At 37.8% G+C, this 71,807-nt stretch overlaps 7 protein-coding genes across 10 annotated transcripts in view; 1 reads left to right on the top strand and 6 right to left on the bottom strand.

Moving 5' to 3' along the window:
- The window catches only part of LOC121750426 (calcium sensing receptor, chloroplastic-like), a 4,043-nt gene extending 772 nt beyond the window's left edge, over positions 1-3,271 (bottom strand). Inside the window, exons 1-5 of the mRNA XM_042144963.1 lie at positions 2,886-3,271; positions 2,207-2,452; positions 1,267-1,459; positions 646-787; positions 1-53 (exon numbers count right to left, since the gene is read on the bottom strand). The exon at positions 1-53 is cut by the window's left edge and continues 79 nt beyond it. Of these exons, the coding sequence (XP_042000897.1) occupies positions 1-53; positions 646-787; positions 1,267-1,459; positions 2,207-2,452; positions 2,886-3,140 (889 nt within the window). The 5' untranslated portion in view covers positions 3,141-3,271. The remainder of the gene's footprint in view (positions 54-645; positions 788-1,266; positions 1,460-2,206; positions 2,453-2,885) is intronic.
- Positions 3,272-6,037: 2,766 nt separating this feature from the next.
- Positions 6,038-12,061, bottom strand: LOC121753310 (WD repeat and HMG-box DNA-binding protein 1-like). The gene is made up of 12 exons (XM_042148567.1): positions 11,761-12,061; positions 9,939-11,038; positions 9,361-9,537; positions 9,100-9,213; positions 8,822-8,926; positions 7,951-8,085; positions 7,814-7,869; positions 7,627-7,729; positions 7,420-7,536; positions 7,092-7,218; positions 6,853-6,983; positions 6,038-6,757 (listed from the first exon to the last, which is right to left on the bottom strand). Exons 1-12 carry the CDS (start codon positions 12,029-12,031, stop codon positions 6,299-6,301), a joined length of 2,895 nt encoding a protein of 964 aa, XP_042004501.1. The 5' UTR covers positions 12,032-12,061; the 3' UTR covers positions 6,038-6,298.
- Positions 12,062-17,834: 5,773 nt separating this feature from the next.
- Positions 17,835-19,074, bottom strand: LOC121753361. Its single transcript, XM_042148646.1, has one exon. It carries the CDS (start codon positions 19,042-19,044, stop codon positions 18,055-18,057), a length of 990 nt encoding a protein of 329 aa, XP_042004580.1. The 5' UTR covers positions 19,045-19,074; the 3' UTR covers positions 17,835-18,054.
- A 4,962-nt stretch (positions 19,075-24,036) lies between these two features.
- On the bottom strand, positions 24,037-34,872 carry LOC121751153 (paired amphipathic helix protein Sin3-like 2). 3 transcript variants are annotated; one of them, XM_042145869.1, is made up of 24 exons: positions 34,604-34,870; positions 34,391-34,469; positions 33,149-33,403; positions 32,878-33,061; positions 32,697-32,795; positions 32,452-32,622; positions 32,106-32,376; positions 31,651-31,787; positions 30,985-31,060; positions 30,876-30,905; positions 30,516-30,709; positions 30,269-30,423; positions 29,973-30,100; positions 29,571-29,825; positions 28,387-28,926; positions 28,121-28,212; positions 27,294-27,911; positions 26,957-27,054; positions 26,739-26,877; positions 26,508-26,660; positions 26,247-26,410; positions 25,474-25,585; positions 24,500-24,660; positions 24,037-24,406 (listed from the first exon to the last, which is right to left on the bottom strand). In XM_042145869.1, exons 2-23 carry the CDS (start codon positions 34,465-34,467, stop codon positions 24,532-24,534), a joined length of 4,077 nt encoding a protein of 1,358 aa, XP_042001803.1. In that variant the 5' UTR covers positions 34,468-34,469; positions 34,604-34,870; the 3' UTR covers positions 24,037-24,406; positions 24,500-24,531. The 3 variants fall into 3 exon arrangements, 2 of the variants coding, with proteins under 2 accessions (XP_042001803.1, XP_042001804.1); XM_042145870.1 differs by having other exon boundaries at positions 32,106-32,373; XR_006040006.1 differs by lacking the exon at positions 24,037-24,406 and having other exon boundaries at positions 24,644-24,660; positions 26,108-26,410; positions 34,604-34,872.
- A 14,029-nt stretch (positions 34,873-48,901) lies between these two features.
- LOC121753370 (inactive LRR receptor-like serine/threonine-protein kinase BIR2) lies at positions 48,902-51,191 on the top strand. The gene has a single exon (XM_042148658.1). It carries the CDS (start codon positions 49,140-49,142, stop codon positions 50,934-50,936), a length of 1,797 nt encoding a protein of 598 aa, XP_042004592.1. The 5' UTR covers positions 48,902-49,139; the 3' UTR covers positions 50,937-51,191.
- A 1,239-nt stretch (positions 51,192-52,430) lies between these two features.
- Positions 52,431-53,755, bottom strand: LOC121751539 (LOB domain-containing protein 27-like). 2 transcript variants are annotated; one of them, XM_042146293.1, is made up of 3 exons: positions 53,112-53,755; positions 52,891-53,022; positions 52,431-52,779 (listed from the first exon to the last, which is right to left on the bottom strand). In XM_042146293.1, the coding sequence occupies exons 1-2, from the start codon at positions 53,753-53,755 to the stop codon at positions 52,905-52,907; spliced, it is 762 nt and encodes a 253-aa protein (XP_042002227.1). In that variant the 3' UTR covers positions 52,431-52,779; positions 52,891-52,904. The 2 variants fall into 2 exon arrangements, with proteins under 2 accessions (XP_042002227.1, XP_042002228.1); XM_042146294.1 differs by having other exon boundaries at positions 52,891-53,019.
- Positions 53,756-70,220: 16,465 nt separating this feature from the next.
- Positions 70,221-70,868, bottom strand: LOC121752703 (glycosyltransferase BC10-like). Its single transcript, XM_042147804.1, has one exon. It carries the CDS (start codon positions 70,866-70,868, stop codon positions 70,221-70,223), a length of 648 nt encoding a protein of 215 aa, XP_042003738.1.
- Between the last annotated feature and the right edge of the window lie 939 nt (positions 70,869-71,807).

Here is a 71,807-nt window from a genome sequence, read left to right as displayed (position 1 = left end):
CTTTCTTCACATTCCTGACAAGACTTCTGACCTTACTGGGTAGTTCTTCTAAACTGAAAAAGTCAACAGTGGTACAGATTCTATTATAGGTCGAATGCCTAACAAAGCCGTTCAAAGGATTCAAGCAAAGGAAAATGCAGTGCAGACTCATTGTGTATCGTGTGCTTGTCAACGTCCCCCATTTTGATGTCAGACTTTATGTATTAAACCATCTACATTTCTAGATTACCTTATTATTTGAGTGTAGTTGATTTTCAGATGACTAATGACCAACAGACTCCCCGAGACACTAATCGACAAACTTTTGACCCTTAATGGACACCCATATCTGCTGAGAGAGAACAGTACGAATTTGTGGGTACAGAACTAATAAACCTTTGCCTCGGCTGATTGAAAATGCAGTACCCACCTGCTCCCTTTCAATCAAGAGGAAAGAGTATAGAATGGATAACTATTTATTCAGTCCAGAACTATGACCCTCTCCCCAGCAGGTTACTAAATCTTTTGCATTGGAGATCATTCTTAGCTAGAAAAAGAAAACAGATGAGATAAGGAGTCTCTACTTCAAGTCTGGATGTTTCTGAGTTTCTCTACAAAGATAGTAGCACTAATAATGCAGAATGGTAATAACAAAGATGCTCTTACGGGATTGATATCAATTTGTTTTTAGCACTGGAGGGAAGACGAGGAACACCAGCCTTGTCTTTATCCTTCTCTGAACGTATATCAACCAAAATGTAGTTCTTTGCGGACATCAGATCCAAGGTTTGAGCAGGAGAAAGGAAACCTAGACAGTAGTATCAAATACCACAATGAAAGACACTGATTAAGTATATAAAAGAAGAAAATAAAAATAAGATAAATTCTACTTTTGAGCCAAGTTTTAATTTTTTGCATTGCACTTTATGGATAACTTTCGATTCTGACTTTGTTTTCTAGCAATAACTGTAATGATTATGTAAAGAATGTCATCAGAGTATCATGCAAATTTGGTAAGCATTAAACATTTTGAATCTGATACTGTTACAAGTCTCAAGTAGAATCATGTCAACTTAAATGTTGAAGAGGCGATGCAAATGCTAATTTAGAAGTAAGCCTAAATTCTAGAGCTACTGGAAAACATCATCAGCTTAACAATATGGAGTATATAGTTAGCCATGAGAAAATAAACATAGCATAACTTTTGTTAATGCACAGTCACTTCTTCTGCATTGTCTGATGATATTTTATTATAGCAGAATTCTAATTAAAGTATAGGCAACCCACCCTTGTAGCCCCGAAGGTTGAAGGAAATGGCAGAAAGGATGGGAGGGAGTAAGAAATATGCGATGACTAATGCACCACCGGTTGCCAAAATTACAACAGGTTCTGCTGCTGATATGGTTTGAACAGTGGAAGTGGCAATTGGTTTGGCCTCATCAATCACCTTTGTAGTTTGCTGAGCTGCATCAGCAACTGTCTGCATATAAAGGGTGAGTACGGAGCATGCATTGCTAGTAAATGGCACAGAGGGATATATAATAATATATGAGCATAGCTGACAGATTTCCCATGGCTTCTTGGCATCAGGAAAGCAAAATATATAGGTCAGTAGGTGTATAATCTATGTAAGATTGTTACAAATTCACCAAAATATTAGTCCTGAACAATATATAGTAGAAATTGCTCAAGAGATCACCCAAATTAAAGTCTTTGGTCGTGGACTTTTACATACTTGATTCAATACTTAATTTGTTTTCCAAGACTAATATATGAGGCTAGTGAAATTCATATTCTTGATTTAACAAAATGTGAAATAATTTAACAACACTAACAATCTTCTACATCACTAAACTAAAATTGATAAAAACCAATAACCGGCCAAAGGAAACATAGGGAATTCACTACCCCCCTCCTCAGATTTATGTAATCATCCGTCCTAATCCAGTATTTTGCCCCTCATTGGATGAAAACAAACTTAAAGAGTAATATTTGTCATAGTTAGATACATAAGATAAGCCTCTAGTTTTATGAAAAAAACTTTGGATGGGATGATGCATTGTGCATAGTAAGATAATTTATCTGGCAGAGAGAACCACAGAGAATTCTCAACATGCAATGAAGGTATACGATAACAAAATATTCCATTTAAGAAATGATTTGTTAGTTATTTTATGTAATTCAATTTTGAATATTTTGTTCTTAAGAGTTGAGACAAATGAAACACCTTAGCTGCAGTCATGACTGGTTCAGTGTCGAATCCTGAACTCTGCATAGCTTCTTGAGCTTTCTTAGAAGCCTCTGAGACCACTGGAGAAGCTATCTTCACAGCCTGTTCTCCAGCTTGCTTTAATATAGGAACCGCTGCATCGAAGCCAGGCTTCACTGCACCCGTAACAGCCCCAAACAGTTCCCCTGCGCTGTTCAACACAATCCCGCCAACTTCTCCAATTTTATCAATTGCAGACTCCACCTGAGCAAATGATTTATTAGATCGCAATGCTGCAGTTTCCCTCCTCAAAAATAAACAACCAAATATAACAAAAAAGAAGCCAAAATCCTTTAAACATATCCCCAAATCTTTTTAAAATTTCTTGTATCAAACAAGTAATCCAATTTGCAGAGTAAATTCAGCAAACTATAAGTCAATGTTAGTAACTTTCAGAATATGTCAGATAATACTCAGAAAAACTAATACGTATAAAACACTTAAAGAAGAAAATTGAGCAAATTCAGCAAACAAATAACCAATGCTAGAAATCCGGAGCCAACCGAATTTCAGAATTTCAGTTAACACTCAGAGAAACTAACACAGCAGGAGAAAAACTCCACATTAATATCCAATTGTGCGAGATCGTAGATTTAGATCAAAATTTCAATGCTGAAAAGTGAAAAATCCTCCTTACCTGAGTCAGAGAAGAAACAATTTGCTCCTTGGGGAGAATTTCAGCTCTGGAGTCATTAGGAGCTGCAAAGAGAGCAAATAGAGGCAAAACAGCAGCGGCTGGCACGGAGAGGGAGGCAGGTGCCAATTGATGCGGCCTCGAAGATGATAGCTTGAGTTTGGAGGGAACAGCGACGGTCTTGGGAGGCGGAGAGGAGAGTGGCGACGAAGGTGGCAGAGAGGGCGGACGAGCGGTGGAAGTAACTCTGAGAGCCATCACCTTGTTCAGCCTTAGCGCCACCACTCTCTCACTGCTCTTTTATTTTTATGGTTGGTGTGAGTTTGTTATGAGCAGCGACTGTGAGTGATAAGAGATGGGAATTTTGTCGACGGAATTTCAGCCGTTGGGTGCATTGATCGCTTTTGTTCTGCTTGATTCAACGACACGTGGATATTAAAGATGATAGATCATGCTATCTCTAATCAATTGGTTGGATTAATGACATTCGATTGCTAATCGAAATTGAACTGTTTTTGAGATCATATAAACCCCAGAATCAATTCATTAAATAGCTCCATTCACAAAAAAAGTTATCACATTCATTTATAATATGGGCACCACGTAATTTATAGTTAGTAGTAGTTACGATTATTATTGTATTCATAATAAAAGCTATCCGCAATAGAATTTTTTTTGAAGACAAAGACTAGATATGAGAGCAGCTCGGATAATCAGCCAAATAAAGAGTTAAAACCATGAGATTGAAGAAAAACACTCTAAAATAGCGAAGATCTACTCATTCATATATTGTTGAGTTTTGATAGTAATTCTTATGTCCCACCATATGCGGGCTCGTATTCTTCTTTTAGGACATCCCATCTATTTAGCAAAATATAAAATAACCATTCTCTCTTAGGCTATCCACAATGGCGCCTAGTGCACCGCCTAGCCGAGCGCCGGCGCTAGGCGGTCGCTAGTTTAACCATTGCAGCTTCCGAAAACCGCCGAGCGGTTTTTCGGAATTAAAAATCGCCTAGCGCTAGGCGGTCGACGGGCGCTGGGCGATCCGCTCGGCGCCATTGCAGCGTCGGGATCGCCCAGCGCATCGCCCAGCGGTTTTTTTGTTTTTTTTTAAATTTTCGAGACACTATATATACGCGATTTGCACTTCATTTTCATTCGCACCACTTGTATTAACGAGTACTCTCTCTATCTTAATTTCTATACAAGATCAACACCGAGAAGATGAGTAACGCGGGTGATGGTAGTGGAGGTAGTGGGGGGGACGCTGAGGAGCACGAACGTCGAATGGCCGAAGCGTTTGAGGCATATACCAACCGCGGGATAGACCAATGGATGCAAAGAGCCTTGCAGCCGGCGGTACCTCGACCTCGGCCAGTTGTCCATCGCCGACAAGCGATTGATCGTGATCACGTAGCTGCACATCAGCGCCTATACGAAGACTACTTCGCAGAGGAGCCGCGATTCAACGCCAACATTTTCAGACGACGTTTTAGGATGAGCAGAGCCATGTTTATGCGTATTGTTAACGCCTTGGAGCAACGATATCTGTATTTCCGCTTCAGGCACGATGCTGCTGGAGGCGCGGCAGACATGTGGCAATCCGGCAGTTGGCTTACGGAGGCGCGGCAGAGCCATGTTTATGCGTATTGTTAACACACCAATTCAAAAGTGCACTGCGGCAATCCGGAAGTTGGCTTACGGAGGCGCGGCAGACATGTGGGACGAGTACCTCCACATCGGTGAGACGACTTCCCTGGAATGTTTGAAGTATTTCTGTCAAGCCGTGATTGAAGTATTCGGTGATCAGTATCTCCGAAAGCCTACCCGCGAAGATTGCCGGGATCTGCTGAGGATGCATGGGGAGCAGCATGGGTTCCCGGGAATGTTAGGCAGCATAGATTGTATGCATTGGGAGTGGAGGAACTGTCCCGCTGCCTGGAAGGGGTTCTACATGACCGGCTACAAGGGAAAGAATCCCACGATGATCCTCGAGGTCGTAGCTGATTACCGGCTGTGGATTTGGCATGCGTATTTTGGGATAGCCGGTTCGAACAACGACCTAAACGTCCTCAACTCGTCCCCCCTATTCAACGAGCAGTGCCAGGGCGTCGGTCCGGCCATCAGTTTTGTCGCCAACGGCAACCGGCATGATATGGGCTACTACTTGGCGGATGGGATATACCCTAGGTGGCCCGTCTTTGTGAAGACGATCCGATGCCCAGGAGATGAGAAGAAGGCCTACTTTGCGGCACGGCAGGAGTCCGCGCGCAAGGACGTGGAGCGCGCATTTGGTGTGCTCCAGGCTCGATGGGCGGCGGTTAGGGGTCCAACGCGTTTGTGGCACTTCGACTGCATTGCTGATACAATGTACGCTTGTATTATCATGCACAACATGATTGTCGAAGATGAAGGTGTACAACTGACGGATTGGGCCAACGACGATAATGAAGCCGGTCCAAGCCACGGCGTGGCCGTCCCCAACGCACGGAGTGGGGTACCTCACGATGAAGCCGGCCTCCTCCAAGCACATGCCGACATGCGCCAAACGGAAGCTCATATTCGACTCCAAAAGGATTTAATTGAAGAGTTATGGGCGCGGAGGATTGCTCGGAGTTAGTTTTTATTTATGTAATTTTGTAAAATGTACTTTTTTTTAATGTAATTTTTATTATTAATGTACTTTTTAAAAATTTTAGTACTTTTTTAAATTTATTGTACTTTTTTAATTTATTGTACTTTTTTTTAAATTAAAATAGTATTATTAATGTTTCCCGTATATGTCTCGTAAATTAAATTCCGTATATTGTGTTATTAGTGATGTGGCTATTGATGTGGTTGGGCTATTTATGATATGGCTAGGCTATAACTGGGCTATTTCTGATGTGACAGAAGGGTTTTTAGTATTGATAATGTGGCAGGAGAAGTTTGTGGCTGGGCTATGGCTGGGCTATTGCTGGGCTATCACCACGGTGGATACCCTTATGTTTTGCTTATGATCGGACAAAGGGAGTACTTGTTTTTATGTTTTGTGATTCCGAAAATTCTTACCACTTTAAGATTCATGTACACAATACATTGCATTGGATATTTGCCTTCTAAATGCGTCAGGCTGTACGAACAATCCTCGTTAGCTTTCTTAAACAAAATAATAAAATAAAAATCCTTAATGGCATTTACTTTGAGTAATAGAATAAAATAATACTCCCCTAAGATTGACTCAAACATGCTCAGTGCTACATGTTCCTACAGTATATATTACAATATGCAGTTTATTTTCTTTCATATGATCAAACTTAAAACAACACCCTAGCAAATCTCTCAGCAATCATCGTTGCCCTTGAACAAACATTGAGAGAAACTTATCACTAGTTTGTGGCTTCAGTTTGCCGAAGACAAAGCTCAGTAGAACCTCATACCTTCCCCTTGACGTCAGTCTTCTTTGCCTTCTTTAAAGAATCGAACAAGGACGGACTTCCTTGGTTGCTGGATGACTTCGCGAATGGATTAGATGGGCGACTAGAACTTAGTTGATCAAACTTTGTAGCCTTCGTTGCTTCTCCAGCATTGTGCACTCCATTAGCTTTCCCTTTCCCTGTCGCCTTCAAGTCAATAGTTCTTCCTGGTGTCGTAGTTTTACTTTCTTCACTCTTTCCATTTCTGTCCTTGATAGGCTCCTCAGAGTTTCGCGCCCTTGTGTTGGAAGTGGATGGAAATGTGTGGACGGGAGATGCAACTGCAGTTTCTGCCGCTCTATTGATTTCTGTAGTAAAGAACTTAGTAGATGCAACTTCTGGTTTGATAGAACCATTGCAATTGGATTTGCTGTCAGGGAGTGCAATGTTCTCCTTTTTTTCACTGAGCAACTTTTCCTGTATGTGAGAGAATTAGAAAATGAAAAGAGTGGAGAAACCAACTCAAGTTCTGTTTTGATTTGGAAGACCTTAGTTTGGAATTCAAATCTCACCTCGAGTATATTATTGAAGCGCTCAGCCAAATTTGGTTGCTTTAATGCAGTAACAAGTTTTATGGCTGCCCTACTTGATTTTTCGAGTGATAGAAGTTTAAAAAGTTCAGTGGCTCTGACATGTTTGTCACCTGGAAAAGAATACAAAATATTAGTTTAACTTAAATCTCAAACATGGAGATTATGGAAAGCAGAAATGGGGTAATACAAAATGTGCGTCCAGTTGCAGGATTACTTACTGTTGCAGCAGGATGCAATGAGCCTCAAGATGCATCTGTCAAGGGAAGTTTCAACAGTGAAAGCCTCGTCGTCAAGTAAGGTGCAATCAAGACCAGAAGCTTCTCTTTCTTCTATACTTCTTTGGATCTGAATATATCCACATTGATACTCAACATCACAGAAAGAAAATAAAGAAATAACTAAAGTTCTATTGATATCCTTGCGGAATGCATAGTCAGAGATGATTTTACAGTTCAATCAGCACATACACAAATTCGCAAATACATAGCAAAAAACAATTCATCCCATGAATGGAAAAAATATCTGAATCTAATTTACAAAACCCACCCTTGAGATATGCATGTTATTCATCATAAATTCATTCTCCAAGCTGTCTGCACCGAGGTCCGAAGCAGCAAGAGGAAATGACAGGTCTAGCAAGGTCAGCACTGGCTTGGGAGTAGACTAAAGAAGTCATGTTTGAAGATGAAAGGATTAGTACAAAGACAAATTGATATGACAAGAAGTAAACATCACACTAATGAATTGCTATACCTGTGGGAAAGTTTCAGGAGACTTGCAAACAATGCAAAATAACTTGCTTGCATTCAGGCCAGCAACCCAATAATTTTCCTCGGGCTTCTTTATTTTGCTGGCACTGACAGTTAAAGAGTTTTACTTATTTATGTTGAAAGGAATGTTTTATGAAAATACCTGCAGAAAACTATTGTAGCTGTAGTACCTGAAAAGTGGCAACCAAGTACCTCCAAATTGACTTGTAAAGACTCTCAAGATACCCTGTGAATATAATAATTCTAAGAGCAACATCCATAAGACCCATAGTTGTAAACAATTAGACCTGGACTGAAAGATATGCACCTTAGAATCAAAAGAACTTAGTTGACCTTCCTCGCTGAAACCAAACCATGTTAAGTTTGACCCAGGAGTCAATGGAAGCCGTCCTCTTAAAGGTTGTGATCCATGAGAAATGTTGAAGACTCTAAATTCAAGGATCTGCAAATAGGATTTACAATATTCAATCAAATGCGTTTTGCCCTACTTCAAAACACAATTGTGCTTCTTGCAGCATAATCTACTGCACAAAATCAACCTAAGCAACCCAATTTCATTTGTTTCTACGCAAAGAATGATGTCTGGTTTTTTCATCTTCACTTTTTAACTTGGCCAGAAGAAAAGCCATATTTGGCTTGAGATGGGCACTTTGTTTGGGCTATAGAGCAGCAAGAGTCACTTAAATATAAGCTTAAGGAGAAAAATAGTTAGCTGCTAGGCAGCCTAGGCTTGCATGCAAGGCAGAGGAGCTATCGTCTAGGGATGTTTGCAATGAGCATATCAGAAACTCAAATGATTAGAGCTTTAGATCCAATCCAACTTTTGAGCTTGTCACATTATCCATAATTTTGCTGAAGAAAAAGGAACCTACCTTCACAACTGAAACTTAGATGATAGTTACAAATACAACATTACATCCATACTTCAATACTTGTATCAGTTTACAGCTCAAACTTTGATTATATAATTGTGAATTGTGAATTGTGATTGGAGATTGAAAAATAATAATAAATGTTGTCAAAAATGAGATAATGCACAAAGTTAACTGAAGAAATTTAGTCATTAGTCAGATGAAGTAATGTATCCTCTAGATTCACAGAGCACCTTTTATTGTAGGTGATGGTGAATTAAGGTGATTTATAAACAGATATATGACATCTATAAACTTTGAGAATACCTGTTCATTTGTTGGCAGAGGAGGAGAAATATGAGTTACAACTGCCAGTTCATCTTTGTAGCCAGCAGCTGTAACCACTGGTCCATCAAGAGAGAGAATGTACCTCTGACAGATAAGGTAATTAAATCAGATTGTCATAAATCCAAACCAAAAAAGGAGCAAGCCAAGGAAAACACAAAATAGTATAGTGAAATCACATGGAAAAAAAAAAGAACACTGTTTTCCTAGTAATATATCCCTTAGTAGAAGCTTGAATTATAAAAAAGGACTCGACATACCTGTAAACCACCCTCAGTGAAAATACGAAGAGAATTAAGGTTGGTGATAGCAGCAACCCAACCACTTCCAAGTGCTATTGCTCTTACTTCTTCCCCCTCAAACCGCATAGACCACTAAGTTTGCATGAGGGAAATCAGAATTACACATCGATAACACATATTTTTAGTGAGAGAACTGATTAATGGATTAGTATGGCATATTTGTAATGGTAATTGCAAGAAGATATCAGCCAATACAGATAAAATATAAAGTGGGATTACCTCACTGTTATTTGCCCAGCTACTAAAGGGGCGATACATGAGTGTACTCATATTCTTATCACCTTTGCATGGATTAGCAAATACACTGCCATTCTCATTTAGAGAAGCCATTGTAAAACCAAAATAGTCAGTCATCGCAGATACACGTGGACCACTGCTGGTATCATGGAAATCTGTCTGCAGTTAAATTATGTGAACCAGTTAGTCATAGGATCATAAGAAAATCTCATTCAATTGGTAAATCAAGCAAGGTCAGTCAGTATTTTCAAGTTTGAGCTTTCCTCGACAAGTATGATGAAAGTACAACACAGACAAAGCATGTTCAAGTAGTACTTGACAAGTGACTTGGTGTTTTTTATACGTCCATCATCTCTGATTGACTTCAGGTGGTCAACTAAGAAACTTGAAGAGTCGATGCAACAAAATAATGCACCAAATCTTTGGAATTAAATCCAAACCATGTCTTCTCAATTTGGCTTTGTAGTCTTTATTTTGAAAATAGAACTACATATAATATGGTTTTCAGGGAAACTGTTAAACTATTGATAAGAGGATATAAATTTAGGATAACCAGATACCTCTATATGTGAAGATCCTTCATGTTCCACCGTGGTTACACTCCCTAGCATATTGTAGCACAAAAAGTGCCTCTTTCCAGGCTGTGCAGGTGTAGATCCAGGCTGAAAAGGTTCTTGCATTTTAGTTCCTGCAGTTACCATCATATTTCTAGATCCACTCTTTCCAGAGAGGTTTTCTTTATGACCGTAAAAAGCCTTCTTACGTGTTTCAACTTTAGAAACAGTTTCCAGCTCATCATTAACATCTTCCATTTCATCATCATAACTAGAGTGCTTACGGGATCTCTTTCTTCTAAGTGGCTCAAAGTCGTTATGGCTATCTTCATTGAGATCACTTAAATTACCTGATGCACAAGGTTCTTCTTCTTCGTCAAACAAGAGGAGGCCATTGCTGTTTTTGGAATATAAACCAGGAATATCTTCAGTTGGAGATTTCATTGTTGATGGTATAACTGATTCCCACACACCATACTTCCCCTTAACATCAATAACTGCCAATGCATTTCCCTCAGGCTTCCACGCCATGCAAGTTATGCATTCACTAAACTTTTGCCTCTCAATGTCCTGTTTCTTATCCACATCCCAAATAAGAATTTGCTTGTCTAAACCAGAAGTAGCAATATATTTCCCATTAGGAGACCATGATAAGAAGCAAATAGGCTGTAAATGATCACCACTAAGAGAAAAAAGCTTCTCAGCAGTGTCCCTGTCATACAACACCACATTATTTTTCAGACCTGGTACTGCTAACAATTCTCCATCTGGACTCCATGCAAGTATGTTCATTACTGAGACATCTGTACCATTGTTGGGAGCAATAGCCTTAAGGACATGAAGTGTACTCCCAGATTGGAGCTCCCAGTAAATGACTGTCCCATTTGAATCAAGTGAAGTTAAGTATTCAGTTTTAGGATCAAAAGCCAGGCTAGTGACAGATCCTTTATGCCCTTTAAGTACTCTTGCAATGGTTCCATCAATAGTATTGACAAGTTTAATGCCCTCATCATCACCAGCAGCAGCCAAAATTGTTCCCGACTTATTAAAAGCAACAGCACGAATTGGCAGGGTGAATCTAGTGATATTAGTTTCAAAATCTCCACCTACAGAAATACAAACGAATGCAACAGTGTGAATTGGCATCTTGATTACATATAGCCCTTATAGCCAGTAAATCCACACACATACCAACCAAACATATATGACAATCCATAAAACTCAAGCTAATTAGCAATTGAGGACAAATGAATGTGCATAGCAGTTAAATCTTTCTCACTCTTGACGATCAAGCAAAACTAACAAGAGGTTCATGTCACACAGATTAGTGAGCACAAAACAAGCAAATATCACGAGTAATACTTTGCTGGATCACCGTAGATCCATCTCAAGTCCAGTTCATATTACTTGTGCAATGAAAAAAAAGTAATTCTCTGTGTACATTACAAATAATAAATGTACACTGAGGAACATCATATGTCAAGTTCTGACTCATAAGTTTCTAACTCACTTAGATGCATAGAATGTGTCAGTATTAGTACTAATTTGGAAATGCATACATCAAACTAAAAAAGTGCTTCATTGTACAACGACACAAGTTCCGATTTTGAGATTTAACATATCAAAGACGAGAATCAAGATCAAGTAGCAGCTTTTCGATTAAGCCTTTCAAAACCTAAAAGATTCCAGAACCCCAATTTTTTCGTATACCATATATCACCAACAAAACCCAAGAATCCCAAATCTACACCGAATATTTCACACTCTGAAATCAGCGAATAAGTAATTCAAACAAAACACTAGCACACAGTAAAAGTATGAAAAATACCAGGGAATTTATATAACTTGACCGAGTGGTCAAGGGAGCCAGAAGCAAGGCAGGTGGAATTAGGGCTGAGAGCCAGCGCCGTGACTCCCTCGCGGTGGTTGCGAAGATACTTGGGGGCATTGGAAGGCGCGGAGGCATCGTGGATGCAGATGGCGTTGTCGGAGGAAGAGGCGGTGACAATGTGGCCAGCATCGGATGCCCACAGAATGGAGCAGACGGAATCGTCGGCAGCCGTGTGGGCTTCTCGGAGCTTCATCGTCCGGATCTTCATTTTTTATGTTTCTACTGTGGCTGAGGTAGTGAGGTGCGTAGCTTATCAATGTGAGAAATAGAATTGGAAATGGCGGTAAATAGGTTTGACAGAATTGGCGGGTTGAGATTCAGTTTTTCCAAACCTATTTGGATTTTCGCGCCAACTTTTTCTTAGCCAGTGAACAACGTGCTGCTCATTCTGACTCGGCCTCCTTAGAGTGTCCACAATGGGGGAGCCGCGGCCCGCGGCTCGGTGCGCGGCTCCACATTGCAGAGAGCCGAGAGCCGGGGCGCAGGGCCGGGAGCCGAGGGTGAGCCGCGGCCGCGGCCTTTACGCGGCTGAGCCGTGGGAGCCGCAGCCCTCCACTGCAGCGGGCCGCGGGATTTTTTTTTTTAAGTTTCGAAAATTACTTTATAAATATACACTCCCATTTCCATTTTTTCAACTCCATTTTACTTCCATTTTGCTCCGACAACCCGTTGGACCGATGGGATATACCCTCGCTGGCCCGTGTTTGTGAAGACGATCCGACAACCCGTTGGACCGAAGCAAACCTACTTCGCGAAAAAACAAGAGGGTGCTAGGAAGGATGTGGAGCGAGCTTTTGGTGTACTCCAAGCGCGATGGGCAATTATACGGTGTCCGGCTCGACAATGGCACGAAAATGATGTCGCAGACATCATGACTGCATGTATCATATTGCACAATATGATAATAGATGACGAAGGATTTGTTGCAGAGCGGTGGACACCGGAAGATGGTGCTAGTTCGAGCTCGGGTACTGCCATGGAGCCCCTGCAGATGGGTGTACCACGTAGTAATGAATACTTGATCCAACGGGACACCGACATGCGGAGCCAAATATCGCATTCATCACTGCAGGCTGATATGATTGAAGAGGTCTAGAACCGTAGAAGTAGCGCCATAGAGTGATTTGGGTTTCCCCCAGTGTTTTTAAACTAGATCACTTTCGTTGTATAATTTTCCTATTTTAATATAATACAACGAAATTATTGTTACATTTTTTTAGGTTGTAAATTTTTTTTGTTTACAATCCAAATTATTTTATTTTAATTAAATTTATAAATATCATAAATTTAAAGATTAATAAAATTTATTAGACATAAATTAAAAAATATTATTACAAAAGCAAACAAATTAATTTTATTTTTTGGAGAGGGCCACATTTCGTGGCCCTATTGTTATTATACATTTCGTGGCCTTTACCATTGTGAAGGCCACAAGAGAGCCACGAATGGTGGCCGGGCCACCATTGTGGACACTCTTATTACTCCCTCCATCCCATAAAATATGTCACACCTATGGGACGGCACGAGATTTTAAGAGGTTTTATTTTGTGTGTTAAATGAAAATAGAAAATATAATTTTTATATTAACGTGAGATTGAATTTTTTTTCTAAAAATGAAAATGTGACATCTTTTGTGGAACAAACTAAAAAGGAAAGTGTGACATCTATTATGGGACGAATGAAGTAGCATTTTACGTCTATTTTAAATTTAAGGGTATAGTATTATTTATATTTTATTGATTTTCATTTAAACTCGCTCCTTGTCTTTGAAAAATAATTTTATTTTAGAGGGATGATGTGATATTTTAGAGTTCTTAATCAATGTATAAAGATTATCAAGTTCAATTATTTTAACTCTAATAATACTACACTACTGCAAGAATACAGTATCGTAGTAGTATTTCAAGTGTCGATCCACAGGGAGGCAAGATTGCTTACACTTAATATGACTACACAAAGCATATAAAGATTTTGTTTTGATTTTGAGATGGTTAACTAATTTAAGCTACTAAAATGAGATTTTTAACACGAGAAAAAGAAGTCACTCCAATTTGCTCTCTAAGCTTGCGTTGTTTTACACCATTTACAACGAAACATACGACGGGATTATAATTATCAACCTAATCGCGTGCACTGAACATGTCTACGACGTATAGTTCACAGTCAGCTGAACACTTGTTCCATGAACCAACTTTCAACGACATTTAGTTCCTGCGGATGCGCGGGAACAAACGTCGTCTACTATAATTACTTACCTAATCCACTATCAATTTATCCCCTGAACAGTTCTGATTCGATAGCACACCAACAATCAATCAATCATAAACTATGTTAAAGAGACAATAGTTAAGGAATTAACAACACTACATCTTTAGCAAGAAAACGTAGAGTTTAATCATAGCAAACATTGTTGGTATCAAAACACATGATTCGATGGTGTGAAAACATCCATACAAGCCTAGATTACAACTTGGAGCAACATAGAGAGCTTAGCCTAAAAACATGGTGAAATATGCAATAAAAACCGTAGGAAGCTTGCTCTCGTTGAGTGGAATTGGGATTCCGAAACGGAGCGTTGGAATGATGGCAGAAACTCCCAATTCGCCGCCCCTCTTTCCTCAATTTCTTTTTTTGTTTTTAATTCCCCATCCTCACGTCACTTCCTCCCAATTTTTTAATCCCTTCACTTTTTGTTGACTACTCCCTAATGTCCCATCCGTCCCCCCTTTCTCCTCTTTACCAGCCTTTTCTTTTCTGCATCCTCTGGAAACTGCCGTCAACAGCTCACGAAACTGCCAAATTGCAGTTGCAATTTATCTACCCGGCCGGGTACATTAATGGGCATAAAATTAACCCGGCCGGGTGGCCAATTTTGAGAGCATTCTGGACTCACCAGCCTCGCGAAAATCACCCGGCCGGGTGGTATTTTTGGGCATGAAATTAACCCGGCCGGGTGGACACTTTTGAGAGCTTTCTGCACAGCTTTTCACCCTCCGAGCTTCCTTCTTTGTTTCACCATTTACTCCTCTTCCTACACCATAAAACACACTTTTGCAAGCATCAAACTATAAAAATCATGTAAAGTTATGGGAATAAAAATGTAAATTTGATTCACATCAAGGGAACATCATTTTTGGTCCATGAACTTTGCCAAAGTATCATTTTAGGTCCATGAATTTTGAAAATATCATTTTAGGTCCGTGAACTTTAAGTTAGTATCATTTGAGGTACTTTTTACTATTTCCAAGTTTTGTTGGACGAAAATACCCTCAATACCTTAAAGTGTATATATTTTTAATAAATTTATCATATACTCATATTTTTTTATAAATATCTTTACAATATATTTTTGACAAATTTTCTAAATATAATTTGACCTTAAATATTACTCCTATCACTTAATTTTGTGACATGCAAGTAAAATTGCTTCTTCAATTTTTTTATTAATTATTTTTAAAAATTGAATAAAGAACTTTCTTTAATAATAAAAAATTGAATAAAGATCTTTTTATAAATATCTTTACAATATATTTTTGACAAATTTTCTAAATATAATTTGACCTTAAATATTATCACTTAATTTTGTGACATGCAAGTAAAATTGCTTCTTTAATTTTTTATATTAATTTTTTTTAAATTGAATAAAAAACTTATAATAAAAAACTGAATAAAGATCTTTTCTTGCATGTCACAAAATTAAATGATAATATTGAAGGTCAAATTATATTTAGAAAATTTGTCAAAAATATATTGTAAAGATATTTATAAAAAGATCTTTATTCAATTTTTTATTATTAAAGAAAGTTCTTTATTCAATTTTAAAAAATAATTAATATAAAAATTGAAGAAGCAATTTTACTTGTATGTCACAAAATTAAGTGATAATATTTAAGGTCAAATTATATTTAGAAAATTTGTCAAAAATATACTGTAAAGATATTTATAAAAAAATATGAGTATATGATAAATTTATTAAAAATATATGCACTTTAAGGTATTGAGGGTATTTTCGTCCAAAAAAACTTGAAAATAGTAAAAAGTACCTCAAATGATACTAACTTAAAGTTCACGGACCTAAAATGATATTTTCAAAGTTCACGGACCTAAAATGATACTTTGACAAAGTTCGTAGACCAAAAATGATGTTTCCTCTGATAAATTTATTATTTTTGCATCGAATTACGCCCTTCATCTCTTCAATTATGATGTAAGAACCCGACGTTATAAAAAATATGAATAGAGGGAGTTAGGGAGCTATTAAACAGGAAAATTGCACAAAGATCTAATGAACAAAAACTATAGTTTGTGAATGGTGATAAAATAAAGGTAATTGACTATGGGTAGTGATAATTGATAAAATAAGGACAATTCATAGCCTAATTATTACTTATGGTTAAATGTGATCAAATAAAGGTAATTAACGTCCCTGCATCGACTAGGTTATGAATCAGCTATAATTTATCACCATTCACAATCAACAATGGCTAGGTCATAAATGAAATGATGTTACGTTAATTCATAACTACAAAGTTTCACAACTATGAATTCTAGGCAAATAGTGTCAATATAAAAGTTTCGTAACTACAACATTTTCGCGCATCAATGAAATTGCAAGATAGGGGCAAATAATATGAGAGATGCTACATACAAGTTTCAGCAAAAAAAAAATCCAAAAATTTAAGTTCAGTGACCAAGAGAGAAGATCTCTAGTAATCAAGAAACTCTACAGTTTCACATGTTTCAGCAGAGAAAATATCACAGAAAGATGGAATTCAAGTATTTACAAGACGTGGGAGAGAAAGGATGCTTATCATTCCAATGGCATGATGTGTTTGATACTTATCTGTCAGTGGAGATACTTACCAGAGTTTAGCATTTGAGCAATTTAGCGATCATGAAAATTCTCGAATCTAACATAATCCTAGTTAGGATAATGAGCAATCAACCAACTCAAGCAATTATAGTGCCTAAAAAACTCTATCAAGTGCCTTCCTCTAGTCAGCATCTGCGGTCTTTAGTTTCACCTAATTGTATTAGTGACCGGGAGAAGCACACCAAAAAAGAGATGGAATACCGGAAAGGAAAAAATGTATAATGTTGAATTTGAATCCAATCCATCAACCCAGGGGAATTAACTAGCAAAAAGACGATGCTTGAATGCCAAGACCACAAGGAACAACATCCCAGATTTTGTTACAAAATTTGCTAACAGAGTAAAGCTACCAAAGCGTGGTTAGACAATATAGGTTAGAATTTGGAAGTCAGTGTGTAGACCTGAAATAGCACATGATGCCCTTAGGAAGGGATAGGGAGGCTATGCTACCAAAATAAATAAATAAATGTCACTGAGAATCAAGCATGATTTTGCAATCATACTTCAGACAGGGAAAAAACAAAACAAATAGCTCAAAAGTTCTGTCCACACATTAAGATCAGTAGCTTAAAACTAATCAAAAATCATGTCTGCCAGTAGCAACTTGGTATTTTGAACATCTACTTGGTCACACAAATATACTCCTATTAATGATTTCCCTTAGATAAACCTTTGCCAGCCATCCTCGGGGGCAGTAAGTCAGTAACTCAAGAGTTCAACTGGGTATATTCAAATAAAATAAGTATGTTTTCAGCATTGTAAAATCATAAAGGAAATGTCAGTCTATGATAAAACAGGCTGGCATCAAATATCACATATAGCCATATAGGTGATGTATTTGGATTATGATAAACTACTTGACGTTATAACATTACAAAATCCATGTCCCCTATTCATGATCACCATTGTTTTGTTAAAAACAATGCATGATCAATTGCTTAAGGCATATTTTGCCATTCCACGATTTATATAGACTACTGCAAAAACTAGCTAGATTCTCAGCTTAGTACAGCATAACTCTACCATAGAACGATCTAATTATGATACAACAGTTCATCTTCCCAATAATAAGCAGAACTTAATGTTTCAAAGGCAACACATTTAGACATTTAACACAGAAAGGTAATAGGAGTAACTCTTTATGGAAACTTTAAAATTGACAAATCAGTAGGTAAGAGAATCCCAAATAAATTTTCCGGAACGACAGAGAAAATATTCAACAAATATAAAATGACTACAACAATATATGCCCAAGTATTTCAGGTGTATGGTAAAACCAAGTTATACAACACAGCTTACCTAGTAAAGAATGGTGAAACTGAAACCCTTTACCCAACAAAAGCTCTCCATATTTAACATCAAGGATGAGAATTATAACCATTAACTGTCGACTCAGGAACCACCAGAGCAGACTTCTGCATTTCAACACTCCTCACTTCCTGAATCCCATTTTCACCATCCTCATCATCCAATTCCAAAGTGAACTGTGAATTATCTAGCTGCATACTCCCACCATTTCCAACTCCAAGGGGCGTATAACGCATAAAATCCCGATTAATGCTATACGTCTTGCAGACCAATGAGAACACCCCAGCAGCTATAGTGATTAACAGAGCCAAATGGCAGTTAAACTGCAGGGTTGCAATGGCACGCCCACGATGATATTCGGGATGCCCTTTGCACTTAATGGTAAAATTCCCCCTACTCCTAGCGTGCAAAGCACACCCATTAGCAATGAAGTTGGAGTAAAACGAAACCCCCATTTGCAGAGTCCACATCCCCTGTAAGACTAACCCAACGCCTCGGCCCAATTTCGGATAACTCGATTTTGATCCCTTCAGTTCAAGTATGGTGGAGAATAGACACACAGCAATAGGCACTAAAATTAAGTCATAGTAGCGATTCTCAATCCCACTCGGATCCTTGTTTTGCGCGTAGAACAGCAGAAATTCCTCTCCAAAGGCGAACATATAGATTACATTTAGTAACTTCGAAGGAAATCGAAGTGACTCTATGATGCTCGACAAAATGCCTAAACCGGAATATAACAGAAAAAGCAAAGCGATTGCGATCACTTCCAACTGTAAGACCACACCTGTACTATCCTTGGAGCTAGCGGCATCGGAGAGAGATATTAAAGAGTTGACGATTGAAAGGATCGACACAATTGAGATCAGCAGAAACGTTACCGTGGATAGAAACGACGCCGTTGCAGGGCGATGAGTTTTCGGAGGGGAAGGCTCAGAGGTAGAGATTTGTTTGAGAGAAATGGCGGCGGAGGCGAGGGATTCCAATCCGCCGATGAGGATTAAGGTGGCGCCGGCGACTGTGTAGGTGAACAGTCCCATTGTTTGACTTTTTCTTATTGTAAAGGTGATCTCGAGAGGTTTTTTCTTTTTTTATTCTAGAATATAACTAACGTTTCTCAAGTGTACTGCACTTTTTTTTATTCCGGAATTAGGAAAAACGCATGATCCTCATACGTCACTCATTAATGAAACGCATGACCGTAATGCGTTTTATGGTAAGATGCATGAGCGTGATGCGTTTTTCAAAACGCATCACACTCATGCGTCTCTCTTCAAAACATCAAATAGCTTTGTAGTTCAGTGGTAAGAGCATCTCCAGCGGCGGACGTCCGGCTCGGACCTCGGCGACGGGCGACCGGGCGTCCGCCATTATGGCAAAAGGGGTCGGATACGCCCATCAAGGTAGGACGTCGGACGTCCTCGGATATCCGAGTGACGTCCGAGTGGACGGGCGCCATTGTGGGGTGGGGGTAGGACGTTCGGTCGGTCGTCCGGTATTTTTGATTTTTTTTAACTCTATATATACGGCTCGTTGAACTTCATTTCTTTCGCACCACTTGTGTTAACAAGTTTCTCTCTCTACATCTCTATTTTCAAGTATATCTAGAATGACTAGTGACTGTGATAGCGAGGATGAAATCGAGGTCGCTGTGGAAGGTGCGATAGATAGGCTGCTACAGCAGAGGGAGCAGCGGCGACAGCAGGCGGCGGTACCTCGTCCGATCTATCGTCGAACTACAGTACCCCGTGACCGCATTGCTGCACATATTCGGTTGTATCAGGACTACTTTGCCCCACAGTCGCGTTTTGGGGATGCCTTATTCCGGCGGCGTTTTAGGATGCATCGTCCGCTGTTTATGCATATCGTGGGTGCTTTAGAGAGAAGATACCTGTATTTTAGGATCAGGGAGGATGCAGCGGGCAAACCCGGACTCACGCCCTTACATAAGTGCACTGTCGCAATCAGACAACTGGCGTACGGAGGCGCAGCCGACATGTTCGACGAGTACCTCCACATTGGCGAGTCGACAGCCATCGAGTGTCTGCATAATTTTTGCGCGGGCGTGAGAGGGATATTCGGGGAGCGGTATCTTCGTAGTCCGAGCCCCGAAGACTGCCAGAGCCTGATAGATATGCATGGGTCGGTGCACGGGTTCCCTGGGATGTTGGGCAGCATAGATTGTATGCATTGGGAGTGGAAGAACTGCCCCGCCGCCTGGAAGGGGATATACACTACCGGCTTCAAAGCCAAGCATCCCACGATGATCCTTGAAGCTGTAGCTGACTACCGGCTGTGGATATGGCATGCTTATTTCGGAGTCGACGGGTCGAACAACGACATCAACGTCCTCCAGTCGTCGCCCCTGTTCAACGATCAGTGCAATGGCGTTGGTCCCGCCATCAGTTTCGTCGTCAACGGCAACCAGCACAATATGGGATACTATTTGGCGGATGGGATATACCCAAACTGGCCCGTCTTTGTGAAGTCAATCAAGCATCCGCTCGGAGAAAAGAAGACATACTTTGCGAGCCGTCAGGAAGCAGCGCGCAAGGATGTGGAGCGGACATTTGGTGTGCTCCAGAGTCGATGGGCGGTAGTGAAGGGTCCTGCACGACAGTGGTATATTCCCAATATCGGCGATGTCATGTACGCATGTATCATAATGCACAACATGATTGTCGAAAACGAAGCTGAGGAACTGACTCAGTGGACCAATAAAGATAATACGGGTACAGGTCCAAGTCACGGCGTGACCACCGCGAATGTGAATATGGGGTACCTCATGGAGAGGTTCAGCGGTTGCATGCATTTGCCGACATGCGGCAAACAGATGCCCATGTTCGACTTCAGCACGATATTATCGAAGAGGTTTGGGCGCGGAGGGGTTGACGTTGATGTATGTTTTCTTTAAATCATGTATGTGTTTTTTAATGAAGTTGTTAAAGTGTTTTTTAATGAAGTTGTTAAATTTTCCCGTTCGTATTCGTGTTGAAATTTTTATTTCCGTAAACGTAAATTGCATAATAATTTGTGAATTTGTGATTTATTTTATTGCGGGAAGTCCTAGTGGGAAGGGCGATGGGAATGGCGAATTGTGCAGGGGAAGTCCTACTGACGTGGCAGTGGGATAGGAAGTCCTAGTGACGTGGCATGAGGTATTTTTGGGAAGTCCTAGTGGATGTCCGAGTGGGACGGGCAACCACTGGAGATGCTCTAAGAATGCCATATTGTGGCTATGGATATCTGTGTTCGAATCCCAGCTGCCACAGGACAAATTTTTTAGATACCCCTATATATGACTTAAATTCTCATTTCGTGAACTTGAAATTAGAAGTAGATTTGCTACTATACAGCCAAGAATTTTTTAGAAAGTCTCCGTATACATGCATATATATAATGTGTATATGACATTGATATGACTTGGTGTTTGTTATATTCCTAGATATCTCTCCATTAAATCTGCAAATCAGTTATTATAATTTTTATGATTGTAAGGTCCTTCATATTATTTTTTATGTAATTATTAAAATAAGCTTGTGTTGTGTGCTTCATATTATTTTGTGCCAATCATAATATTGCTGCGTAGTTTTATTGTTAGTTTTATACTTTTAATAATTTAACTACTATGCTAATCTGTAATTTATCGACAAAATTTAAAGCATAATTAATTTTTATTGGTCATAATTTTTGTTATATTAAACACTTCAAAATAATTGTAGTGTGACTGCTGGGATTCGAACCCAGATCTCCATAGCCACAATATGGCATTCTTACCACTGAACTACAAAGGTATTTGATGTTTTGAAGAGAGACGCATGAGTGTCATGCGTTTTACCCTAAGACGCATGACCCTCATGCGTCTTTCAATTAAAATAAAAAAAAAATTGAAAAACGCATCACGCTCATGCGTCTTACCATGAAACGCATTACGGTCATGCGTTTCATTAATGGGTGACGCATGAGGGTCATGCGTTTTTCTTAAATCTGGAAAAAAAAAGTCTAGTACACTTGAAGAAGGTTAATTCTAAGAATAAAAAAAGAAAAAACCCTGATCTCGAGAGAAGCGGGTTGAGAAGAACCGAGAAGAGTATGAAATGTTCTCAGTGAATCATAAATTACCATTATACAGGGTCGGTAAATTTAATTACTATACGGTAGATTTTCCCAGTCGTTGGTGATTTCAATATCGGTCGTGTTCCCATCAGCAAATCGAACAGTAATTATCGACCGTGCGTAAATGTGAAAGAGGCCACAATTGATATTTGTCGTATATGAATTAAAGTATACTCCTCCGTAGAGGTTTAAATTTAAAAAACGGACTGTCCAAAATAAAATGTAAACGTACTTGGAATTTGGGACTCCAAATCCTTCAACTTCTAATTGATTATTTGTTTGGTGACAAAATGTAAAGAGTGTCCACAGTGATGAACATCGGAACAGCCACCCAACCGCCACAAAAAAATTTATACCGCTACAAAAACACTTTCACAGCCACAAAAATTTGTCCAGCCCAATAGACAGTCATGCCATAACCACAAATCATATTATTTTATCAATTGTTGGTATATTTTAATTAGACTAGAACAAAATTAAGTGGACAAAAATAAATTGAATGGAATGGAATGGAATGGAATGGAAAAAATTAATTGGGAATAGATATTTTATAGAAATAAATTCAGAAAAAATATTTAAAAAAATTTAAAAAATTTACACCGCCAGCGACGCCGGTAAACCGCCCCCACCGCCCCTTCCATGCCGCAAACGCGGCGAATCACCCATCCGCCACCCCCCTACCCACCGCGGCTGTGCATTTCCAGCAGTGGCCAGCCGCGGCGGAGCCGCTGTGGACACTCTAATAAGATAACTTTAGATGAAAATATTTGGTAAGATTAGTCCAAATAGCCCAAGGTAAGATTTTGTATGTTATCATTTGGTATGTTGGAGTACTGTATATTTATGTTTTGTGTTGGTTGAATCCAAAAATTTCGATTATGGGGTACAGATGATTGTCGATATTGCAATGGAGCAGTCACTGTCTTGTCGCCATTGAGTCTTCTTATAAAGTGATTATTATCTTAATCATTCATAATATTTAAAACGTTTCAAGTAACTAAGTGCCAAGGCAAATTTTCCATGGCAGAGAAGGTGCCAAGGCAACCGTAAGGAGAAAGCCTTACAACCACCATTAACAACCATCATCATCGAGTCATTAGGGAAATTAAAGGGTATAGTCCCAGCCGAGAGCACCAACGACAACCTTTGCGGGCCAGCTGCGGACCACGGACCAAAGACGGGCATTAGAGAGAGAGGCCGTGCATGTGAAACAGTGTACAATCCCACAACTTTGCGGCATTGCTTTTCCTAGCCAAATAATGAACAATCACCGCGAGTGGACTAATTATTCATTGGCCCAGCAGGCTTTCTCCAAGAAACAGAAGAGCCAGAATAATATATCTATGACTACAAGCCCAATCCAACAATATCCTATTAATAAAACAGGCGTAATTGGTAGGTACGGAGTAGATTAGCTTCCCTTTTATAAGCTAGCAATTGATATAATTGCCATTTCTATTTCAAAAATTTTTTTGCACCACGTGCACAATTCTTGGAACAAGATATTACATAGATTTAATTTCTGCCAAAACATACTTAATTAAATTGCTGCCAACCATTGCACATGCGCAATTCAAGAAACAAGTTGATATAGATCAAATTTCTGTCGCAAGGCACTCATTGTTAGAGACATTTCTTAACATTTAGGTAGTATACAAATGATCTTGTGTAATAAGAACCCTGTGATAAAGGTCCACCTTAATCTTCTTTCATTGCAAATTATAAAGATTATAAACACACATTCAACAATGAATGTAGTTCAAATGAAGCCAATTCCACAACCTGCGAAATTTACAAAATAAATAAACCAATAGATATTTATCAGTTTAGTTTCAAATCTGTAATTAAACCAAAAAAAAAGGGCATTTACCAACATGAGAGAGAGAGAGAGAGATGGGGAATTGAAAAGGATGATCTGAAGTTAAAAATACATAATGCACAGATAAACGACGCTATACACATTGCCAGAAGACAATGCTGAGAAGAGAAACATGGAATTCTGCTATAATCTGTTACAACCCCTTCCCACCCTTACCTGTTGAATATCATTCCAGCAGGAAATAACTACCAGAAACATACAGACTATTTTTTCAACCGCAAAACCAAATATAATAATAATGAAATAATAAAAGACTCTACAGTTATTATCGGCCAATGCCTTTCTATATATACAGATCAACGCCAGCGTGTTGCTGGCTTAAAGAGCACAACATTGTCGGGTTCAAGCAATTGCCTCCTCGTGGTTGTTTGATTCGTCCAGTGGCTAACTGAGAATGACAGCAAAGTCTGGGGGAATATCAAACGAGAGATCTTTTGACTCAGAAACTTACTAGCATGAATGAAAAGACTGTTTATCCTTAAAGAAGAATACAAATGTACCTCACGGCATCATAGAAAAGGGGACTGCCGGATCACAGAGATGCTGCCAGAAACCCACGGAACCTCTGAACCCTTGTATGAGCGCACGTTCTTGCTGGTTTATTTTCTCTTCTCCTTCCTAAACGGATAAAGTAGTCTTCTGTGTCTAGGACATAGGAGATCTGAAACACATTATCATTAAACAATGGTAAACCTAAAAATGCTTACTATAAACAGAGTTCAGATACCAAGTAAAACAGAATCAAGATTCAAATATAGCTACCAAATAGGTAGAATTAATAATATAAAATCCAGTCTATTCAGCATAAAGGCACATGCATTAGTGTCACTACAAAAAGCTAGGAAATCAGGAATATTTACTAGCCTAAAAAGGAAACAAAGAGGTTTTTAATTTTCGGTAAATACTTAAAGAATGTAATCATTCTGTGCATTAGATATGGAATTAGTATTGCGATCTACAAGCTCTACCATAGGCCGCAGAGCAGAGTCACAAGAAGTAACTACTAAGTAACTCGAATAACATATGAGATCTCTAATCCCCATTTCCTGTGTCTACCAAATTACCATGCCTAAGAGCATGCCAATAAACATTTAATCTGTAAGAGCATGCCAATAAACATTTAATCTGTCCCTGACCGGCCATCCCTGTATTTTAATTTTATTTGTGGAAATTGTAGATCTTCAATGTCTGTAAACTACAAAGGGTGCAAAATTAAATTAAATTAAATTAAATTAAGACATAAATATTGAATATTGAGCTTAGAGTTGGATCAAGATATTAGTTATTGGTGGTTAAGTTTGTTCCTCAAAGATTCGCTAGATTAGAAATCCTTATTTGTATTGGTAAAACAAGAATGATTTACCTGGTTCCTATGAAAGTGTATATATTTCACTTTTTATATAAAAGTGTGAAGTGTGAACAGTTATTGACTCAAAATTCCAACATATACAAAAAGGGAAAAGATGAATAATACCTTGAATGAGGAGGCAGCCATCTTGCATTCCAACCCATGCATTATCATAACATTTTCTGTAGCCATAGATAGTGCAGTAGATTCATCAAGATTAGCATACTTTTGCAAATTCCTGCAACGTGTTACAAGCCAATCAGGCTTTGAGATGAACCAATCAAAATTGAGCAGAAAACCAATCAGTTTTACTGTACGTGAAATATAGAGCTCAAGAGAAAAATGATTATCCAGTAAGTATATCTTTCCCGTCTTCTTGTCATTGATTTTGCCTGGAAATAGTTCAGTTTGAAGGAGCAATAATAGTAGGCAGTAGCTCTAAATGTCTCCAGATCTAAAATCGTTACTTTTACAAGGCATAACCTTACCAAAATCAATGTCTTTCAAATTTCACGCAATCAAGTGGTTTCCTTGCTAATCATTCCGGTTACCACGTGGAAATTACAGAAAGTGGCATATACGTAATTGGTAACTGGTAGACAATCAAATGCAGAAGTGCACAAGCTATTCACTATATCATAAATGTCCAGCAAATAAATAAGCAAAAAAGAACTTATTGTTGTGACAACCATGTATGATCCCAGTAATCCACAGGTTCAATTCATGCCATATTCAATATTCCAAAGACCAAAGTGTTTACATGTAAGGAAACAACTGCAACCATCCCTGCTGATTTATACATTTGGTTCAGGAATGCCAGGGCGTCAATCCACGGAATTTAACCATTTCTTAAAAGAAAGGGACGCTCCTCTATTTCAAGATTGGACTGATATCAGTACCTATTCAGCATTACTGGTGATGACAACTTTTTCCCGTGAGCAACCGAAAGATAATCGTTATGAAGATAGGATGAAAAATTAGGATCTACTGAAACAGCAACTACTTCTGACTTCTCATTTCCGTCATCCATTAATTGGATAGATAAGCGAGTGGGTGAAGTCGTCTACAAGAAACATGAAACAACTGAGCAACAAATTCATAGGTAATACACAAAGCAAGTTAATGGGTTTAAGGAAAGCTATTTATTAAGTGAAACCTACACACTGAAACCGGTATATATTCTCTTCATGCAAGAGGACATGGACGTTTTCGTAATAAACTGAATCAACATACTTCTCAGGTTTCCTAGAATCTTCATATTCATACAACTGAATAAGTTTACAGTCCACTTCATCACTTGAAACAGTTTGGAGCTGCAAAGGAAGTGAAGTACTTAAGTAATGTGAGGATATTGAACTCAGGAAAATCCAGAAGAAGCTAATGAAGTTTACCTGTTTGACCAGCTTATATATTAACTTATCTAAAGTGAAGAGCATATAAGACTGGTTTCCAATCAATGATCGACAATCATCTTCAAATTTCGTATTATCAGAAGATCCATCAAGTAAATTAAACAATGAGCTCGTGAACCTGCACACAACTTACAGCTAAATAAGTTAAGCAATATGGCTACAAGAAGTTCAGAAACTATACTATGCCTTCAAGTTACCTGGTATAAGGATCAGAACTATCATCATTTGTTGTTCGCCATTTACTTTCAGCAGATAATGAATTCACCTTAGCTGACAATATTCTCTCATACAGTGTCTGGTAACATAGAAAAGAATATTATTCACTATTAAAATCAATATCATAGGAAATGCTTAACCAGTGAAGCATCTTTGCTGCTTCATAGAGTTTCTATGATCTTTTTATGAACTTCCCCCTCTCATGATCACAAAGTAACTTGATCAAGAGTTAGGATGATGGATACAAGTGGTATTACTCCAAAGCATTACAACTACCATGAGATAAAATGAGTGTGCAAAAAATTTATAACTTCATACCTGGTGCAGCCGAAACAACACATAAAAGGTGTCATTTCCATAAAAAAACCGCTGATCCTTCTTCCCAACACCTAGTATTGGAGATGCCGTGTGCTTTGACAGAGGTTTGCAGGTCATAAGAAAACGTTCGGACTGTGGTACTGATGCACCATCTGCTCCTGTATCGTGAGCTTCGCTATTGTTCTCAGCCTCACCTTCACTCTCGGCTTTACCATTAAGGTCGTTGTCTCCGTCGTCCTCTTCATCATGCTCTTCACGTGAGCAATCATCTGCAGCAGACTCACTGCCGGAAACGTCTTCTCCAGCCTCAGAAACATTCTCACTCTCCTCATCATCTGCATCTTCATCGTTTTCACCTGCAGCATCTGCACAATTCTCTTCACAAATCCCTGTTTCATATTGCACGCCATCAGTGCCGCGATCTTTCAGAGGCAATGTTGGTGTAGTATCATCCTGATAGGCACCATAATTATCTTCAAAATCCCCATTAGGGGACAGCTCACCCTCTTCTTTCTCATTTTTATAAGGACCAATCACATTTTCCTTGTATGCAGTTAGTCTAGATCCTTCTGCAAGCTCACCATTTTTCGATTGATTCAATCTCACAGTCTCCCCAGCCTGTTCCCACAAGAATTAGTTTGAGAAACAACTGAATAAGTATAAAGTACAACATTTTACACATCTAACTAAGTGAAAAAACCAAAGATATAATATAGCAATCCAACAGAGAGAGGGCATGCACATATATAGCACAAGTATTGAATGAGAAGGGGGCAAAAAGGGGAAGCATAGCTCTGAATGTCTAGCCAAAAGGCTTATGTCCATACCTCTAAAGAGTGTAAATCTCCTGTGATAGGTTTGGCTCCATTATTTTCCTCAGAGTGGCCATTATTTAATCGCAATAGGTTTGCACCATGCCCTTGAAATTGTGAAACTTTAAATTAATTAAGAAAAGACAAAGTAAATTAAATTATAAATTCTATTGTCTGCCAGCCAAAATTGTATGTGTGAAACAATTTTCACAAACCAATACTGCGAACTTAAGTATCAGAATGTATAAATGCTCCATTATGTATCCTAAATGCATACATACCAAGATTAGCATCTGATCCAGAAGAAAGAGCTGCATCAGTGTTGGTTAATCTTTCACCAGCTGTAAGCCCTACCTTAGCATCTACATTCTTTAAGCTAAGCCTGCCTGAATTGTGTTGAGGAGAAGTAGACAATTCACCATTGCAGTTGGGCTTTGGTTGCTTAAAGTTTGTCACAGAAGCATCAGCATGGGGACTATCTTCACCTTCTGTTGTACCTGTGACAGTATGCTTAATCATTTGATGCTTTGAAGCATCATCTTTGGTAGCCACGTTTGACTGTGGCCTGGGGTGAATGCCCAGCATTGGCTCAAGAAAAGTTGTCCAGAATCTCAAAACTTTATTCATTTGTTCTTTTGTTGAGCAGACTTCTTCGCATGAGTATTCGATAATCTTATAAACATCATCATGAATCTCAGTATCTGAATATTCAAATTCAATGTCTGGAACAATAGAGTGTCTATTTCCAGCAACAATACTAAGAAGCACACTATCCTCTTTCTGCCTTTTCTCCTTGACTTCTTTTATTTCTGCCACTAAAGCTGCCCGTTGAGGAGCATGAATCAATATCTTTTCAGAAAAAGTAAGAAAAAAAAGGCAAATATCTTTGATTTGTATATGGTTTCCGGATGATTTATGGATAACTATAATAACCTCATGCCAATTGTTCAATACTTAGCCTCATTAACAAATTAGAACTATGCTGACCATCAAAAAGATGAAAACATAGCACAAGAAGATGAATAGCAGATTGTTGCACACAAGTGACTTATACTTATACATTGTGACAGCCATGTTAATAGACTATGAACCCACAACAAAAGGGTAGACTGACGTATGATTTCACAAATAACTAAGGGTTCTTAGTGACAGTAGGCAATAGAAGATTCAAGAGGTAAAAACACAACACTACCAAGCTTAACAGAAGATAACAATTTGATAAAGAGAGGTGTATGAGCATGTGTAGTGGGGGGGGGGGGGGCTCGGAAAAACAACCAATGGCAAAGACTTCAAGTCCAAAGGGAAAGCAGATAGCAAAAAACCTAGTGCTTATCGCACTAAACCGAACCTAAGTACAATTTGTTTACTGCTTTAGGGTTCAGTAACAATCCTTAAAAAGCAGATAATATTCCAGATATAGAACAATACTAACAACTGGAAGAATATACTATAGGTCCAAACTCACCTTTTGTGCTCAAGTTCTTTGAATCTTGTTGCTTGAAGTAGAAACTTCGGTGGTCAAGAGATTTGTAATGGTTCTTAGAATATATGTCAGCCCAAATTTTGTTAAAATCCAAACGACACTTGGTCCAGTCCTCCTGCTTCTGCTTAAGTCGGGTTAGGACAACAGGCAATGCATGAGACGGATTTTTACGCAAAATGTCCATCACATCAAGACCATGGTCACCGTATAGGCGTTCAATGCATCTTAAATTCAGAGCTACAAAAAGAAAGAGAAGCACCCCTTTATCATTGATATGATGATATGAATACCTCTACACTTTTGCTTGGTTTGGGGGGGGGGGGGGGTCAGAGTTGAATAGCTCTTTTGAGATAAGTTCCTACTCAAGATTCTACAATGACAAACCTGTAAAATGGTCTTCGATCCGTATGTGACTGTCTGAATCAGTTGATTTGTTATTAATACTGTTCAAAAGCTCCTCTGCTCGCTTCGCTGTTGAACTGACAGACTCCAATAACAAGTCTAGCTCAAATCTGATACATAAATCAAATGAAACCGAACAATATCATATATGGGGTTGCAGAAATACAAGGGGACACAGCTCCTATGCAGTGAATAAAAGTATAATAAACATCAGACTAGCTATAAAACTAATAGTTAGCATATACAGGACAAGATGGCCAAAGTCTTTGGTAACATACCTATCATCTTCACACCTAAAGAGGCTTTCTTCATACTGGTTTCTTCGCATGTGTTTAAAAGAATAATCCTCACTACCAGATGTCACCGACACCCAATGATCATTCAAAACTTGAGCACCAAGCTCTGACCTCTGGCTAGCTAAGGGTATTGGATACTACAAGAGAAAATCCGAGATAACAAAATATTAAAAAGAGACAGCCGTTACTCCCTAACCATGGTTTCAAAATCAACACAAATCATTCTCACATCTTCAGGAAGAAGCCGGTAACTGGGAGAGCAGCGTTGACAATTGGAAAGGTCCAGCTCTTGAATGGACTTTCCCCAGTATTTCAAATTGTATCTATCTTTCTCTTTCCCTCCTTCCACTTCACGTTTTGGCTCTTTCTCTTTTTCCTCTATTTTGATAGATTTTGACGTATTTCCTTCATTCCATAATGTTTCTGCTATCAAGAAAATTCTCAGAATAAGAATCCAAAAAGCTTAGTGACAGCTGATAGCTGCAATAATTGTACTGTGTGGGGGGGGGGGGTGGCACCGGCAATTGACACAACAGAAAAAGGAATTATTTTGTAGATGCACGAGTATATAAAGGGAATTGTTACATACTTTTGCCCATAACACCAGCCAAGAAACCCTCTGCAGGATACACACTTGATTAGGAACGAAAACAATTTAATCAAAGTTACAAGCTCTTCAAAGCAGAATATATGATTACCTAAACGTTCACAGTGCTCCAAAAATTCCTTGAAGCCTTCCATAAGATCAGGAAATTTACCAAGTAAATCAGCAACCTGTAAAAAACCTTGTATAAGAACTGGAAAAATGAACTCATGAACATATCCAACTAATATACTCCCTCCGTCCCAACTAAGTTGAGTCGTATTCCTTTTTGGATGTCCCAACTAATTTGAGTCATTTCCTTTTTTAACTAAAAACAAAGAATCCAATCACTCTTACTTTATTCCATCACCTACTTTACTCTATCTTCATCTCTTCTACTTTTCAACACAATTTCTTAATTTCCATGCCCAAAAGTTTTGACTCAACTTAGTTGGGACGGATGGAGTATATATTTTCAAAAACAATACGTAGAGGAGGAAAAAATGACTTGTCCGAAATAACTTAAAACAATCTATGCCGAAAGAAACTATGGATTGTGAATGCAACTAAAATAATGCCGCTCAATCAAGAAACTATGGTTGTGAACCCAACTAAAATTAAAAGCATAAATAAATAATGAATATGGAAACATGGGGAAATTCAGAAGACACTAAACTTTCTGAAAGTAAGAAGAAACTAAAAATGTTTGGTAGGTAAGTATTCTATAGCAACTATAAAGACCTAGATATACACTAAATGGTGATTCACACAATGTCCATACCAAACTCTGTAATTCCTTTCTTGTAATGATTTCTGTACTGTAAATGTGAAGGCATTTCAAAAATGCCTGGTAATCATCTGCACTGTGCAACCTCTCCTTCACCTTTTCACAAAAGTCGAACCCATGGCTGTACATACCTTGAATGAACAAACACAACTGAGCATAAGTACCAAGCAAATATGACAAAAGAGGCAGTGAGACGATTAACATCATTTAGAAGGGAAAAAGATATTTGGAGCTTCGCTGTAGTTTCCTTTCTCCTCTTTTGTCTTTCGATTTCTTTTTTTCACCTTTTTTCCTTTTCCTTTTTTGGAGTATTGGAGGTGTATTGAAGTGAGGATATTTGATATTTCCATATCAGAACTTCAAGATTTTGTGGTGCAAAAAGATGAATAAAAACATAAAACCAAACAAGCTCTTCCATATATGTAAAGAAGAAGTAAAAAAGCACTCACTTTTTGATGCATCTTTATCATCTCCATAGTCTTTCCGAACAGATTTTCTTTTCTCGGAAAGCCGATGCATGGTAGAGTCCTTATTGTTCTCGATGTCAGGATCTCTGTCATCAGGATCACGGTCTTTCGTATCCCTATTCTCTTTTTCAGAATGTTTCTTCAGCTCTTTGTGCAATCGCGTAACGCTTTTATCATCATCAACATCAGGGCGTTCGACACTAAGATCTCTTTCTCCATGGGGACCGATGATCCTATCCCTTCGAGGCCGCTGCTAAAGATTTATGTGACATCCATTTTAGCAAGGAAGTTACAAATGATGTGCTTAAATAAATGTAGAGAAAGAAACCTTATCTATATGAGACTGTCCCGTTGTGGGTAGGGCAGAGCTCCTCTCATCATAACGATGAAAAGAATGCCGTCCAAACGAAGCCTGAGGAGCTGACGTGGATGAAGTATCTGGCAGAAATCTCGTGAATTCATCAAGAAGGTCGGGGTGGTCCTCAAAAAGTGTTGCAACCTGAAACTACAGATATTAGGACCTAATATTTCAAAAAAAGAAGAATAGGAGTTGATAACAGCAGAGAAGCAGACCTCTTCGTACACCTGCTTTATACCCTTATGTTCTTTCCGGTACATATTCAAAATGTCCAAGAAAGACTTATACACGTGATCATCATTTTGGAAACGTCTCTGCAGGTTAAAAACAATGGATACAAAATCATATTACTGGACTTTCTCATGCTAAATCCTGCATATTAACAAAATTTACCACCTTGATCTTATTAACAAAACTAATAGCCTCCTCAAACTCAACGGTCCTCTTTGCTGGAGCCTCTTCCTCGTCAGTTAGGGTAATTTCATATCCTTTAGGCAAGAATGTGTTAAACCCAAGTATTAGATTAGGATGTCCTTTAAACAACTCTTTCACCCTAGCTATAACCCCAGCGGTGTCAATCCTGTCAAAACAAATAATGAGTTACATAAAAAAATATTCCATTCATCCCAAGTAAGCAAGAAGCTATAACCTAGTGAAACTTATTTACCTTTGAGCCTTAAAATCTTTCATGACATCAAGGAACCTATCATATTTTTCCCTTTGATCCTGGAACATGTCCTTAACATCCTTCAAATAACTCAATGCATCATTTGTCGTGAGCTTTTGTGCACCTCCAGCTGTAACAGCCGTACCACCACCACCATTAACACTGCCACCAGCACCACCACCTCCTCCTCCTACTGCCCCAACTCCATCCATGCCCCCACCCCCACCGGCTATAGGAGGATTTGGCGGGCCATACCTTAATAAGAGTACAAAACAGACTCAATTTAAGCTCAATTTCTTTGGCAACTGACACTCACCACAAAAACATTTATTATCGTAATCGACAAAAATAAACAGCTGGTGACAGCTATGTGCTGCGTATCAAACTCAATAAATATATGGTTAAAAGTTCTTCATGCTTTTGAAAATTTAATTTAGAAATTCCAACCAACGGAAATCCTAGTCATTGAATTTTTAAATAGTATCGGTAATCAGGTTTACAAGATAAGATACCCCAAGTAATACAGCCAAAAAATAATCAATTTTTCTTCACCTATTAAAAAGCAATCTCAGAAACACCCTTCCCCCAAACCCCACCTAACCCAACCAGCCTCTCCGAAAGAGAATTTGTAGTTAACTTCCCCACACTCTTTAAATATTTCATTTAGTAATTCCAGCCAACGATAATCATCGTCGTTATGAATTTGCAAGACGTTTAAGAGACGGCACCAAGTAACGTGGACAAATAAATTAAAACATTCATTTATTAATGAGCAATCTCCAAGATCTTCCCCCAAACCCCATATAACACAACCAGCCCCTATAAAAAGAGAAAATGAGTGTTAAAGGAATTCACATTAAAAGAAAAAAAAGGTATCGGCAAGCATGAAAATCCAAACTTTTGATCTCATATAGCTCTACCCCAATCAGCATAACACGATAGCACCATTAATCTTATATTTCCATAACAATTCTTGCAGCTGCCACTTGCAAGGTAGTCTATTTAAACTTCAGATAAACGACAAGAATCGGCACCGAACAATTTTGATCAAGAAGACGACAACAGAGTCCATTTGATTAGGTTACAAAGAAATCAACAAAACCACATTCTCTGAAGAAACATTAAACCAGCCAAAACGTCAAAGGAGACAGCAAATAATGTATACAATTAAATCACTAACTATATAACATATCTCGATATATAGAAACTGAAAAACACAAAAAAATAGAGAGAGAAGCTCACGATTCTCCTCGAGAAGATGGGCCGAATGGTTTCTTAAATTGAGGGTTTAAAAACACATCATCCCGCAAACGCTTCATCCCTGCGCAGAACACGCCTATTTAGACAATAACAACAATTGAGCAGCACAATAAAAGCAAAAACACACAATTTCAGAGACATCAAAAAAGTAGAGAAAACAACCAATTTTCGTCCATTTTGGATAAAAATACCAACCAGGAAACACTGCTTCCTTGAGAAAAACGGAAAAGTGAACAGATCTAAACTCAGCAGCCAATAATTCAACAATTAGTTACACTTGAACAATTCTGGTTTTACACGCTCTACATCTCCTTAATTAATAATTCAATTTCTCCGCTCTCTACACCGTTCACCGCAGAAATCAATAGACACGAGTTTGAGAGAGCAAATCAAACGAAAGATGTGAAGGGTGTAGAGAGAATTTTGTTAGTTTCACAATAATTTTTGGAGTTTTATGCAGGGGAGAGAGATATATAGGTCTCTTTTTTTTTGGTTTGAAACCAGGTGTACCGAATCCGTCTTTTGACGGAATTCGACTATTATAAATCCTACTCGATCGGGCTTGCGGATTAAGGCCGAAATTTTTCCAGCGGGTGACAGGGTTTAAACCCGTGACCTCAAAAACATCACAGCTCCGCGCTGCGACACGTTTGGTAGGGTCTCTTCTATAGTATATAGAAGAAATACAAGTTTTTTCAAAACAATGATACCTCCGAATATCTTTTATTAAAATGTTTTTTCCTCTCATTTATGTAATAAAATGTTAGGGAGTAAATGTTTTTTACGAAAATATTTCAGATCGTGTGCAATAACAATTAAATATTTGTGGTGCATTAATCTTTTGATAAACATGTGTAAACTTACAAATTTACAATTTAATATTGGAACTATTACAAACTTAATTGATTTATAATAAATGGAGTCTGTTATCGAAACAAAAGTCAAATTGTGTTTTCTCAAATTAAAACATTAATTTTATACTGGATAAAAAAAATAAGTGTCTTTCAACCTGAATTAAAATAGCAACTATTTCCATTTTGGGTCGTTCCTTAAAAATAAAAATTTTAGAATTTTTCTATTTTTGGACATAGACCTCACACTTCACTAATTCTATTTTTACTATTTTTTCTCTTCATCTCTCATACTTTATTTATTTTTATTTTTCTCTCTCTTACTTTACCAATTTTTATCACTTACTTACTTTACTAATTGTGCATTAAAACTCGTACCGTTTCGAATGTTTCTATTTTTTTGAATGCAGATGTAGTACTAATAAGTTACAGCATGAGAGGTAATGATTTCACAAATATTTAAATAAATGGTTATCATACTTCGACTTTATGTCGGAAAAGGTTTTGAATTTTGATTGCATGTTGGAAAAAATCAAAACACATTTCAAAATTACAACTCGAGTCCGTTTTGGGCTAATCCAATCAGTCTCAAAAATTATATTCAGGCCCATCGAGGTTTTAATTTTGGAATAAAATATTCGGTCCTTATATTTTCTCGAAATTTTTAGAATGATTGATCTACCGATAGATAGTTAATCAAATTCCTAATTTATTGGAAGAATTGGAACAATACATTATTGGCATTTCAGGTGAAAAAATGATTATCCTGTCGTGTTGTTACCATATTGTGACAATGCAAATTGAATTGTGTTGATATAGTGCTCGTGTCACGTTTGTCGTATGCATCCTTCATTGATCGTATTTGTATTTGACTTTGTCGTATACTTCATTATATATTGATCTCATAATAATTCAACTCGCGTGAATTATCAGTATTACAAATGATATTCTCAATAAAAGATGCTAGTAGTACAAGATTTTGTAAAAAAATTGTTTTTTTCTCTTAATTAGCTTTTCTGACCTTGCATATGTAATACTCCTTTCATCTAAAATAGATGTTGCACTTTTCTTTTTAATTTATCTTATAAAAAACATCACTTTAAAAAAAGTTTTTTTCACATCAATATATAAAAATTTATTTTTTTCTCTATACTTAACATACAAAATATCATCTCCTTAAATTTTCATAACATCATCCACGTATGACATCTATTATAGAACAATGATAATAGAGCTTTTAGTCTACTGTTGCTCTATCATCTTTTTAGCTCATTTACACAAAATACTCTTTTTGTTCCCTTATAGTTGAGTCATTTTTCTATTTTGTGAAGTTTCCTCATAGTTGAATCATTTCTATATATAATGTAATAAGTTACATTTTTTATCACTCTTACTCTACTCTCTCTTACTTTATTCTCTATACTTTAGTCACTTACTCATCCATTCTCTCTACTTTTTTTCGCTCTCTCTTACTTTTAATCTATTTACTTAACACAAAAAACCTATTTCTTATTTCTTGCTGAAATGTTCCACCGCAACTATAAGAGACGGGAGGAAGTATTGTTCTAAAACTGGCTGGGATTAGTTTGGTGACAAGTGGATAGATTATTCCACCCTTTCCATAAAATCATTTACAACACGTTTTTATTGCAAGATAATGTGGCTCAGAAAAATAAACTATTTATTATTTATAAAATTTTATGTGACATTAATATTAAAAAAATTATTAATACCATTATACCAAGAATGTAGTACGATTGTCATGTATTCTAATTATAGCGTAATAGCCTTATTCTGATTTTATTGTCTTTCGAATCATATACGCAGTAAACTATTTTAAGCAGCTTTATTTAGTGATTGTGAAAAAAAATTTAAGATATGGAAAGTATTATAATAACTAATGCAAAATGAGATATTCTTACATACTCCGTATTTCGTATTCAGTGTTGGGCCTTTTGGCAACTCAGTATTTTGAATTTCATTTATGTAATTAAACCCAAAGCTGAGTTTGATGGGAAATTGTTTGATTATATACTATTTTTTTAGTAATTACCAATAGTATCCACTTATAGCTCTAATGATTATTCACCTTGCTGGCATGGATTGATTCATTGACTATTTGATTAAAAATGGACAAGTCTCGTATTATTCGATCACACACCACATAGATTATACACTACTAATTTAATTTATTGTTGTAAGTTGTAGCAACAAAATATCTAGTCCATGAGAAATCTATAATTTTTCTTAGGACCCTAACACTACGGCTTTCGGGCCCAATAAAAGTCTAAACTAGAACAAAAGTGTGAAATGGATATACATAGGGCGGGGGAAAAATATCGAAAAAATAATATATTGCTCGTATAGTATTGAAAAATATCAAAAAATTATCGGATTTTTGATATATCGTAATTTTCGATACGAAACGATACCGTATCGTAAGTTTTCGATACGATAACGATATGAATTTCCTTATATCGCGATATATCGTTTTATATCGAATATACGATATATATCGATATTTTCGATATATCGTTTTATATCGAATATTCGAATATATCGTATGTATCGAAACATATTTGAAATTTTAATTTTCGATATACAGGTATTCGATACGATATCGATATTGATATTATCCATATCGAAAGTTCGATATATCAAATTCGATATATCGAAACTTTCGATACGATAACGATATGAAAGAATTTCATATCGATATTTTCGATACGATATACGATACAACGTTTTCGATACGATATCTCGTATCGACCCACCCCTAGATATACACCATCTCCCATCCCGACTATTTTACTTTCTTTAATCTCTAATACTTTTTATTTCACTCACCATTTTATTTTATTTTATTTTTATTTAATCAATTCAATAATTTTTTATTCTCTAAATTCAACTTAGTTCGGAGGATGTACTATAAATTTTGGTGGATATTTTCTCTAAAATTTGAAATTAAGAAATCATAAATTTTAAAAACTTGAAATAATTTTATGACAAATTCGCAAACTGTGAAATATACGTTACTCTAACTATATATTACACTGAACGACGTCAATTAAGCACAATTTAATTCATTGGAATCCTATCAACATTAGCTATAATCCAAAATTTCCAAACTTCCATTTTGAAGAATACCAGTTCCAGATTCGTTCACCATGGTCATGTTAAGTTGATTGTATAAAATAATCATGAGATACAATATGAGATACCTCAATATGGGCTTTATATAGGATAAAATTGGAATTGGATTAGATGATATGTTTGGTTACCTAGATTGTATCTAAGATAATTTTAATAAAGTGTTTTTATGATAAGATTAATTCCAATAATTATTTTAAATTAAAACTGTAAAATTAAATAATTTTATTTTAACTTGTCATTTTTTAATGTATGAAACAAATTTAAACTAAAAACTGCAAGTGAAAATTTAATTAAAGTTTACATAATATTAATATCAATAAATATAATAAAATAATTAATCTAAAAAAATTAGAAATTATTAAACTGAAAAAATAAGTAGACTAAACAAATAATCTTAATGATGTTAATTTTGATGTAATTTAAAATTAAATTAGTTTATAATAAATTATAAATAATTAGAACTATTAATATAGACTAAAAACTTCCCAAAAATTTAAGATAAGAATCAATTATTTGTGTAAAGATTTAATGAATTTTTTATAAGAGTATTGATTATAATTTATAGTATAAAAATGTAGAAATTACTTAATTTTGGATTTTGAACTTACTTTTTTAATTAATATTGTCACCCACGCCATCCCAGTTCCCAACACAACCCATCCGTTTCATTCACAATTTTTCTTCAAGAACTCCGCCCAAATCTGCAGATAGAAAGCGGGGGGTAAAGTGAGAAGTGAGATTAAAATAGACGGAGGGGGAGTGGTCTAATGATTCATAGTCTAGCTTAACCAATGTGTAAAAATCATGGATTAAATATGCCCGGTCAATGGATTTTGACCAAATAATAAATGTGACGAGACATTTAATTTTGTGAAATTAAATGACATAGCGTCGTTCTACATTTTACGTAGGTAAATGTAGTATATTCACTTTCTCAAATCCGATTTCCGGTGAGTGAGAAATAGTGGATTAAAGTTGGGCATAATTAGCTTTTAATTAAAGCTTAGAGTTGGAGCTTAGGGAATAATTAACTAAGTGTTAATTATCCCACATTGGAGGATTAACACATCTTTAATGTGTATAAATTAAGTGACTTTATGTTACTTAATAATTATAGTGGACCAAGATGGGTGAAAGAGCCCACACGCGCGCACACGCGCGCGCCGCCGCCGCCGCCCGCCCGCCTGAGCCCGAGCCCGTGCCCGTGCCCGTGCTCGTGCTCGCAGGCCGCGGGCCCGGGCCCGGTTCCGATCCCGATCCCGATCCCGATCCCGATCTTGATCTTGGACTTGGACTTGGACTTGGACTTGGACTTGGACTTGGTCTTTGGGTGGTCTTTGGGCTTGGTGCTTGGCTCAAACTATTCTTTTTGGACCACCGCCGAGTCAGCAATCCAAGTGGCTTGACACGTCGTCAAGCGAGGCACAGTCACGGGTGCCACGTGAGAAATCCACACGCTCCACACACGGATGGCACACTCCTGCCACACGTCTGTAACCGACGTCGGTTATGAATTGCCATGATGACAGCCATCATGGCTGTTGACCCCCTGCAGTGGACTGAGCCTATAAATAGGCCAGCCATTCCATGCATCACTACACAATTCAAAAAGCATTCTGCATCATAAGCTCTCTCCCTCTCCCTGCATAGTTTTTCTGTCGAAGCTCTGCCCTCTCCTCCATCCAGTTCTCCGGAGCTCTGTTGATTGCGGTGCTGCATCAATAGAGACGTAGCCGTTTTACCTTTGGGGACGACACGCCAAACCGAAGAGCACTACCGGGGCGTATCTCGTCTTGCGGGAAGAGGCCTCCTCGACTCGGCTAATCACACTGGTTTAGTAGTTTCGATTATACGTTGTATTTTTAAGTTCAGTTCTTCCTTTTCTTTCTTTTGGGTTGTATTACGCCCGGTAGTTATCTTTGTAATCCCAGAAACCAACAATCGCAAGACGAGATAACTTGCCTTTGAAGGAATTTGGACTTCTAAACTGAACTAAAACTTTCGAAATATTAAACACCTTTGCTGGAGATGTCTACCGACTCCAACACCGCCGCTGCCACCACCGCCGCCGCCATTCCCTCCACCATGGCGACCACTGGACCGGTCAACACTTCATCGGCTCCCTCGATGATGCCAACTCCCGGCTTCCCAGCTGCCTCATCCACCGTCCCTTGGGTTTGGGACAACCCCTTCGGGGCGTCCACTGGTTCCACCTTTGGTGGTTCGGTTGGTTCCACTTTTAGTGGTTCCTTCGGATCCTTTAATGGATCGAGTGTTGGTGCCTTCGGGCTCAATACTAGTGTTGGATCTTTCGGGATCAACACGAATGTTGGGGCCTTCGGGTCTCATGCGGGTGCTAGTCCCTTCGGGGCTGGTACGACCATGGCGGGCTCTATGCCCAACATGAATGGTGGGGGCTCTATGCCCAACCATGTTGTTGGCTCCTTCGGGGGCAACGGAATTGGTTCCTTCCAAGGACCAAGCGCGGCACCTTTGGCACCAAGAATGATGCCACCTGCCGAGAAGCCACCAAAGTTTGGAGGATCTGACTTCAAGCGGTGGTACCAGAAGATGTTGTTCTACTTGACAACATTGGGCGTCGCCAACTTCCTCACGGAGAACGAGCCGCCCGCACCAAGCGACCAAGAGACTAGGCTCGAAGTCATGGCAGATTATGAAGCTTGGAGGAAAGGAGATTACCTTTGTAAAAATTTCATTCTAAGTGCTTTAGATGATAGTTTGTACAATGTATACTCCAATGTAACCACATCTAAACAAATGTGGGAAAACCTAGAAAAGAAGTATAGCATAGATAATGCTGCTGGGACGGAACAAGTTGTAGCATCCAAGTTTATGGACTACAAAATGGTCGACTCTCGACCCGTCATGGAGCAAGTCCAAGAGCTCCAAATGATCATCCACTCATTAGTGGCTGAAGGGATGACCTTGCCCGATAAATTCCTAAGGTGCACGATCATTGACAAGCTCCCTCCAAGTTGGAAGGACTTCAAGAGTTATCTCAAGCACAAGCGAAAGCAGATGACCCTTGAAGACTTGATCGTGAAGTTGCGCATTGAGGCCGACGTGCGCAAAAGTGATCAGAAGGCTAAAGGCTTCACCCCAAATGAAGCCAAAGCCAACCTGTTGGAGCGGGGCGGTCCCTCCAACAAACGCCCTCGCCCAAACCGTCCAAATGACAAAGGGAAGGGAAAGCAGCCTTCAAGGAAGTTTGAAGGCGACTGCTACAAATGTGGCAAACCGGGCCACTTTGCCAAAGACTGCCGCAGCAAGAAGAAGAAGCCGGCAGCCCACGTCGTTGAGAAGGAGTTCAAGGACTGGGATGAGAACGACCTCATTGCAGTGGTCACTGAAGAGGTTAACCTTGTTGATAACAAGGGAGGCTGGTACATCGACACCGGCGCTACTGCTCATGTTTGCTCCGACAGGAGCAAGTTTGCCTCCTACACTGCTGTTGAAGGAAGGAAGATCAACATGGGGAATCAAGCATCATCCGAAGTCCTCGGCGTTGGCAACGTGATTCTCATGATGACGTCTGGCCTAACTATCACTTTGAAGGATGTGCTGCATGTCCCGGACATCCGCAAGAAACTAGTGTCAGGATCAATACTAGTTAATAAAGGGTTTAAACTTGTATTTGAGTCCGATAGGTTTGTCTTGTATAAGTTTGGAAAATCCATCGGAAAAGGTTATGTAACCGATGGGCTTTTCAAGCTTAGTGTAGCAACTCGAAGTGTTGCGAAGCCATTGGCCAATAAGAATAAAGCATCTACTTCCTCTTATTTGATTGAGTCTTCAAATTTGTGGCATGGTAGATTGGGACATGTAAATTCAAAAGCCATTAAAAGATTAGTAAATTTAGATTTACTAAAGGCTAATGAATTGGATATCCAAGATAAATGTGAAATTTGTCTTGAAGCAAAAATGACTAAGTTGCCGTTTCACTCGGTTGAACGAAGCACAAAACCCCTTGAATTAATTCACACGGATGTATGTGATTTAAAGATGGTGCAAACTAGAGGTGGTAAAAAGTACTTTATCACTTTCATAGATGATTGCACAAGATATTGCTACATTTATCTTTTAAAAGGCAAAGATGAAGCAATAGAGGCGTTCAAAAATTATAAGAACGAAGTTGAGAATCAACTTGGTTGTAAAATCAAAATGATTCGAAGCGATAGAGGAGGCGAATATGTAGCCCCGTTTGAGGAGTTATGCAACGCAAGTGGTATAATTCATCAAACAACTGCTCCATATTCACCACAATCTAATGGTGTTGCAGAACGCAAGAATCGAACTCTAAAAGAGATGATGAATGCACTGCTACTCAGTTCAGGATTACCACATAACATGTGGGGGGAAGCTGTTTTGACAGCAAACTATATCTTGAATAAAATCCCTCTCAAAGGAAAATATGTTACTCCTTATGAGTTGTGGAAGGGAAGGAAGCCATCCTACAAATACCTCAAAGTGTGGGGGTGTTTGGCAAAGGTGATGGTTCCTCCGCCCAAAGAAGTTACAATCGGACCTAAGACGGTTGATTGCATCTTCATTGGATATGCACTTAACAGTAGTGCATATCGATTTGTTGTTCACAAGTCTGAAATATCGACTATCACAGTAGGAACAACAATTGAGTCGAGGAATGCTGTATTTCTCGAAAATACCTTTCCTTGCAAAGATAAGGAAAAAGTATCAACCAATTCTGAGACAAGAATTGAAGAAGCCACTAGTTCTAAACAAGTGGAAGAAGAAGCCACTAGTTCTAAATCAACAGATGCGGAACCTGAATCGCGCAAGCGTGCAAGGCCCGATCCAAAAGATACAGTACTAAGACGTGGTAATAGAGTCAGAACACCAAAAACTTTTGGTCCTGACTACATTGCTTTCATGTTGGATGAAGAACCAACATCGATAAAAGTAGCCTTTGCTGGCCCAGACGGGCTGCATTGGAGAGAAGCTGTTCAAAGCGAAATTGATTCAATTTTGCTGAACCACACATGGGTGTTGGTTGATTTGCCCGAAGGTGCTAAACCTTTAGGATGCAAATGGGTTCTTAAAAGAAAGTTTAAGGCCGATGGAACAGTTGATAAGTATAAAGCCCGATTAGTAGTAAAGGGTTTTAAACAAAAAGAAGGACATGACTTCTTCGATACCTATTCACCTGTAACAAGGATTACATCTATCCGGGTGCTTCTCGCTATTGCTGCATTGCACAATCTCGAGATTCATCAAATGGATGTAAAGACCGCGTTTCTGAATGGTGAACTAGAAGACGAAATCTACATGGAACAACCCGAAGGGTTTGTAGTACCTGGACAAGAGAAAAAGGTATGCAAGCTCGTGAAATCCCTATATGGATTGAAACAAGCGCCATTGCAATGGCACTTGAAGTTTGATAATGTGATGTTATCAAATGGGTTTAAAATCAACGAGTGCGACAAATGTGTCTACATCAAGAGCACTAATAACGGTCATGTTATAGTGTGTCTCTACGTTGATGATATGTTAATCTTGGGTAGCAACACTCAAGTAATTAACGATACAAAGGCCATGTTAAAGAGAAACTTTGACATGAAAGACATGGGTCTAGCCGATGTAATTCTTGGAATGAAGATTCTAAGAACGAATGATGGAATCATCTTAACACAATCACATTATGTTGAGAAGATATTGAATAAATTCAAAGCCTATGATGGCGCGCCGGTTAAGACTCCAATTGAACTCGACGTTCACTTGAGCAAAAACAAAGGCGAGCCCGTTGCACAAGAAGAGTATGCACGGGTCATCGGGTGCATTATGTACTTGACTAATTGCACTCGACCTGACATTGCTTGTGCCGTGAACAAGTTAAGTCGTTACACGAGCAATCCAAGCAAAGAGCATTGGAGAGCTCTTGTGAGGGTTTTGAGATATTTAAAACACACTCAAAATCTTGGGCTACACTTCTCGAGATACCCCCCGGTGCTTGAAGGGTACTGTGATGCCAATTGGATATCCGATAATAGAGACTCACTTTCAACAAGTGGATATGTCTTTACTATTGGGGGTGGTGCTGTATCGTGGAAATCCACAAAACAGACCTGTATAGCCCGATCAACAATGGAATCGGAGTTCATTGCCTTGGATAAGGCTGGTGAGGAAGCCGAGTGGCTTAAGAACTTCCTTGAAGACATTCCATGTTGGTCTAAACCAGTGCCACCAGTGCTGATTCACTACGATAGCCAAGCGGCTATTGGAAGGGCAAACAATGGTTTCTATAACGGTAAGTCTCGACATATACGTCGACGACATAACACCGTGAGACATTTGATCACAACAGGGGTGATTACAATTGACTATGTGAAGTCAATAGATAATCTAGCGGATCCGCTAACCAAAGGGTTAAACCGTGATCAAATGAATAAGTTGCTAGAGGGAATGGGTTTGAAATCCACAAACTAAAGAATTGTCATAGTGGTAACCCAACCATGATGACTGGAGATCCCAAGAACTTGGTTCAAAGGGACAACTAAGCTATGAGAGTTCATGAGAAACACTCAACTATATCTATTCCCTAGAGAGCAATAGAGTGTTGGAGAGCTTGCCTAGTGGTAAAGGCTAAGTCTATGACTTTTAATGGTTCTTAAGGATCTCAAAGAGATGGAATTCTCAAAGAGACCAAGTATGGCAAGGTACTTGACTAAGAATCACCTATGTAAGTGCGAAGTGTGGTCGCTTCATAAAAAAATGCACTTATGAATCCAAAGTGGTGTCCAAGACCGCAATGGACACAAAACGTGAGAACGGATGAGGTTGAGGTGTTTAAGCGTTAACACCATTGTCTCGGTGCACGCCGTGGGGGATTAGTTCAAAGCATCGCGCTACTAAGCCGCCTGTGTATCCGATGGTGTCGACTATGGAGGGTTCAAAGTCAACAACTACCTATCCTTATGCTTATATACCTCGCGAGGGTTGAGCTTGTGTCTGCATGCATATGCATTCGGCTATTTCCACTCATGTGGGGGATTGTAAAAATCATGGATTAAATATGCCCGGTCAATGGATTTTGACCAAATAATAAATGTGACGAGACATTTAATTTTGTGAAATTAAATGACATAGCGTCGTTCTACATTTTACGTAGGTAAATGTAGTATATTCACTTTCTCAAATCCGATTTCCGGTGAGTGAGAAATAGTGGATTAAAGTTGGGCATAATTAGCTTTTAATTAAAGCTTAGAGTTGGAGCTTAGAGAATAATTAACTAAGTGTTAATTATCCCACATTGGAGGATTAACACATCTTTAATGTGTATAAATTAAGTGACTTTATGTTACTTAATAATTATAGTGGACCAAGATGGGTGAAAGAGCCCACACGCGCGCACACGCGCGCGCCGCCGCCGCCGCCCGCCCGCCCGTGCCCGTGCTCGTGGTCGTGGTCGTGGTCGTGGTCGCGGTCGCGGGCCGCGGGCCCCGGGCCCGGGCCCGAGCCCGATCCCGATCCCGATCCCGATCTGGGACTTGGACTTGGACTTGGACTTGGATCTTGGATCTTGGCAATTGGTCTTTGGGTGGTTTTTGGGCTTGGTGCTTGGCCCAAACTATTCTTTTTGGACCACCGCCGAGTCAGCAATCCAAGTGGCTTGACACGTCGTCAAGCGAGGCACAGTCACGGGTGCCACGTGAGAAATCCACACGCTCCACACACGGATGGCACACTCCTGCCACACGTCTGTAACCGACGTCGGTTACGAATTGCCATGATGACAGCCATCATGGCTGTTGACCCCCTGCAGTGGACTGAGCCTATAAATAGGCCAGCCATTCCATGCATCACTACACAATTCAAAAAGCATTCTGCATCATAAGCTCTCTCCCTCTCCCTGCATAGTTTTTCTGTCAAAGCTCTGCCCTCTCCTCCATCCAGTTCGCCGGAGCTCTGTTGATTGCGGTGCTGCATCAATAGAGACGTAGCCGTTTTACCTTTGGGGACGACACGCCAAACCGAAGAGCACTACCGGGGCGTATCTCGTCTTGCGGGAAGAGGCCTCCTCGACTCGGCTAATCACACTGGTTTAGTAGTTTCGATTATACGTTGTATTTTTAAGTTCAGTTCTTCATTTTCTTTCTTTTGGGTTGTATTACGCCCGGTAGTTATCTTTGTAATCCCAGAAACCAACACAATGCAAATACAACGGCTGAGATGGGCTGACGCGGGCTGAGAATTTCTTGAATCTCAGCAACCGAACACGGTATTATAGAGTCTGTGAGATATAATCTTGGCTAATTCGGCCAACCCCATGAGTATTAATCGAAGCATGCCATTCTTTCCTATAAAAAGTTGCCTTTTAAAAATGTTTGCAGCTACTTGATAAACTGTATATCTTAAAATTGGATATTTTGTTATGGGTTGTTAATGCAATATTGAGGAAAACAAAAAATTGAAGTCTATGAAAATTTGAGATGTTTGAGATAGTGTTGTTATTTTGTTTCATTCCTCGTGCTTTTTATTTATTTATTTAATTAAAATATTAGGTTTTAGAATAGCAAGGATATATTTGAAATAATTTGTTACTAAAGGGAAAACATTTTCAAGACAATGCATTTGAAATAGGAGTATTAAAGTTTTCATGGTGCCTTCCTTTTGAAATAGGACACGTCAGCGAGCCGCTGGGTTGTAATTCAGAAACTCGTTGGTTTGAAAAAGCATTGCGCAGTCTTCGTAAAACGGTCACAACTTTCTTTACCGGACTCCGACTGATACGTGCGAGGTACCCACACGAATCTCTTTCGATGAAGAGGAGAATGGTGGTCTTTAGAGATAATTTGGAGATCATCTTGGCAGTGTGATAATGGGTGACACTCTGACTCCCTTTATTTGTCCACTATGCCTTTAGTGATAAAATGTGTTTTTGGCTCATTTTTATATGTTTTCTTCCACATCTCACACAAATAGGTCAGAATACCAAAACAGTAAAGAACAAGATATAATCATATAATATTAATTATTGGCAAAATGTGAACAAATACGAGAAAATCTAGCTTCTAAACTCATGCAATATCCAAGCTTATCAGTGCATTACATATTGTCACCTATGTGATCACAAATATATAGTAAAAGTCTATTATAATCAACTAAGCACACATATACTTGTAGCATTGATGATTAAACAACCAAATGTTTATAATTGTTGTGTAAGTTGCAAAGAATTTTCATAAGTTTTGAAATAGATTATTTTCCACCTAGTGATATGTATGGTTAAAAATTTGGACCTTCGAAAGTGGGCTATATGTTGTTTCGTTGAAGAATGATTTTGAGTGTGAAAAGACGTCAAATTTCAATTATATTCCTACCAAAAAAGGAAGGAAGGTGTAATGTTTGAATAAACAGAAAGTATATAGATATATTCACTTGATCTTCATTTTGGCCTTGCTTATCGTTGCATCCGCCTTAGACGGTGGTCTCATTCCTTAAAAACTGTTATAATCGTCTTGTTCAATCCATGCATAGATTGATATTTTGTCGGGCAAATCCTTAAATTTTGCTTCTACTTGACGCGGTTAATGCTGAATGGTCCATGAAAAGGGTTATAGAGATTAGCGTGTTAGCAAACAAGCAAAAGCACCGAGTCAGAATCAGAAGATGAATACCTGGTTTAATAAGAGAAAGACTTCACAACACCCACCTTTTAAACGAGGCTTTTAAACACTATCAAATAAGGCAATAGCATGTTGCATATGAACGAATGTAGTATAAGTTCGTCAATTAAGTAGTATGATGTAGACTAGATCAAACTTCTTTTTATAACTCATCTGAATTTCATTTATTATTGCATTCTCTCAATTCACAAACAAATGTGTTACATTTTTTGGTCGGATTGAATTGACATAACTGTGATTATTATATATAAAAAATTATGTATTGTCAAATTTGAGATAGTTCAAAAAATATATTTATGAGAAAGTTAATAAAAATACAGTTACGTGTAAATACCCAAATTATGTCTATATTTTGATCATAAACAACTCTATTTAGTATTTTCTTGATATAAAATAAATAAATTTAATTGGAAACTGGATAGAGACCAATGTTTATTGAACAATAACTCATCATTTAGGGTCCACTACAAAATTCAAAAGTGCCGTTATAAATTCTCAATAATAGTTTTCTAATGGTATGATTGATGCATGAATGAATCAAGAGAATTTTGTAGCAACAACTTCAATATTATTTTACTACTTCGTGACAACATTATTTTATAATCAATTTTGATAACCAAAATCCAGTACTTAAAAGGTACTAACATTATAACAATACTTCAGAATTGCATACGCGGACGCGGCTCCATAAATTTAGTTACTATGTATACTATATTAATCAACAAGATCGAGTTATTCGCAATTTCGAAAAATTAAAAGTGGATGTATTTATTTTGGAAACTGCTTTCATGTATTTAAACAAACGATCAGATTAACCACGCTTGGTGGATTCGATTTTAATGATATCATATCACAGCCAAAACCAACAGACACACAGTCAAACTCCACAATAGTGATTAAACTAATCCCCACTTTAATCACTTTCAAGTTTCATCATTTTCCATTAAACTATCCCTCGAAACCAACCCCACCGGCGACACGCACATCGATATGCTTCTCCATTAATTCTCCATTATCATCAAACCCTACCCACCACCGTCGCCGCCGCCGCCGCCCAATCCAGCAATGGACCGCCGATTCCCCCTCCTGTGCCTGCTGCTACTCTTCTCCTTTGCCGCCGCCGAGGATGACGTCAGGTGCCTGCGCGAGGTGAGGAGCTCGTTGACCGATCCCAGCGATAAGCTCAACTCGTGGAACTTCGCCAACAGCTCCGTCGGTTTCATCTGCCGATTCGTCGGCGTCTCGTGCTGGAATGACCGTGAGAACCGCCTAATCAGCCTCGAGCTCCGCGATTTTGCCCTCGCCGGAGCTATTCCTGCTTCCCTGCAGTTTTGTGAGAGTCTCCAAACGCTCGATCTATCTGGAAACTCCATCTCCGGTCCGATCCCCCCGGAAATATGCAGATGGCTGCCGTATCTCACCACTCTCGACCTCTCGCGAAATGCTTTGACCGGTCAAATCCCGGAGGATCTTGCCAATTGCTCCTATTTGAACACTCTGATTTTGGATGACAACAAGCTATCGGGGAGTATTCCGTACAAATTCTCGAATCTGCAGAGATTGAAGAAGTTCTCCGTGGCGAATAACGATCTCTCAGGGAGACTTCCGTCGTTTAATTCCGGATTGGAGCTCAATTTCGGCGGCAATAGCGGCCTCTGCGGCGGTCCTGCCGGGAAATGCGGCGGCCTGAGTAAGAAGAGCTTGGCGATTATCATTGCCGCGGGCGTTTTCGGCGCCGCTGCTTCGCTGCTACTAGCATTCGGCCTGTGGTGGTGGTATTTCACTGGATCGGGGAAGAGGCGAAAGGGAGGCTACGGAATCGGAGGGAGAGACGACGCCAGTGGCAGTAATTGGTCTGAGAGATTGAGAGCTCATAAGCTCACACAGGTGATGCTGTTCCAGAAGCCCTTGGTCAAGGTGAAGCTGGCGGATTTGTTGACCTCAACGAACAATTTCAGTGCGGAGAATGTCGTCATGTCGAGCAGGACCGGGACAACGTATAAAGCTGTGTTGCCGGATGGATCAGCGCTGGCGATCAAGCGGCTGAGTTCATGTAAAATTCCGGAGAAGCAATTTAGGATGGAGATGAATAGGCTGGGGCAATTGAGGCACCCTAATTTGGTGCCATTGTTGGGATTCTGCTTGGTGGAGGAGGAGAAGCTCTTGGTTTACAAGCATTTATCGAATGGGACTCTCGGTTCCACCTTGACCGGTAGCCCCAGCGCCTTGGATTGGTCGACTAGGTTTAGGATCGCACTGGGGGCTGCACGAGGGCTCGCTTGGCTTCACCATGGTTGCCACCCTCCAATCTTGCACCAAAATATTAGCTCCAATGTGGTTCTCCTTGATGAGGATTTCGACCCTAGGATCATGGACTTCGGTCTGGCTAGGCTCATGGTTCCTTCCGAGTCAAACGAGTCTAGCTTCGCCTATGGGGATTTGGGTGAGGTTGGATATGTTGCTCCAGAGTACTCAACCACGCCGGTTGCTTCTCTGAAAGGGGATGTGTATAGCTTCGGGGTTGTGCTTCTGGAGCTCACAACGGGTCTAAAGCCTCTTGATGTTAGCACTGCCGATGAGCTGTTTAAGGGCAATCTGGTGGACTGGGTGAGCCACCTCTGTGGCGCAGACCGGATGAAAGACTGCATCGACACACAGCTGCGTGGGAAGGGCAACGACGAGGACATTGTCAAGTTCTTGAAAATTGCTTGTAGTTGCGTGGTGGCTCGGCCCAAAGACCGGTGGTCAATGTACCAGGTTTATGAATCGCTCAAGGGGATGGCCGAGGAGCGGGGCTTCTCGGAGCAGTACGATGAGTTTCCGCTGTTGTTTGGGAAACAAGAGGCTGCGAGTCCGATTTGAGATGTGGATTGAGTTGAGCAGGAATCATTGGACAGGGATATTTCTGTGGTATGGTGGTGAGTTCTAAGCAAAGAAAACTGTGTGATGGACTGCGACATTTTCTGTATAATAGCTCGCTTGCTGAATATGTAGTTGAGAAGCTGTGTTTGTTTGAGATTTGTTGTATGAAAAGCTATTTCCTACTGTTCTAAACATTGGTTTCAAGAGTTGAATCGAAGCTCTTCCCTTTTGGGAAGTCTTAACTTGTTTCATGAAGTATTTTGCGTGTACAAGTAGTGCCTTCTCTATAGTGGGTAAAATATTTTCTCTTGAATCAATAGGACATGATTTTGAATTATTAGTGAATTCCATTCACCATAGGCATAGCCAATAAATTGGGAAGTCAGTTGAATGTCTTCTCTTCCACTCTTATAAGTCAATGAGAAGCTAGATTTGAGCACATATCTGACCACTAGCCATCCTTCAATTAATCAACTGTGTATTTTTATTTTTTCCTGTTTTGGTGATGCTCCAAGTTTCAAAGAATCATCTCAATTAGCTTCAGATAGATAAGACTATGAAGAAAAAAGTTGTACTCTTACTGCTATGTTTCATTTAGTTGTGGACCAGAGGATTACATCTATTCTAAAAAATTGTATGATAACCTTCTGTCATCATAACCTCAAAACTGATTAATCTCATCTTTGTCTCTGACTTCGATTAACTTAATTAATTTTAATTGGAAACTAAATATTCAAATTGATAAATCTTAACTATATGGTAATAATATTTTATTAGAATTAATTAGGTTTATTGGATATAATTAGGAAATACTCCAAGGTCTTCATAGAAGGTCTCTCTCAGTAATGTTATTCTGGTTATCATAGAAAGACAAACAATATGCTCATTTAATTGCCTTATCTCACCCTTACGCTACAAAAAACTGTGGCAAAGTGGAAAAGCTAAAATTTCAAGCCCTGCTATAATCTTTGGCTAATTAAATTGCATGAACTAAACTAAAGCTAAGTTTCATGAATATTTTCCAAGTTAAACTTAGAGGTAAATTTCGACAATTCGTTATGTTGTATTTTAAGCATTACAAATGGCTTCCTATAAAGGATATTGTGTATTGGTCATCTTCTATACTACGAAAGCATCTTGCCTTGGATAATATTCTAGACCGTTGTCTAGTTATCCTCCAACAAAAAATAGTTGCCCAATTGATTAAATCATTTTCTCTTAATGGACCAATTTTTGAACATCATGCCACACTGCCGAAAGCCAATCAAAAGTCAAAACACACATGATCATTTCATATCGATAGCTTGATTACTATACCATATCGAAATCGTTAGCGTATGATTTTTCAGTATACCAAATTTCAGCACATGCAATTTTTGGGGTAGAGATTTTTTTCATTTTGAATATAACTAACATCTAAAGGTCAATCAATGAAAAACTTTCAACCTTGGTGATTTAATTAATCTACTTCACCACATATGGGGAGCTGAAAAAGTCGATGATCGCTTGAGCACAAGTAGCTCAAACTCATCGAACGTGTTTATTCTTAAAGAGCACTTTGACAAAATACAATAAAACTGAAAACAATTCATTTGATAACAAAAAAAAGGAAGACAAAGACTTCTATGGACGCAATTTCCAGCGCCATCGTCCACCTTCCCCCTCCTCATCACATTCGACTTTGACTGAGCGATTCCAGCTGGCTCCGTGGCTGTACTACCTGCCTCAAAAGGAAGCACCATACAACGGTAGACAGCAACGCAGAGCTCCGGATCCAGAGCTGGAGATGCAGGAGGATGATGGGACGAAATCAAAATATTCAGTCCATTGTTTATTTGAAACACTGCTTATTTATTTAATACAATATACACAGTATCAGTATTCTATGACATATAATGGAGACATACAAAAATAATTAACCAAGAAAAGAATGAGAAGTGCAAGGTCCACTAACAAAATCGAGACCATTCACACTCTAATCAGCTCCCTTCGGTTCCGGTAGCCGCACACCCTCCGGCATCCGTGTTCCGTCGCATCATGTAACGTTGATTGTTCCGTCGCATCATCTAATGTTGATTCCAGGCTACTTATGTGTCAAAATATTTAAATCGAATAGTATAAGTTATGGTTTCTTCGAATATAAGATGTGCCAAACAAACTAAATAGTTAAATTACCTGGACTCAAATTCTTCATGTATAGTACTAGTTGGATTATAATAAGATTTTCTGTCATGATCAAATATATCATTGCTAAGTTGCTGCGCTTCACTATCAAAACCAACATCCGTCTGCATTCCAAACGCCCGAATCACGCTCATCATATCCGCTCCATCATTTAAAACAAACTGCTCACCTCCGTACTCGACTATATGTTGTTGTTGTTGTTGTTCCTGCTCGGCCATCTGCAGCTGTTGTTGCTCCCGTACAAGCTCGGCCATCTGGCCCTGCTCGACCATCTGCTCCCGGCACGGGTTCCTGCAGACCTGCAGGGCAGCATTGACGTATTCCAACTCCTTGGTTGCAGCAATCAGCTGCTGCTGCAGGTGCGCAAGCACGCCGCAGCAGCCGGCCACAGGGAAGCGCTCTCGCATGTCGGACTCGTAGATTATCGAACGCATGGCGTCGTCCTTGTCCAGCTTGTTGGTGAGCTTCTCTAGGATCTTGGTGACGTTGGAGACGCCGAAGAGGCGGTGGACGTTCTGGAACATCTTGGGCTGGTTGGCCGGAAAATAGGGGGCGAGGGGGCAGGCCGGGCTGCACTTGCGGCGTTGGTATTTGCAGGCGGCGCAGGCTGGGGTGGTTCCGCCCTTGACAGTCATGCTCTGTGTTTATTGGAAGAGGAAACCGCCGAGGAAAATGGGGTAACGATCTTATAGGAAGGGATATTAGACGTGTGTTAGATTTGTTGGATTATGATGGTGGACTAAGTAAAATTGTTGAGAATTACGGATAATTAGGGGGTGTAGTTTTTAAAATTCTAAGGGTTTTGACTCATCTTTATCGATTTAGCTCTCATGTATTTTTAAATTAATAGATGATTAGGTATCTAAACAGATTAAGATTCATGTTAATCTTCCCACTTTGAAAATACTGATTATTTCAACGGAATCTATTATGAGGATATGATATTTATAAGTATATCATAATTCACATTTATTTAAATATTAGATATTTTCTTGAAAAAGTATGAACTATATAGTATTTATTTTTAGATTTATTAATTAATATGATGATTTTTTAAATAAAAGTGATGATAAATTTTACAGAATAAATTGATTTTAATGCAATAAATTATTGGGAACAACGTTGAAAAATCTTCTAGGAGGATACAAAGTTAAACTTAAAAGGTATTGAAAATAATTAAGTAATAATGAAAGAAATATATATAATGACAAAAAAATGAAACCGATAGATCTTATTCTATTAAAAGTAGATGTATTTAATTTATTGGAGTTTTTTTTTTGAAAAACTACAACTATATACTCACCTAATTTAAAATCAAGTTTTGATTTATTGGTTGGACAAAAACGGTTTCTAAATAAGTTGAGCTTCATGGATTTTAGACATTTTATATTATTGTGTGAAATTATATAATCTAAATTAATCACAATATAAATATCTTTTGTTATTTTAATATTTCACACCACTATGGTAGATACGTCTATAACAATATTGATATGTTCTATCTAATCATAGTCCTATTAATTAGGATGCTAAGTACACTTTAATTCATAATTATTACTAAATATAATTCATTTGATATGAAAACGAACGACCAAAGATCAATTCATGTGTGATGTTGTTATAATAATATCAATTAGGGTGTACTGATGTCAACTTGGTGGGTAATAATATTAATTAGATATATTAATGAATATTGAATTTTGTTAGTTATAACTAACTTTTAGAAATATTTACAAAACTTTAATATAACTATCTCAATTTAAATTATTTTTTCACAGAACATTATTTTATAAGGATTCCAACTATTTGAATTCAATATTTTCGATAATCAAATTAAGGTCAACACATATTGCATACAATGTCAATCTAATGCATATACAATGTCATTCAAATTTAGTTGGCATAACAAAAATCACGAAAACGATCATATATAAAAAATGACCAAAATGCTCTTTTTCAAATTAATTAATACATAATGAGTTTACACGTGGCACACTAGGTACCACTCGATCCTTTAATGGCTAAAAAACTGGTAATGCAATTAGCAAATAGTTAGCCACTAATCATATTCCATTATGTACTTTACTAAACATGAAATTTACCTTTGTTCGAATTGATGTTTTCTTTTCAAATGCCATAAATTACACAATATAATTCATAAAATTTTATAGATTTAGTGTAGTAGACTGTACTCAAGATATGTCATTATTACTTCGTATTTCACAAATATATATATATAGAGATGTATTCATATCCTTCATGTAAATATTGTCCAAACATTCAACTGAATCTCAGCCCTACGATTTTGTCATCCGACAGTTAAATTAATTCCACGTGTCATTTAATAATGCAGATTTTCAGTTGAATAATGCACACCGACTAATAATGCACCATTATAGTGTAATAATGTAGATTTTTATTTTAATAATGTACACCGACCAATAATGCAAATTTTTCGTCAAATAATGCAGATCATCACAACCATCCAATTCAAGGATCCAATGGTTGTGATCTGTTTGAAGCTTACACTAATTATATATATATATATATATATATATATATATATATATATATATATATATATATATATATAGGAAAATGATCAATACAAAACTTGATCTCAATACAAAATCCAGACCATGAGATTTGACAATCCAATGGTCAATAATTAAACAAAAACACGGAGGGTCATTGTAAAGCAGTTTTAGGTCATATTATAAACTTTGGATTTGAGGTCATGTTAAGATCATTTCATGTCATCCTTACTATAATGACGTAAAAATAAGCTTACAATGACCTAAAAATGACTTTTGTATGCTTGGTTCTGCATTTTTGTATTAAGAATGGTTTTACATGGATCAAAACCATATATATATATATATATATATATATATATATATATAGAGAGAGAGAGAGAGAGAGAGAAGTGATCAATGTATAACTAATTTTAAGTGTATAACTAGAGAACAAATCTCAGCTACACAAATAAATGCAACAAATATTATTTATTTTAATAATGTAAAATAGGCCAAGGGTATTTTTGGAAATCACATTATGAAATTCATAAGCTCATACGCGATTCATTTCCTTCCAGATTGAGATTGTCGATGTTCTGCTCCAGAACAGAAAAAACGAGCTGTTGAAATCGTTCTTCTTCATCTTCTCTGCGTCGCCGAAGTGGAGGCGTTTCACAGCGGTGATCACGCTCTAGAGAGCCTAGAGAGCTGGATTCGACGGCGGTTAGACGAAGTCGGCGCGAGCTTTCTGGCGGCGGCGGAATCTGAGGGTGGTGCAGCATTGGCGGCGAGGGAATGATTTGAAGCCGTTGGATGAGCATGAGCTCATGTCTTCGAGCAGATGGTCCTTCAACAGCAGTGGCGCCCTAATTGGTTTGATCAATTGGTCATCCATGGCAACAATTAGGCTATTTGGTACTCCTATTAAATTGAAAAAGGTGAAGCAAAGCACAAGTGTTTAATTAACAAGTGCGATCAGAGCCTCATTGATTGAATGTTCATCGTGATTCAAATCAATGGATTCAATTCTGAGGTCGGACGAAGATTATTTCGATTCCGACTATAACCATGTTTTTATTTCACTAATGTTAACAAAATACATCACTATAGCAAAAAATCAAAGAAACATCACTCTAACCCTGTAACACATCACTATAACCATGTTTTTACTTCAGTGATGTTAACAAAATACATCATTATGACAAAAACTCAAATAAGCATCACTCTAACCCCGGAACACATCACTATAACTAGGGATGTCAATCGGGTCGGCCCATCGGGTTTCGGGCCGGCCCTACTCGGGTTGCGGGTCAATCGGGTGCGGGCTAATCGGGTTGTGAATTTTTTCGGGTTGTAAAAGTTCAACCCTAACCCTAAAAGCTCGGGTTTCGGGCTAGCCCAGCGGGTTAATCGGGTTGCTACCGATAAGATTAACATGCAATCAATCCAATAAATAACGATGAAAATTAGTTATATTCATAAAATGTAAAATATTTAATTATGATACATTTGAGATATATGATCAAACTCAATCATAAACATGATCAAATACTAATATTTGAGATATTTCGAGAAATTTTAATGCATGTTGTAGAAATTTAAATATTTTTTTAAGTGAATTTGAAGTTTTTAATTTATTTATCAATTATTATATTAATAAAAATTCAATATATAATTTATATATTTAATATAAAATTGAAAGTTATTTTTTTAGTTATCTATATTATAAAATTAATCAATAAAATGTCGAATTATGAGTAAAAAATAGAATAATAGAAATTTTATCGGGTTTTCGGGCCAGCCCATCGGGTTTTCGGGTCTAGCCCTAACGGGTCGCGGGTTAATCGGGTGCGGGCTAATCGGGTTTTAATTTTATCGGGCTAGAAATTTCCAGCCCTAACCCTATAAATTTGGAGGGCTATTCGGGTCAGCCCGCGGGTTGCGGGATACATTGACATCCCTAACTATAACCATGTTTTTACTTCACTGATGTTAACAAAATACATCACTATAGCAAAAACTCAAAGAAACATCACTCTAACCATGGAACACATCACTATAATCATGTTTTTACTTCACTGATGTTAACAAAATACATCACTATAGCAAACAATTAAAGAAACATCACTCTAATCCTGGAACACATTACTCTAACCATGTTTTTACTTCACTGATGTTAACAAAATACATCACTATAGCAAACAATTAAAGAAACATCACTCTAACCGTGGAACACATCACTCTAACCATGTTTTTACTTCACTGATGTTAACAAAATACATCACTATAGCAAAAAATCAAAGAAACACCACTCTAACCGTGGAACACATCACTCTGACTATGTTTTTACTTCAATGATGTTAACAAAATACATCACTATAACAAAAACTCAAAGAAACATCACTCTAACCCTGGAACACATCACTATAACCATGTTTTTACTTCACTGATGTTAACAAAATACATCATTATAGCAAAAACTCAAAGAAACATCACTCTAACCCTGAAACACATCACTATAACCATGTTTTTACTTCACTGATGTTAACAAAATACATCACTATAACAAAAAATCACCGAAACATCACCTGGAACATATCACTATAACCATGTTTTTATTTCACTGATGTTAACAAAATACATCACTATAGCAAAAAATCAAAGAAACATCACTCTAACCGTGGAACACATCACTCTAACCATGTTTTTACTTCACTGATGTTAACAAAATACATCACTATAGCAAAAAATCAAAGAAACATTACTATAACCACAGAATACTTGGTGTATACAGCCGGAACCTCCGGTTGTATAAATCACATTACACGAAAATATTGTAGATCAAATAAAAAATAGTAGGAATTCTTCTCCCAAAATCACTCTCAAATCTCGACACTCCCACCAATCTCTCAGCCACCAAACCAACCAAAACATCCACCCTCCGTGCCCCGCCTCCCCCGGTGTCGCCCTATCCTCTCCCACGAGCCGTCGTAGTACACCTCCGTGGCCGCCTCGTGGAACTTGAACGACGCCGCATTGGGGTTCTTGATCGAGACGCCGGCCACCAGCGTCGGGTTGTTGTTGTTGGATAACGAATTGAGGCCGTCGATTTTGACCGAGATAATCTCGAGCGATGGATGCTTCACGTGGAAGATCGTGAGCGTGAGGATGAGTGTTGTGAAGGCTAGGATTAGGAGAAGCGCGGCGGAGCAGCCGCAACACTTGAGGCACCGGTGGCGGCGGTGTGATATGAACTCCGGTGGAAAAGGGCTGAGCTTGGAGTTGGCGGGGATGACCGGGGCGAGCGGCTTCTCTTGCTCTCTTCTTTCCACCATGGATGAAGAAAATTTACGTAAACTAATTTTTTTGTGCAATGACCATTATGCCCCGCCTTGTTATTGTGAAGTAAATTAGTGATAGCTGGAACTAATTTCTCCTTTAAATTCGAAAATCACATGTATTAATACTAGCCCTTTATTTTCTTGATCTTGTGGCTGTGATTTGTTCTCTAGTTATGTGCTTAATGGACACTTGCCCTATAACACTACTATATATATATATATATATATATATATATATATATATATATATATATATAGGGGTGCATTATAATGATAACCCCAATTTCCGTAATAACCCTATAACTAAATCTGGACCACACATTTTTAAAATCACGTGGTCTAGATTCAAACTTAGCTTTCCTTCATAAAAAAGGCACAGATGGTAAATATGTCATTTCGCTTATTTAATTTCTGAATTTCACTCATGATAAAATTTACGTATCCAAATTTCGCTCATTTAAATACGTAAAATCTTATTTCCCATGATATACAGATGTATGAGGTTCAGTTACACGTATGTATGAGGTTCAGTTATACGTAAAATCTTATTTCCCATGATATACAAATTTCGCTCATTTAAATACGTAAAATCTTATTTAAGTATCATTTTATCAGTCAAAAGTATCATTTTATCAACTCAGAGTATCATTCTATCTGGCAAAACTATCATTCTATGCAATAAACCTAACATATATCATTTTATCATTTTATCAGTCAGTCAAAAGTATCATTTTATCAACTCAGAGTATCATTCTATCCGGCAAAACTATCATTCTATGCAATAAACCTAACATTTATCATTTTATCAGTCAGTCAAAAGTATCATTTTATCAACTCAGATTATCATTCTATCCGACAAAACTATCATTCTATGCAATAAACCTAACATATATCATTTTATCCGGATAGTTTTGCCGGATAGAATGATAGTTTTGCCGGATAAAATGATACTCTGAGTTGATACAATGATACTTTTACTGATTTGTAGGTATGTACATAAAATGATAGTTTTGGCGGATAGAATGATAGTTTTGCCGGATAGAATGATACTTTGAGTTGATAATCTAGCCCTCAATGCTTTCCTCGCTTCAATTCAACCCATCATGCAACTTGCCGCTGAATCTTTGCAGCGGAACTACACCCACAACCATAAGGCCACACTCAACTGATTAATAAACCACTCTCATCTCATAATGAGATTTACTCTCACGGCAAATAAATCACAAATTTAAAGATTTACTCTCACGGCAAATAAAGTAACATATACGATTATCTGTAGAAAGATTCATAATTTCGATGATAGCGAAAATCCACACCTGCCCACATAATTTCTCTTTATTAGCCTTTTATCTTTTTTTTCTTGACAAATCATAGTATGAAACAAAATTATACAAAAATAAATCTGAGATGTTTTTATTTTATTTTAATGATAAATGAAACAAAAATAAATGTATCTAATATTGGTATAAGGAGAAGAAACAAAAATAAATGTATCTAATATTGGTAAAAGTCCGATGAGTTACACCTCCTATAATCAATTGATTTCATAATGATTTCTATCAGGTTTGTTTTTTTATACTTATTATTGTTTAAATTTCATTTTATCATTTGAAACTATCATTTTATCCCCTCAAACTATCATTTTATGATGCAAAAGTATCATTTTATTAGCCAAAAATCTAAAACTATCATTATTAAATAAAAATATCATTTTATCACTTAACCTATCATTTTACCCACTGAAACTATCATTTTATTCCCCGAAACTATCATTTTATCCAACCAAAGAACTCAAACAATCAATTTATCATGCAAAAGTATCATTTTATCATTTGAAACTATCATTTTATCCCCTCGAACTATCATTTTATGATGCAAAAGTATCATTTTATCAGCCAAAATTCTAAAACTATCATTATTAAATAAAAATATCATTTTATCACTGAACCTATCATTTTACCCACTGAAACTATCATTTTATTCCCCGAAACTATCATTTTATCCAACCAAAAAACTCAAACAATCAATTTATCATGCAAAAGTATCATTTTATCATTTGAAACTATCATTTTATCCCCTCAAACTATCATTTTATGATGCAAAAGTATCATTTTATCAGCCAAAAATCTAAAACTATCATTATTAAACAAAAATATCATTTTATCCCATTGAAACTATCATTTTATTCCCCGTAACTATCATTTTATCCCCGAAACTAGCAATTTGAGTGTGAGAGAAATAAAAAACAAACATTTAAGGTAACCTTAAAACACTATTATACGATTTCACACTGGGATGTGATCATATGATAACCCATATTTATGGTGATAACCTAATAACCTATCATTCTATGGACGAAATATATCATTTTATAAAATTGAATATCATTTTATGGATTAAAAGTATCATTCTATGCATGCTGAAAAAATATCATTATATATATATATATATAGGTATATATATATATAGAGTTGTATTCAAATTCTTTTCCAATCATTCCTCCTTTCTCCTTCTTAATCTTATGCGTTAATTTAATCAAATCCTATGGTCTAAATAATTTGCTGAAATTATCAAATTTAATCATTTTAAAAAACGTAAAGGGTATAATAGAGATTCAATTAAGTGGGTTGTTATGGAAATTCCATGATTTCCTCCCTTCAGCATCTCTGCGGTTTTTTCAACAAAATTGTAGAGATTTCGTTATCTTCCTTCTCCCCCACTGCACGATTCTATAGTTTCCAGCGGTTTGCGGTAATGCTTATTGTTCGGAAAATTGATTTTGTCGACTTCTTCAACAACCATCTGAAATTGCAAACCTTTGACATTCATGGTGCAATGTTTGCTGCTATCTGTAAAAATTGTAGAGATTTCGTTATCTTCCTTCTCCCTCACTGCACTATTCTGTAGTTTCCAGCGTTTTGCGGTAATGCTTATTGTTCGGAAAATTGATTTTGTCGACTTCTTCAACAGCCATCCGAAATTGCAAACCTTTGACATTCATGATGCAATGTTTGCTGCTATCTGTCAAAAGAATAGCATCAGAAATGTGAGCCCACGAAATTAGGACTTCAGTTGTGTTATCGTACTCGTTTGCTTCTCGTATGAGGGTATAACCATTTTCTCACATTGCAGGTGGACTCGAGGTTTCAAATTCCGTGTTTTGAGAAGGTTGTAGAAGAGGTTGTGCTGGTGAGTTGAATGGTTCAACTCGTGGTCTTTGAAGTCCTGGTGAACGTGAACTCGGTCGTCGATCCCCATAATGTACACATAATGTATCATTTTATCCGCTCAAAGTATCATTTTATGATGCAAAAGTATCATTTTATCATCCAAAAATCTAAAACTATCATTATTAAACAAAAATATCATTTTATCATTTGAAACTATCATTTTATCCGCTCCAAGTATCATTTTATGATGCAAAAGTATCATTTTATCATCCAAAAATCTAAAACTAGCATTATTAAACATAAGTATCATTTTATCCGTTTGAAACTATCATTTTATTCGCTCAAAGTATCATTTTATGATGCAAAATTATCATTTTATCATCCAAAAATCTAAAACTAGCATTATTAAACAAAAGTATCATTTTGAAACTATCATTTTATCCCCTCAAACTATCATTTTATGATGCAAAAGTATCATTTTATCATCCAAAAATCTAAAACTCTGCATTATTAAACAAAACTATCAATTTATCATTTGAAACTATCATTTTATCGACTCAAAGTATCATTTTATGATGCAAAAGTATCATTTTATCATCCAAAAATCTAAAACTATCATTATTAAACAAAAGTATCATTTTATCCGTTTGAAACTATCATTTTATCCCCTCAAACTATCATTTTATGATGCAAAAGTATCATTTTATCATCCAAAAATCTAAAACTATCATTATTAAACAAAAGTATCATTTTATCCGTTTGAAACTATCATTTTATCCCCTCAAACTATCATTTTATGATGCAAAGGTATCATTTTATCATCCAAAAATCTAAAACTATCATTATTAAACAAAAGTATCATTTTATCATTTGAAACTATCATTTTATCCGCTCAAAATATCATTTTATGATGTAAAAGTATCATTTTATCATCAAAAAATCTAAAACTATGCATTATTAAACAAAACTATCATTTTATCATTTGAAACTATCATTTTATCCGCTCGAAGTATCATTTTATGATGCAAAAGTATCATTTTATCATCCAAAAATCTAAAACTATCATTATTAAACAAAAGTATCATTTTATCCGTTTGAAAAAAACGTTGTAGTATGTTTTAAGTCTAAAAAATGTTGTCCAAATACACGAGCTGCAGTAATTCGTCTGGGGTTGCACATAATGTATATTTTGTATAGTATAATGCGTAGTTTTAATTTCAATAATGCGTTATTTGTGATATGTAATGAACATTTATCCTACCCCGTTTCCTTTAAGTTGTGTCGTGTTTCGATGTTTGTCGCACGTTTCTTATTTTCCCTAAGTGTTTAACAAGCCTAGGGGCTAGGGTGTAGTATGTTCTAAGTCTAAAGAATGTTGTCCAAATACACGAGCTGCAGTAATTCGTCTGGGTTGCACATGCATAGCGCGTAGGCATTTTTTAAAACAGATATACATAATGTACATATTATGTAGTGTAATGCGTAGTTTTAGCTTATGTAATGCATTATTTGTGATATGTAATGAACCTTTATCTTGCCCCGTTTCATTTAAGTTGTAGCATGTTTCGATGTTTGGCGCACGTTTTTTGTTTTTCCATAAGGGTTTAACAAGCATAAGGGCTAGGGTGTAGTATGTTCTAAGTCTAAAAAACGTTGTCCAAATACACGAGCTGCAGTAATTCGTCTGGGGTTGCACATGCATATCGCGTAGGCATTTTTTAAAACAGATATACATAATGTACATATTATGTAGTGTATTGCAAAGTTTTAGCTTCTGGAATGCATTATTTGTGATATGTAATGAACATTTATCTTGCCCCATTTCATTTAAGTTGTACCGTGTTTCGATGTTTGGCGCTCGTTTCTTGTTTTCCCTAAGGGCTTAACAAGCCTAGGAGCTAGGGTGTAGTATGTACAACAACAATCACGTGATGCATAAAACAGGATAAATAATGCATTCAAATAGCCAAATAATGTACAGAATCACTCAAGTAATGAACATACAAATATTGCATTCATTCTTACACTCATGTACAATATCAGTCTAATGATGCATAAAACAGGATAAATAATGCATATAAATAGCTAAATAATGTACAAATATTGAATTAACTCTTAGACTCATGTACAAGTTCCGTGACGGCTTCCTTCTGCCGTGGAATTAAACTCTTTATACAATTCAGAAACCGTCGACAATACAGATGGTCGACGTGCCTACCCCTGGGTTTCCTATCCTCCGTCTCTTCCGGAGCTGTACTAGTCCCGGCCTCTGATAATTGCTCCCGGAATTTCTGGGCAATTCCTGCTGACAGTATATCATCGACTGCCTCGTCGATGTCCAATCTTAGCTGCTTTGATGGTGTACAACATACACAATAATAACATACAATTAGTTACATAATGTACATACTGAATAAATCATGTGGACAGTTATACTGCATTCACTTATACACCCTTGTACAGAAGCCTCAAAATAATGCCTAAAAACTGATACATAATGCATTATAATAATCAAATAATGTTCAGAATAAATCAACAAATGCACCACGAATATTGCAATCACCCATTGTCTCATGTCCAACAACAGTCACATAAAGCATAAACCATGATAAATAATGCACTAAAATAACTAAATAATGTACAGATCCGGTCTAGTAATGAACATATAAATATTCCATTCACTCTTTGACTCATGTACAACAACAGTCACATGATGCATAAAACAGAATAAAAATGCATTCAAATAAACAAATAATGAACAGAATCACTCAAGTAATGAACATATAAATATTGCATTCACTCTTAGTTTCATGTACAACAACTGTCAAAGGATGCATAAAACAGGAAAAATAATGCATAGAAATAGCTACGTAATGTACAGATTCGATCAAGTAATGAACATCCAAATATTGCATTCACTCTATGACACATGTACAACACAAGTCACATAATGGCTAAACCATGATAAATAATGCATAGAAATAGCTACATAATGTACAGATTCAATCAACTAATGAACATACAACTACCGCATTCACTCATTTACCCATGTACAACAACAGGCCTATAATGCCTAAAACATAATGCACAACACTTCCTACAACAATGTATACATTCCATCGAATAATGCACGACATAATATAACATACACTCAACCAAATATCAAATCGGATACCATCTTCTCTCCAAATTCGCTCAATACAAATTGTCAACCAGTTATTAACTACAAACCTCAATAATAGACAGAACTCTAACACAAATGAACACGATTTTACGATTTATGAAAATCTCGACCAAAACAAGTGCGAAAAACATGAATCGACAATTAGGTGGTGTGTCAGCGGTGATAATCGGCGATAAACAGTGGGTATTACGAAAATTTGAAGCGTTAAAACCCTACCTTGTTGTCGACTCGAACTGGAAGTCGCGCGCGAAGGGAGTGAGTTTTCGACAGTGAAACGGCGGCGGAAGGTTGAATTAACAGCGAAAATCGACACTAAGGTTGATTTCCGGTGGATTGGAGTGGTTGCTAGGGTTTGGAAATGGGGGGGGGGGGGGGAATTCGGGGAGACGATGTTGAATCGTGGGTTTGAGGAGTGAGACGGTGGGAGTGAGAGAACGTGGGTAGATGGAAGGTCTAAGAAAATCACGCTGAAATCTCGCTCCTTCCGTTTTAATTCCTTGTAGTTTTACAATTATACCCATATAATGCACAGAATGAGTCTAATAATGCAACACGGGATGATTTTGTGATGCTTCATCTAGTCCATCCATTCCATCAATCTAATGGTTGATATTAAGAAGGAACTTAAATCTAAGGGAGGAAAAGGAGATTAACACTACCCTATATTCCATATAGCATATAGAGTATAACTTTGGTAAAAAAATATTTTTATAAATGACTGTCACCGTTGTTTAATTAAGTTTGAACTAATGATATTTATTTATTTTATTTATGAAATATAGATAATTTACATATTAACTAAGAGTGGTAAATGTCTATTGTAGGAGTCTACAATAATATAATACTACTATTATTACTTAATTGCTTTTGAATAAATTTAAAGAAAGTCACCAATTAAGTGTTAATATGTTTTCAACTTTTTAAATAAATTTTGATCCAGAGAATTTTTTTCTCTTAGTACATGGCTATTACTTCTTTTATTAATCAGTAAATTTTAAAAAAATATCAATATAACAATACTATTATTAATTTCTTTTTCTCCATGACGAAAGGTCTGCCATTGTTGTATATTTTTTTTTACTTCTTGCAATCTGAAATTTCAAATTCAATTTGAACAATAACTATCTCTTACTACAATTTATCGGTCTCAAGTAGTACTCCTCCACTCACAACCACGCCGGCTAAGCCCCCTGGAGCTGCTTGGTCCACATTGGTTCCATTACTTTGGTTTTTTAGTACAACCTTGGCTTTAATTTCAGAAGACACATGCTTCACTGTCACAATATCATCTTTTCCCATCTCTTTTGGGGCTTTAATTTCAGATGACACATACTTCATAGTCAAAGTCTTTTAGAGCATCCGCAGCGGTGGTGGGGAAGAAGACCGCCGTCCGTGCAAGCGAGCAGTCGACGTGGCGGCACATGATTGGGCAACGGCATAGCCGTTGCCTTTGAATAATTTTTTTAAAAAAATTCGTTAATTAATTTTAAATAATGATAAAAAATAAAAAAAAATATTTTCCAAATCCCAAAAATATGGCCGTTTTTTGCCCGCTTTTCTGAATTTTTTTGATTTTTTTATTTTTTTCCCCAAAATCATATATAAATACACACATTCATCATCCATTTATCACATCAAATCATCTATCATTCATCTCTCATTCATAATTCTCATACAAACTATCAACACATTCATACCTCACTCAAAACCTCAAATGGATTTCATCCATATTATGGCGGAAGCGGAGCGCGAAGAACAAGAATACTACGAACAACATCGTGCCGCTTACGAAGCATATGTCGCGGCGAATACCCCCGCTCCTTCTCCTCAACGAACTAGATCAAATCGCCGCTACATCCATCGTGCCCGGGAGGGAGCCCACGAAAGGCTCGTTGCCGACTACTTTGCCGACCAGCCGCGGTTTCCGGCAGATTACTTCAGGCGCCGTTTTCGCATGTCAAAGCGCTTGTTCATGCGAATTGTCAACACATTGTCCGCACGTGTTGAATTCTTCCAAACAGGTCCAGATGCAGCCGGTCGGCAAAGTATCACGCCGTTGCAGAAGTGTACGTGTGCCATCCCACAACTCGCTACTGGGCAAACGGCCGACATCTTCGACGAGTATTTGCATATCGGTGAGTCCACTGGAATCCTTTGTCTAAAGAATTTTTGCGAGGGCGTTCGTTCAGCTTTCGGGGATGAATTCCTTCGGGCACCCAGCACCGATGATTGCCAACGATTGCTTCGTCTTCACGAATCAGTCCATGGCTTTCCCGGAATGCTTGGCAGCATTGACTGCATGCATTGGAGGTGGAAGAATTGCCCGAATGCTTGGAGGGGGCAACACTTAAGCGGTCACAAAGGCGGCGGCCCAACACTTATCCTTGAGGCGGTCGCCGACTACCGCCTATGGATTTGGGCGTGCTCTATTCTTCACCACTCTTCAATGATGTGATGAATGGTGTAGCACCGGCGATCGACTTCACCATCAACGGAAATACATACCACATGGGTTACTATCTCGCCGATGGTATCTACCAAGGTGGTCGACGTTCGTGAAGACGCTGCACAACCCGCACGACCCGAGACGAGTTCTTTTTGCACAGCGTCAAGAGTTCGCGCGGAAAGACGTTGAAAGAGCCTTCGGAGTCCTTCAAGCCCGATTCAACATTGTGAAGGCCCCGGCTCGGCTGTGGTACGTGAATAATATCGCTAGGGGTGTCGAAATGGGTACCCGCGGGTATCCGCACCCGATTTTGCGGGTACCCGATCCCGAAAATTCACATTTTATGGCACCCGATACCCGGCCCGCAAAGCAATGCGAGTACCCGCACCCGTCGCGTGTCCCGCTAAGTATTGAGAAATTACTGTTAGTTATAGATTTTGGTCTGCCTTCTTTTATCTATCATCGATGTGGGAATTGTTCTCGCTTAAAGCTTCTCCTAATACTAATATAAATGGTATGAAATATTCTTATGCAGCTGTTATAACCATATTCTTCCATTTACTGCTCAAGTTAATGTAAAATATTAACTTATTAACTGAAAGAAATAATTTTGCCAATACGTTTATCATCTTGCAGCTTTTAATGGTGATATAAATACTATGAATATATGCTCAGAATTGTTGTGGAGCAGCCGAGCAACTAAATATGCATATCAAACATTAACCAATGTCGACGTAGAAGAATAAAATTATAACATATACCTGAATTAATACTTTGTGGGTTCATCATATACTTAAAAACTCATTTTATTTTAAAAAATTGAAAGTAATAAGAGACGAGTATAGCTATGGAAATAAGAAATGAGAGTTAAGAAGGTTGCTGTGGCTCTTTCTCATGCTTGGTTCTCCCACATCGAGAGTAGATATATGGTGGTTTAGAGTTTGAATCGGGTAATTGGTCGGGTAATCGGGTATACCCGATACCCGACGATCTCCTAGTTTGAATACCCGATCCCGACCCCGACCCCGAAGATTGCGGGTAGCGGGTGCCCGATACCCGCCGGGTATCGGGTCGGGTTTGAAGATACCCGTTACCCGCTACCCGTTTCGACACCCCTAAATATCGCCGACATCATGTTCATGTGTATTATCTTACACAACATGATTATAGCCGACGAAGGGCCGAGGGCGGCTAGCTTCTACGACGAGGATGAAGCCGGAAGCTCAACAGCGAGGTCTCCCCCACGCCGAGGTGAGCATACGACGGTTGGCCAGAGGATCGAGACAAGGCACACAATGCGCGATACCCGAACCCACATTCAGTTACAAGAAGACCTAATCAACCACATGTGGATGAAATTCGGCAACGAGTAGTTGTTTTTTTAATTTTTAGTATTTTAATTATGTAATTTTTAATTTTTAGGCTTTTAATTATGTCGTTTTTATTTTATTTGTCATTTGTAATTTTATTTAGGTTTTTTTAATGAATTTTATTATTATGGAAATGTTATTGTTTAATTGAATTTTAAATTAATTGTGTTCGTCCTTGCGGAAGAGCACAACTGTGGGTGTTGTGCTCTTGCCAGAAAGCAGGCAGAAAAAGTGGGGCCGGACCCACAACCGTGCCGCTGGCAAGAGCACGGTTGTGGATGCTCTTACTCTTGCCAAAAACATACTACTACTACTTAAATATATTTCAAATATTCGTATAAAGAACTTATCATGGTTATAGAACCCCAAATAAAATTAGTCTAAAACTTGAAATTTTCACTTTTGGTATGGATTTTCTGCACTACTATTTGTTGCCTCAGTCCTGGCGATTTTCTACGCTGCTATTGGTGAGGGAAGAAGACAATTGGGAAAGTTTATGATTTATTTGTATTTTCTTTTTAAATTTATTCTTTTGTAAAATAATAGTCGAACTTTAGTACTCAATCATTGATAAATATTAAAATCAATGCTAAAATACTTAAATATTCGTAAATTTTCAACTAACATTAATATGTTTTCTTAATCTATAATAAATAGTCACATTAACTATTTCGATGGAACTGAAGAAGTAAGTACTAGTATAATTTTGCCTTCCTTCCTTATCAATAAAAATACTTTCAAACTAAAAACAAACTCAACATTTCTTTTATCAATCCAATGCACCGTTCATTCAATCAATCAACAATTACAATATACACACATCCATTTGTTAGGGAACGAGATTTCCCTACTGTCGCATCTCTACCTTTATGGACAGAATTTGAGCACAAAATTCAGACACATGAAAACAAACTCCCTAATTAAGTTGTATAATAAGCCAAGAGGTGCATACACATGATCACTTGACCATGAAGAAATTTGAAAGAATAACTAAATTAATTTGGTGTATGCTATAGTTGTGCTTTTGTGCGTGTGTATTAATTAATTATATAATTAATTAATTAAATCATAAATCAAAATTTCATCAACTTTGGTGCAAACCTTAACAACCGGTCTAACGCGTTGACCGTGAACTTCCTAGCAAACAAGTAGCAAACTTTGGTGGGCCTCCCATTGTAGATGCACTCCGTGCCGCCCCTCATCCGGTTCAGCATGTCCGGGGTGACGTCGAGGCGGATGAATTTCAGCGGGTGGGGCCCGCCCCGGGACCAGTCAACCCAAGTCAAAGTCCGGTTAGCGTTCTTGAAAGGGAAGTGTTTGGTGATCATAGTGGGCAGGTAGTGCTCGTCCGAGTAGCAAGCGGGCTTGCAGTAGTTCTTGAAAAGGGTGAAGTAGACGTGGTCCGAGATGACCTCGAGGGCCAGCTCCCGGTCCATCTCGAACCACTGGGCCCCCTTCCGCCACTCTTCAATGGTCACCAAGGGCATCATGTGGCGGTCATAGCGCCCACGCCCCACGGGGCCCTCCTTGTCGTATGACTCTACGAATGAGGTTCGGGATTTCATCAAGTAGCTGTAGATCGTTGGGAAGTTGAAGAGAGGGATGCATGCCTCGGAGAGGAGGACGAAACGTTGGTTCGACACATCTAGCAACGCGTTCGCCAGCAGCCGGCGTTCAGCTGCGACCATGCTGATCTTGCCCCATTCTACCTCCTGTAACATATGATCATCAATGTCATTTTCATCTATTCATTTCATAAAATCTAAATAACACTATACAGTTAACCCTCCTAATAATTTGGATGGTTAAAAACAATATGAAATTTTCTAGTTATTAAAATTGGCCAGAAAAAGAGAAAAATTCAATGAAAATATACGTTCCCTCCAAATTAGGGGTGGAAGGTCTCATAGGTCACTTTTCTTATGTGAATTGTCACAAAACTTTTCTTTATTAAGACCCTTATTTAATATTTGTATGAAACTGAAATAATACGTGGAACAAATAAATAAGCGCTTGAACAGAGTATTGTCAAAAACATAGTATAGTAGTAATTATTTTTATATGTGTGAAAGATAAAAGGGAATTTTTTGATAAAATCAAGGGAATATTATATATGAATTGTCTAAACATTTTAATAGTTGACCTATTTATTATCTGTGGTTCTGTCTCTACATGGGACCCATATTATATTATAACTATTCCGAGTTATAAATTTGTTTACAATGCATAGAAGAACTAGCTTCATTAATAGGTAGAGCAGAAGACATGAAAGACAAATTTCTAAGTAATTTCACTATTGCAAGCCCAAATCTAGTGATAATTACTTGAATCTTGGGGAATGTGGATTCATGTCAGTCAAAAGTATCATTTTATCAACCCAGAGTATCATTCTATCCGGGAAAACTATCATTCTATGCAATAAACCTAACATATATCATTTTATCAGTAAGTCAAAAGTATCATTTTATCAACTCAGAGTATCATTCTATCCGGAAAAACTATCATTTTATCAGTTTTAAGTCATTTTGTCACGTTAAAGTATCATTTTATCAGCTTATATGCAATTTCTTCAGCTAAACTATCATTTTATAAGGTTACTGTCATTTTATCCGCTTAGATTATCATTTTATAAGGTAAAAGTATCATTTTATTAAACAAAA

This window comes from Salvia splendens, chromosome 10 (assembly GCF_004379255.2).
Source record: "Salvia splendens isolate huo1 chromosome 10, SspV2, whole genome shotgun sequence".
In the NCBI taxonomy this organism is placed as follows: domain Eukaryota; kingdom Viridiplantae; phylum Streptophyta; class Magnoliopsida; order Lamiales; family Lamiaceae; genus Salvia; species Salvia splendens.
The sequence above is the reverse complement of the archived record's forward strand: the minus strand, read 5'-3'. Positions and strand labels throughout refer to the sequence as shown.

What these genes read in the sequence shown, in the direction of transcription:
- LOC121752703 (XM_042147804.1), bottom strand. Translation starts at nt 70,868, where the DNA reads ATGTTACAGGAGGTAGAATGGGGCAAGATCAGCATGGTCGCAGCTGAA.
- LOC121751153 (XM_042145869.1), bottom strand. Translation starts at nt 34,467, where the DNA reads ATGAAGCGTTTGCGGGATGATGTGTTTTTAAACCCTCAATTTAAGAAA. An exon ending in TAAAGCAGGTGTACGAAGAG is followed by an intron (nt 32,623 to 32,696) that starts GTCTGCTTCTCT and finishes CTGTAGTTTCAG; the next exon opens with GTTGCAACACTTTTTGAGGA. An exon ending in GGAGCACTGTGAACGTTTAG is followed by an intron (nt 30,906 to 30,984) that starts GTAATCATATAT and finishes TGTATCCTGCAG; the next exon opens with AGGGTTTCTTGGCTGGTGTT.
- LOC121753361 (XM_042148646.1), bottom strand. Translation starts at nt 19,044, where the DNA reads ATGGGACTGTTCACCTACACAGTCGCCGGCGCCACCTTAATCCTCATC.
- LOC121751539 (XM_042146293.1), bottom strand. Translation starts at nt 53,755, where the DNA reads ATGACTGTCAAGGGCGGAACCACCCCAGCCTGCGCCGCCTGCAAATAC. An exon ending in CATGAAGAATTTGAGTCCAG is followed by an intron (nt 53,023 to 53,111) that starts GTAATTTAACTA and finishes TTGACACATAAG; the next exon opens with TAGCCTGGAATCAACATTAG.
- LOC121753370 (XM_042148658.1), top strand. Translation starts at nt 49,140, where the DNA reads ATGGACCGCCGATTCCCCCTCCTGTGCCTGCTGCTACTCTTCTCCTTT.
- LOC121753310 (XM_042148567.1), bottom strand. Translation starts at nt 12,031, where the DNA reads ATGAAGATCCGGACGATGAAGCTCCGAGAAGCCCACACGGCTGCCGAC. An exon ending in GCTGGGCAAATAACAGTGAG is followed by an intron (nt 9,214 to 9,360) that starts GTAATCCCACTT and finishes ATGCAAACTTAG; the next exon opens with TGGTCTATGCGGTTTGAGGG. An exon ending in CATTGCATCCTGCTGCAACA is followed by an intron (nt 6,984 to 7,091) that starts GTAAGTAATCCT and finishes ATTCTTTTCCAG; the next exon opens with GTGACAAACATGTCAGAGCC.